Raw genomic sequence first — 70,590 nt, forward strand, 5'->3', positions numbered from 1 at the left:
TTTGTCATGAACTTCTTTATGCCACTGGTTGCTTTCAATTTAAGGTCTTCATATTTGGGCTCTGTATGGACTGTTATAATGATTTTGTGTGTTCATGAACGTTTTCATGTTAACTCGGAAAGTCCTCTTTCCTGCTTTGGTTGGGATTTTTTTCGGGGGGGGGGGGGTGGTTTGGTTTGGTTGTTGTTGTTGGGTGGGGTTTTGTTTTGGTTTTCTGGGGGGGGGGGGGGTTTGCATAGTCTTCTGCTCTGCTTTCAGGATTTCAAAAAATTCAAAAAGAAATCCAGAGCCTTTTGTCTTTTAACGTTTGGCAAGATTTATGTTTTCAATTATTTTGCCTGTTGAAGAAGAGATGAATGTTCACCTTTTCTGATACCAAGCAGACAAATATCTCAACACCCCCACCCCCTGGCATGGTGCTGCTTTATTTTGCTGGATGGCCAAGGATCAGTGAGATTTGGACAGAGGTTGTGCTTTTCTCCCTGCTCCATCAAACCAGCTCCTACCTGTGAATTTTAGTCTGATTATAAGAGATGGTGTCAAAGGTGCTGAAATATCCTCACCATTCTTCTCAAATACCTGACTTCTTCCCAAGGGCCTTCTACCCCATTTTCCTTTACCACTGATTCTCCATGTGTGGTTTTGTTTGTGTGCTTTGCAGGAGAGGCAAAAGAATGAAAAATGGGAAACGGGAGAGTGTAGCTCCCTTCCCACCCTGATCTACACTCCTCACCACACGGAGAGCACTGCATTATCTGGAGCAGCTCTGGGAGAGGGGGCAGGAGCTGAGGCACATCAGGTGGACACAAGATTATGATGGAAGAGTATAGGTGGCTAAATTGACACAGTTAAGTATAATTTGCTGCTGCATGTATTTAAAAGTTCAAGCTGTGTCCCTGAATGGAGAGAAAAGGGTTTAGCAAAGCTCAGGGACTGGGTTTTCATCTGTGATAAAAGATGACAACAAGGAGTGGGAAAATGTGTCAGTAAATTTGTGACGAGCTGAGAAATCCTATTCTAGGAAAATTGAGATTTTCTGGGAATTTATTCTTCTGAGTAGTTCCAGCAGAAACAAAGTGACACAGTCTTTTGGAAATGTCAAAGCTAGTAATTTTAACTCCAAAAAAATATTAAAGGATGTCTGTAATAAAAGACAATGGAATGAATGTTGTAATAATCATCATGGAGATGGTCTGTTTTGCTGCTACCTTCCAGGTTACAGTGGTTTCTCAGGATGTGGAAGATGCAGCTTCACAAACAGTGGAGTGCACTCAGTGGCTACATCTACACTGACAGCACTTGTGAATATTGCTGGAATACCTACAGGTGTGACAAATCTGCAGGAGAAGATGTATAGAGAAATTTGGATGATGTGGAGAACCTGGCTGTCCACACTGTGAACCAGTCAGGAGACTTTTGCTTCTGATTAGCTCAGGTCTGGCCCTTTGGACAGCCTCTGTTAGCACCTGGAGTGCAATAGTAGTGCTCTTAAGCAGACTTTTCTGCTCAGTTTCTTCCCATTCTGTGCACTCTTGGATTCTGGGATGCATGCTCTGGTAGGTGGCACCTGGCAGGTTATCAGTGAGGAGGTGCACTCCTCTGTAAGCAAAGGCAGTGCAGGTGTCGATCTGCTCAATCACATCCCAAAGCAGGGGGCTGCCGCCCATGATGCTTGGAGCTGGGAGCAGACACTGTGTTGTATTCAGGTGGTTACAAAGCTGTACTTCTGTACCTACAAACTTGGTCTGGCTCCATCAGCCTGAGCAAGGGGACTTGAGAGGGTGGCTCTGTGACACCCTTTTCGTGACTGCTCAAGCCCCTCTACCCAGAACTCATGGAGAGGTGAGGAACCCATGCAGCAACCTGAAACTGCCTCATCAGTAACTTGCTGTACAGCACATTGCTGACACCTGCTTTTAATCACGCACCACTGCTGCTTCCACCTGGAGGTGCCGGAGCCATGAGGTGGCACAGCAGGGCTGCTGCTGGGCTTCACTCAGAGCATGGCTTCACCTCCTCGGCTGATTCCTGAGCCCTTCCTGGAGGGGATTGAAGATGGTCCCTGAGGGGAAGCTGTATGAGGAGCAGCTGAGGTGATTTGTTCTGTTCAGCCTGGAGGAGACTGAGGGGAAACCTCATCGCAGTTACAGCTTCCTCGTGAGGGGAAGAGGAGAGCCAGGCACTGATCTCTTCTCTGTGTGAAAGTGACAGGAGCCCGAGGCAATGGCCTGAAGTTGTACTGGGGAGGTTTAGGCTGGATGTCAGGAAAAAGTTCTTCCCCCAGAGGGAGGCTGGGCACTGGAACACGCTACTCATGGGAGTGGTCACAGCAGCAGCCTGACAGAGCTCAAGAAGTGTTTGGACGATGCTCTCAGGCACAGGGTGTGACTCTTCAGGATGTCCTGTGCAAGGCCAGGAGTTGAACTCGATGACCTTCCAACTTAGGATACGCTGTGATCTTACGCAGGGTATGAAACCTGATGCCTGCCCAGGCTTGACCTGATCTCTCCTGTACGGCCCTGAGTCACGGGGAGGTGAGGACCCCGCAGATACAGAGACGACTTCCGCCCCCTGCCCGGCCTCAGCAGCAGCCGCCGCGGGCTCGGTGGGGTCCCGGCAGATCCCAGACGGCTCCTTCCCGGGCGCTCCGCGTGCGGACCGGGCGGGCCCCGCAGCGCCCCCAGCGGCGGCGGCGCACGCTGCTCGCTCCCCGCCGTCCCCGCCGCGCGAGAGGGGAAGTCTCGCGAGCGCGGGCTCGCGGCGCGACTTGCGCGCTGGTTGGCGGCTCCCGCCGGGACGGGCCGGGCCGGGCCTCACTCCCTCCGCCGGCCGCCCTCCGGGAACCGGGATCCGCAGGCCTCCGCCGCCTCTTCCTCCTCCGCCGCCGCGATTCCGGCTGCCGCCCGCCCCTGCCCGCAGCCCGCCAGTCCGAGCCTCGGCGGAGCGCCGTTTCCTCGCGGCGGGGATCATGTCCGCCGGGCAGCCGCCGCCGCAGCCGGACGAGCCGCCCGCGCCGCCGCAGCCACCGGGCGCCAACACCGGCGAGGCCGCGGGGACTGGGCCGCCCTGCGCCGCCGGCCTGGCCGGGGGCGACATCAAGATGGAGGTGAGTCGACTTGGGCCGGCGGGGCCCCCCACTCCCCCAGCAGCAGGTGGGACACCCCGGGCCGCGTGGGGCCGCGGGAGACAATGGAGGAGCGGCCGCGGGGCCGCACCTGGCAAAGCCGGGCCGCGCTCCGGCTCCGCCGCCGTCTCTTCTGCCCTCCCTCCCTCCGGGAGCGCGGCCCGGTGGGGTGGCGGTGTCTGGGGGGGGCGTCCCATCCCTCCGCGCCCCCTCCTCGCCGCGCAGGGGGCCCGGGAGTCGTGCTCTTCCTGCCGCCGGGACACGGGGAAGGAGGCGCTGCGGCCGGGTCACGCCGCGTATTTGTTTTCCAAACGGGGCGGCGGAGCCCCCCGCGCACCCGCAGGCTTTCCCTCCGCTCCTGGCTGCCCGAGACCCTGCCCAGCCTTTGCGCTTCCTGCTCCAGCGGCGAGCCAGGCCGGCGTCTAAAAAGCACGAGCGATGCTCTTCTGCTGAAGTGCTTCAAAACTTTTCTCCTTTTTTTTTTTTCTTTTTTTTTTGTTGTTGTTGTTGGGGGGGCGAAAGACGGTGTGAGGATTGGTGGAGGGGTTGTTTTGGCAACAGGTGCGTATATTCCAGAAATTTCAAGGGGTTGGAAGTGATTGCCTGGAGATGCTAATTCTTATCGCAGCATTGTTTCTTTAATGATAGCAGGAAACTGGTCGGTCCTGCTTTCAGCTCTGGGTGTTTTGTACTCTGAGTCACGCTGGGCTGTCCAACCTACTTGATCTAAATAAATTTGCAATTGCCATGTTTTTCGGATGAGCAAGTAGCCAAAGCACTGTGGGAAATAATTCTTGCTCGAACCTGCAGAAATAGGGCAATTCCGGGCTGGAGTTAAGCGTGTGGAGGCTGAGAAACCCGTGCTCTCGAGGCGCATGTGTGCGAGGGCTCTCTGTGCTGCCAAGTTCTTTTTTTACCTTGAGAAGGGATTTCCTGGCATACAGTGAAGTTGGAGTTGGAATGCCTTCTTGATAGTCGTGAGCATCGGAAAGACTGCTTTCCCTGGTCTCCAGCTAAACTGCAGGGCTTTGTCATCTGTGCAGCAGATGATGAGCTTGGATGGCCGTGCTGCTCCACTTTCCAGGTTTGGCGGTGCAGGAGAAAGGGGAAGTTCGAACAGAAGTTCCAACGGTCCTCTGCTTGTGCTCGATGGGCGTTGGCTCAGTCCAGTGAGGGATGAGTAAGAGGATTTGGTTATGACTTCAGAAGAGCTTTAGCTATAACTTCTTATGCTCAGTTCTTTATATTTTGACTGAATGAAACATTTGTGTTAGGATTTTTCTGTTTATACATGTCTCACCTGCCAGAGGTTTGTGAGGAAATACCCACCGACAAACATTCAGTTTCTTGCCAGCCTTTGTTTCATTTGATTCTTACTTTTGTTGTTTCTTTGTTCTGTATTGGCCAGTAAAGATTGAATTTAGCTCCATTCTTACTTGGCTCAGTTAAACAGATGGTTAATAAACACTTGAAAGCATTTCATTTGTTTCATTTTCTCATCCTTTAAGAGTTATTTTGTAATGTTACCTTAGCATTGTTTATCAGGGAAGGATCATCTCACTGCTTTTAGTTTTAGCAACAGAAGATAAAAATACATATGGGAGATTATGTGGAAAGAGTTAACCTAATGACAGAAGAGAGAAGGATAAAAAAAGCCCTGATCTGAAAGAGTAATTGAAGGCAGTATGTTAAGGATTTGGCAGGAAGAGAATGAGGGAGGACTGCCCTCTCCCAGCCAGCTGGTTTTTCTGTTGTTAGTAGTACCATGGGCAATAAACATTATTTGATTTAGTAAACTACATAGGGGAAAAATACTGTTTCCTAAGTTCTTCCTCAGCTTTCAGGACAAAACTGCAGTCCTTGCTTAGATTTGTTCCTTTGATGCAGAATGATGAGGGATCAGGGCAATCTGGCAAAAACCTTGAATTTACCCTCGCCTCAGGCCTGGAGCTGGTGCTCTCATAGTCTGCCCAGAGCCAGCTTCAGGAGGGGTTGGCTCAGCACCCTGGAGGTGGCATGCTGAGCTCCTGGACCACAGCTGTCTCCCTCATTCACGTTGATGTGCTGCTTTAATGATGGAGCTAAATCAGATTACAGAGACTCAGCTCTGTCCCTCACCCTGTGGCAGGGATCTTTGATCCATCTCCAGGTAATTGTATAGGAAATAATAGAGAGCTGACTACTATCTATCCACATCAGGTGCCACAGCCAGCTTTTGCTGCTTTGATACAATGTGAAACAAGCTTATTCTCCTTCACATGAGTATCTTCTCTTTTTCAGAAATACTTCTTTTTAATTTTTTTCACCTCAGGAGTCTTTTGATGATGCATCTCTGGCGAAACAAAAAGAAATCCAGGAAACAGATCCTACGTATGAAGAGAAAATGGTATGTAATATTTAGGACTATGTACAGCTATTCAGTACTTATGCACTTATTTAAAATAGATTTGAGTTTCCGTTTGCTTGTTTGAAATATCTTAACTGGATTTATAAAGCTTTGTCTAGGTATTAAAAAATACTTAAGTAGCTTGAAACAAAAAAAAAATCCAGAAAAACGCTCCTTGGACCCTTCTCCTTTCCAGCATTTTAAAGTTACCTGTAGAGCAGTCCATCCTGTAGGCAAGAGGGATTATAAAGACTTGAGCATTCAGCTTCTCAGTCAGAAATTGAAAGGTTGTCTAGGAATGTCTTTGTGAAGCTTTAATTAGAGACCTCAGGTTTTTGAAGATGGGAGTGATTCTGTGCTTCACAGGTTAGAAAGGAGAAAATTTGCTATTTTCCTTTTTTTTTTTTTTAATAATATAGGGTCTTTTTAGTTTTTACAGTGTAAGAGATGGAGTCGCCCATTCCTCACCATCTCATCACAGTTTCTCTCTCTCTTCCTCCCTGTTTGCCTTTCTTCCTGTTTGTAATTCCAGTGTCTGTGACTCCATGTGGAATTTCTTCATAGGAAAGTGAAACTGATTCTTATAATTTGCTGCTTCCTGTGTTTCTTGCCACTGAAAATAACCCAGTCATCTTCTGCATGTTTCTTTGTGCTACTTTCTGGCACACTGAAGGAAGTGAACTTGGAATTGTCTCCTTTAGTCTCTAGACAGACACAATAACAAGGGCAATTGTGTTTTAGAGATGCGCTGAAAAAGGAAATGGGAAAAGTGTCTCTGTTGGTATCGGGATAGCTCAGGGTTGCAGAGTACAGCCTGTTCTTTTCTGTGTCCTGTCTAAAAGGCACAGATAATGTTTGTTAGTCCCTTAAAGGAACATCCTTAAGTGCAGTTAAAGCAAGTGTGGAGATGTGTGTGCAGAGCCAAAACTTGCAGAAGATTCCTCACTAAAATTTTAGAACAAGGAACCTTCTGCAATGCAGTTTGCATTTCTTCTACTTCTCTTTTGTACAGCCAGTAAAAAAAGAACTTAAAAATAAGGGTGTGCAATATGGATAGTAGTGAGATCTTACCTAGTTTAAACCTCAGAAACTCTTGCAAAGTAAGCAAACAAAACCTATGAAGAATAGACAGGAAAACTTACTTTTAGTGGATGTGGATTGTAGCTGTGTCGTTCAAGCTTAAAACACACTTAGAGTGAGTCTGAGTCCTCTGTGGTACATCAAGGTCTCTTTCGTGGTCTCTTTATTCTCTAACACTTTGTCTTCCTGTCTCTTCCATAGTGCAGGATCTATTTGCTCTAAGGAGGAAAACACTCACATAGCTGCAATTGCTCTTGCAGAACCCTGGAACATATGTTCCTTTTTACTAAGAAAGCTGACTTCCTGTAGCTGTGCTGCAAGTTGCTAAATACCAGGTTGTGCTGTGGTAGCTGGCAGAATGTCAGATCTGTTAGCCTTGGAGCTGTTTTTGGCTTGTTTGTTCAAAGTTTTGGTGTGGCCTTGGCAAGGTGTGTTGATTCCAAATGGAACCTGTCTCTAAGAAGCTGAACCTTTCGATACTAATACTGTCTGCTGTAATCTTTCTTGTGCAGCAGAAGCAGCAACTCCTATCAAAGGGGGTAGCCTGATGAGTTAGGCTGGGCATATCTAAGGTCTGTGCTACTGAAATAGATGTTCTGGCTTGTGGCTATGAGCTGCTCTGCCCTCTGATGCCAGCTCTGTTGCTTATCTGACAGCCCAGGGAGGTTCTGTATCTCACTGAGCAGGCAGGTCACCGGTGCAGTAGGGAGCAGTCGTTGCCAGTTTGGTGAGAGATGAATGAGTACAATGAAGAAACTCTTGTGTGATAGGTGGGGGAAATTTTTGGGAGCGGGACTATCACTTTTGATTGGAGAAGGTTGTTAAGGGGACTCTTATTTAGTGAGACCTGTGCAATCTTTGTGCCAAAGTCAGATTTCACTCTTGGCACAGATCTGTCTTGCAGCTTTGATCTTGCTGCATAGCAAAGGTGAGCCTTGGCCCCAAAAAAGAGTATTGAGTCTGTCAGCAGCAGGTATATTGATGTTACTCATCTCTTCTTTGGTGTTGTAGTGATGTGTATAAAGTAATGTGAATCTATATTTTAAAAGTATTTGTTTGCTTTTTCTTTTGAATGAATACATACTGGAATGTCTCACACTTGTTCCACTTAATTTTCCCTTGTCACCAGCAAACAGACAGAGCAAACAGATTTGAGTATCTGTTGAAGCAGACTGAGCTCTTTGCTCATTTCATTCAGCCTGCTGCTCAGAAAACTCCAACTTCACCTTTAAAAATGAAACCTGGACGTCCACGAATAAAGAAGGACGAGAAACAGAATTTACTGTCAGCTGGCGAGTGAGTGATGACACATAGGCAAACTTGTACTATAATTAAGATTTTATTGTACTTCAAAAGTGGAAGTTAAACTTGCTAAGTTTTTTGTCCTTTGTCAGTGTGTATGCTTTTTTTTTCAACTGCCTACCTGTAAGTTGAGGGTTGCTTAAGAATTCAAGGAGTTACAAGAGATTTGTGTTGATGCTAAAGCTTTCCAGCATGAAAAAAAGCAGGGGCAGAAAAGTAAAGCAGCCATCTAAATTTTAAGAGCTTGTGAAGAACGTCAGTATGCAACACCTTGCAGCAGCTTGAAAATTGTAAGTCTAGAAATTTGGATTGCCTTCATTGCAGCTTGTAGGGCTCCAGTGTTTGGCAGCTGCAGCAGAACTTAAATGCAGTGTTGTTCCCTGTCTTACAGTTAAAGGCCAGTACTGGTGCACACATTGATCCCTTTCCAGTCACTTTGGGCTGATATTTGAGCCTGCTGAACATGAATTCTAATGAAGAATCTTGCTAGGAATTTCTTTGGGTGTTTGCATTCTGTATTGCAATATATCCATTAATGTACATTAGATTTATTTCGCAGCAAGCTGATGTCTTTTCAGTTTATCCAGACACTACTTCTTGGACTTTTCCAGCTATCGGCACCGTAGAACAGAGCAGGAAGAGGACGAGGAGCTGTTAACAGAAAGCTCCAAGACAACGAATGTCTGCACTCGATTTGAAGAATCTCCATCATGTGTGTTTCCTTTTTTTTTTTTTTTCTTGCGCCTCTTCTTTTTCTTCAAAATGTTTAGAACGAACTTGATTTTCATGTTCCACAAGGATGATGAAATAATTTGACGGGACAGGAGGGGTGGGGGGGAAATATCCAGCATCAATCTAATGGTACAAAATGTATTATTGAAGAACTGCTTATTTTCAGTTAGGCTAGCAGGATGGTCCGGTGCGTCTTGTCCCTTAGAAATCCAGTTGCTATATTTCAGTTAATAGAAAAGAGTTATTAAGTCTGTCATCTTATAATTTTTACATATCTCACCTATGTTCTGGTATAATTAACATCACCTAACAGCTTCCAGTTCATTTAATGAAATTCAGTATTCTGCTTTAATGCTTGACTGTGTTCTGATTTGGACAGTAGTGATAGAGTTAGAATTTCCATGTGCTTTGGGTTCTTGCAGAAAACAAAGCTGTTGCAGCAGCTTGCAGAAACAAAATTAGCATGTTGCTGTCTCCACTCTGCATTGTCCTTGAATTTATTACATGAATTTATTACTTGATGTTGTTCTGTAGCTTTGGTAATCACTGTCAATTAGCAGACAAGAGGTGGTGAAACTCTTTCCTCAGTTTTTGTATATCTTTTAGTCTATTCTTTGATGTCTTTTAGATGTGAAATGGGGAAAGCTGCGTGATTACCAGATCCGAGGACTGAACTGGCTCATTTCTCTGTATGAAAATGGCATCAATGGCATCCTGGCAGATGAAATGGTATGCACAGAGCCCATGTTTAGGATCACTTAAGAACACATGCAGTACAATGCCATTTTAGTCTAGCTGTGTGTATATATATATGGGAGTTTTAATAACACAAAATGCAATACGTAATTTGCTAAATCTTATTTTTCTTATGTGTTTAAAGTCACTAATTTTAAAAATGTCAAAGGTATCTCACTTCTAATAAATTGTGCAGGCAGATTTCAAAAAGAGACATATGGAAAGGGAATCTGTCAACCTTTAGGAACATGAAGCTGGTGGAGGGGAGTTGTTCCACAAAATGACACGTCCTCTTTTCTTTCTCTCTAAACTGCAGGTGTTGTGTTATGGTATTCTCAAGCTGCCCTTGTGAGTAGAGTGTCATATATGAAAAGAGCAGCAAATGTGGAAACATTCCTGTTGCTAGGGCCACATGTAGATGGCAGGATATGAGTATCCTATATGGAGTAATCTCCACAGAACAGCTACACCAGTGGGAATTTTCTGGGAAAAACAGTGCAAAGATAGATGTAGCTAGGGAGCTGTGTTAAAATTTCTCATACACCATGACCACGGGCATTTCAGTTGGCACTGGCCATAGTAGCTTTTGCTTCTGTTTTTAATCTTTTCCCTCAAAAGACAAGGGATGAATGCAGAAGAAATTGTAGTAGTTTCATAGGCAGATGTTTTTGTCCCCTTAATAAGTTTATATGTATCTCTTTTTCATACAGAGTAGAAATGAAGAAACAAAAATCTAAAATCAAATTAATTTCAGCGTATTGCATTTCCCATATCTTGTAATTTCTGTATTATAAAACTTAAAGATAAGTTAGAGACAAAGGAGTTTAAATTACTGTTTAGTAACATGCTTCACTTTTAAATACATCAAGGATTTTCTTAAACATGCATGCTTACGAATAGAGGATTTTTTTTTGGCTAAGTGGAGCAGGCTTGTTTTAATGAAAACACTTGGGAAGCTTTATGAGTCCTTGGATTTGTGGTATTCCAAAATCCATCTTGTGTTGAAGAGATCAAATATTATTAAATATTTTTGGTTTATTTTTAGGTATTTATTGTTTTGAAGTTATTAATGCTTTTCACACAGCTTATAAGCACTTTTCCACATCTTGTACCAGGTGGATTTTGGTAGTCTTTGAAGACAAAGACTCAAATTTTAGAACAAAATATGACTTCTGCTGATGGTGTTTAGGGTTTTTAATTCCTGTGAATTTGAATAATATTTTTAATTACTTAAATTATAGGAATTATCTGATTTTTCAGGTCTTCCTCAGTTTTGTTTTAGTTAAAATTATATGTTGAAGACACCATGTTTTGCCAGAAGCTCAGTATTTGTTTTATTCTTTGACATACGCAGTTTTTTACACTTGTTTGGTTCTCTCTGATGTCATAGCTGGCCTGTGGAAGCCTCCTTTTAAAAATGAATTAAGAACTTATTTACTATTATAAAGCACTAATAATATATAATATTATGGTGATGCCGTCATTAATATTAATGCATAATTAATTGAATATATTAAAAATTCATTATTCACTTTATTTCAAGTTTAAGAGAACACCTAAATCCAATTTGTAAAATTTGACCTCTAAATAACCTGCATACACCATGGTCTACAAAACAAAGTTTTAGGAAATAATGCTTCCTTGTACTTTTAACAAGGTGTCTTACTTGAAAGGTAAGGCAAAATTCTAACTTTATAGTCCAAGGTTTGAAAATGTTACTCTTGCTACTTTGTTTTGATGAAATGCGGGAAGCCATCCAAGCCTTTGATAACCCTTTTTATATCTCCCTCATTTGTTCAGGCTGCTGTGCCTTCCATGCTGTAGTCGGAGCTCACTCTTGGGTTTTCTTAAAGGTGTTTTCTGAGAGGTTTTCTTTTTTCTAACACATTAATGTGTCTTACAGGGTCTTGGGAAGACACTGCAAACAATTTCTCTTCTTGGCTACATGAAACACTACAGAAACATTCCTGGACCTCACATGGTGTTAGTCCCTAAGTCCACTCTGCAGAACTGGATGAATGAGTTCAAGAGATGGGTACCAACACTTCGAGCAGTTTGTTTGATCGGTGACAAAGACCAGAGAGTAAGTTTGGATGTGGTGGTTTTTCCTGTGTATTCCTGTGTAAATCCAGCATGTGATCTTGCTGTTCTTTCCCATTCTTTCCCTGGGAAGGATATTACTTGGATTTGTAGTGGAAATCCAGCATGTGATCTTGCTGTTCTTTCCCATTCTTTCCCTGGGAAGGATATTACTTGGATTTGTAGTGGTTTAAGATCTACAATGCTGCCTAGTTGGGATATAACCAGCTTAGAATTCATGTGTGTGTTGCCCAGCTATTGCTTCATCACTTTATGTTCATAATTTCTTGTTCAAAGATTTGCTTCTCCTTTTATGAAGGCAGGACACTGTGTAGACCAACAAAACCTCATGAGACTTAAAATAGGAAACTGTAACAGTGCTACTGTGTTCTTTTTGCTTTAATTTGACAAAGCCTCAGTAACTAGCTGTCACTTTGTTATCTAGGCTGCCTTTGTGAGAGATGTGTTGTTGCCTGGAGAATGGGATGTCTGTGTAACATCATATGAAATGCTTATCAAAGAGAAGTCAGTATTCAAAAAGTTCAACTGGAGATACCTTGTTATAGATGAAGCCCACAGGATTAAAAATGAAAAATCAAAGGTAATTTATTTTACACTGAAAAAGAGATTTGTGTGGGTTATTAGATGGTGGTGTGGGGACTAGTAATGTTTTTATATTTGCTCATGTCTCAATGTCCTTCAGTTGTCAGAAATTGTGAGGGAATTCAAGACTACCAACCGGCTGCTATTAACTGGAACTCCACTTCAGAACAACTTACATGAACTCTGGGCCCTTCTAAACTTCCTTTTGCCAGATGTCTTTAACTCAGCTGAAGTAAGTCTTCATTTCTGCTAATCAAATTAATTTTGCTGGTTTTCCAGATTTGAAAATAGACCTGGATATATATAGTTAGGGATGTCAGTTACTGATAAATGATAGATTGACAGTTAGAAATGTTTGTGTTACAGAGCTTTTCATAAAAATAGGCCAAATAGGGTCATTTGTTCTTTTACTTACTGGCTATATAAGAGTTGTGTTTTTTCACCATTGTGATGCCATTGCACCTTGAAAGGAAGGCTCTGACAAACTGATGATTTTGTTGATACAGGATTTTGATTCATGGTTTGATACAAACAACTGTCTAGGGGATCAAAAACTGGTGGAGCGCCTTCATATGGTGAGTCCTTCTGCCTTTTGTACAAGTGTTACTTTTACCTAAGTTAAATCCTAAACAATTCTTCTAATGCTTAATGACTGTTAGGATAAAAGAGATTATTCCAGACATTTTCAGTCAAGTAAAATTAAGTCAAAGGACACAGAACCATATGAAAGATGATTTTGACCTAATCTTTGAGACTTCCAGAGAAAGCACATGTATATCCCATGTACAGCAAATAATCTCTCCATATAGGTTGCTTTCTCAGATTGTCTAATAATAGATCTGGTATCTGTGATAGAGAATATCTGCTCTGTGTTTTGTCTATTGACCTGCTCAGTGTTTCAGTTTCCAAAATGCATTTCATGGCGAACCTCTTCCAGGTGCTACGACCATTCCTTCTCCGTCGCATCAAGGCTGATGTGGAGAAAAGCTTGCCTCCAAAGAAGGAAGTTAAAATTTATGTGGGCCTCAGCAAAATGCAGCGAGAATGGTAATTAATGCACATGCTTGACTGGGCTGAGGTTAAGGCTCGGAAGGAATGTGCTGTCTGTGACTTGAAGGTTGTGTGGAACTTGGTTTAATTCTCTCTGATGTACTCCCAGTTTATGCCTATTTCTTTGTGACACTGCTATGATGACAGAACCATGCATGTCAAGAAGATTTACCTGATGAAATGAGGGGAGAGTGAGATTTTGACAACATTTGTTGCTTAAAAACAGACCAACTTCGTTTTAGTGACCAGAAGGTTTTTTCCTTTCTTTGCTGTAGGTATACCCGAATCTTGATGAAGGACATAGATATCCTGAACTCGGCTGGGAAGCTGGACAAGATGAGACTGTTGAACATCCTGATGCAGCTGCGGAAATGCTGCAATCACCCTTACCTCTTTGATGGAGCAGAACCTGGCCCACCTTACACAACAGACATGCATTTGGTCACCAACAGTGGTAAAATGGTAGTTCTGGACAAATTGCTACCTAAATTGAAAGAACAAGGTACGTGTCTTGTTTTGAGAGCTTTTTGGTTCAGTGATGTTTCTGTGTATCCTGAGCAAAAACCAGCAGACTTTAGCCAGGATTATTGTTGGTTTCTAGTATGATACGTGCTTGAATCGGTAGTCCATTATGGCTTTTTGTGCTGAAGTGTTTTATTTTTTTCCTTTTTTTTTATCCCAGCTGAGACCACAGAAATATCATTTGATTGGGGCTTTAGGTTTTCTTTCCTAGTCTTATTAGCTATTTGAAATATAATTATGTAGTATTTTAGCCACACCTTTGATTTGCCATGAAGGACCATCTCAGATTCAGAGTCCTCATGCAGGGTTAAAGTCAAATCCTTTGTGAAATGTCGGTGTTTCTTGCTGGATGTGATTTTGAGCAGCACCTGAGGAGGACATGGAGGAACTCTTGAGTTGTTTTAAAGTTATTTGATAGTAGGGACAAAGCTTTGAAATGGATTACTATAAAACTCACTTGCCACAGAGTTTTTGACTCTGGAATAAATTTTTAACTCATTATTTTTTGAAGTTACTGAAGTAACTTTGCTAAAGGAGTTGGAGGTAAGTTTGTGAGTGGGGACACTTTGCAGCAAAACAAAACCACATCCAAACCTCGGCCTTCAGTAACATAAAAGTAACGTGTACTTTGTATCTAGGTATCATCCAAGCAGCTGTGGCCATATAACTCAAGATTAAAAACCAAACAATTCAGTGGCTACTGTGCTTTTTTGATCTTGGTTTCTTTCTGCTATCAGGCTTATTGATGAAGTGTTGTAATTAATACTGGCCTGGTCTCAAATCAAATTATCATCTTAAGCAAAAGAGTTCAGTATTAGCCCTTGAGTCTAAAGGACAAAAGGATGTAGAAAGTTTGTTATATCCTGTGTTTTACTTAAATTTCTCCAGTAGACTGGAAATGGTTGTGTATGTATGCATAAATTACTGAACATTTACTTTTCTCTTTTTTTTTTTAAGTTGTTCTTGGCAGGTAAGTAAACTGACAAGTCTTTAAGAAGAATTCACTTTGTTTCTAGAGATCATAAATCCAAACCAACCAAATACGTCAAAATTTTATTCTTTATACTCAATGATGTTTTTGTATTTGTATTACCATCTTACTCTGTTGTGTCTGGGAACATTTTGTTCAGGAGTACAACACAAAACAAAAGGGAAAAGGCAGCCATTAACTAGACAGTGACATACCAGAGTAAGACAAACATGGCTTGGACATGCTGTGACAGCAGCAGCTGCAGCCCTGCATGGTAGTTTGGGGTCTGAAATTCAAGCTACTTTTCTTCTTAGTACATGGAACTGCCCTCCTTCCTTTTCTGGTAGTGCAGACTTGCAGTTTGTTAAATCTTAAGTTTTGGTGAAAGCATAAGAAACCTTTTTACCCAAACAGGCTCAAGGGTTCTAATCTTCAGTCAGATGACAAGAGTCCTAGATATCTTGGAAGATTACTGTATGTGGAGGAATTATGAATATTGCAGACTGGATGGACAAACTCCTCACAATGAACGACAGGTATTCACAATTTTAAGGGTTGTGTTTAAAAATACTACTTGTAAAACATTTAGTTCAACTGATACATTCTTCTCATTTATTTAGGCTTCCATTAATGCATTCAACGATCCTGACAGCTCAAAATTTGTGTTCATGTTGAGTACACGGGCAGGAGGTCTTGGAATCAATCTGGCTACTGCTGATGTTGTAATTCTCTATGATTCAGACTGGAATCCACAAGTAGACCTCCAGGCTATGGTAAAATTCCAGATGGAAACTTCATTTTTCTTTTCTTTCTCAGAGAACGTTGCTAGAAATGCGTACTTCCAAAATAAATTGGTATTTTCCCATTTTAGCACCAGGAGTAGGATTTGTAAGACCCAATTTTCAGTTCAAGTGCAGCTTCTACTGTGTTTCCATTAGGCCTTACTCATATTTGGGTTATAAAATGTTTTATGCAGTGGGAAATGCTGGGTGTATGCTACACCTCTTAGTATTATTTAATGAAAATAGCCTACTTGTTTAAGTGAAAATTAAATAAATCTAGGTTGTTAGTCCCAAAACTATAAAGCTTTAAAGCTTTACAGTTGCAGGGAGTGGAGGTGAATGTGTTTACACTGTTTTTCCTGAGATCTTGAAAATGAAATACAGAAAAGTTGAATTAAACTTTTCAAAAACTGCTTCTATGGTGATGGTGACTGAAGGATCTCCTTTTAGCAACTATCTTTAAATTTTTTTAAAGTAGATGTGCATGCATCTTCATCCTGGAAACGTGTCAAGGACATTAGTGACCACCTAAGAAAGCAAAGCTATTTTAAAACTGCCAGTGGTTTTTTTTTTGACAAACGAGGCCTTTCAGTGACAAGTCTTGGAAATTGCTTTAATGACTTCAGTTAACCCGTAGGGTCTCAAATACTCTAGCAAAAATTACTTCAAAAGAACGATGGAACTGGTATGTAGAAGCTCAAGTGAGACAGGACCAGCTGCCACTACAGGTGTATTTTGAGCATACTGATTCTCACAGTGGTTCATGTTTGCTAGTCATGAGAGGCAGGGTATTGTATTTTTCGTGAACTACTCATGGCACAACTGTAGGATTTTGAGAAAGGCAGGTTTTGGTCAGTACAAAGATGATTTCTTTATTCTTTGCTTTTACAGATGGGTGCTTAAGGTCAGGCGCATCCAAGTCTTCTCCCCTGTGTGATTTAACAAAAAACTCCAAAACTTGCTATTTTTTAGCCACGATACATAGAGACAGACTCACTGTTGATGTTACTGACAAAAAACCCCAAAACTTGCAATGTAGATAAAAATGTAATGTGGATAGCTGTTAACATTTAAGTAACCTGTTTTGTAAATTAGTGTGCTGGAAATAAAGAAAATCTTAAGCCTAATTATGGAGTCATGCTGGAAGACAAGTACTGAACTTTTTGTCACTGTTTCGGCCAGGATCGAGCGCACAGAATTGGCCAGACCAAGACTGTCCGGGTGTTCAGGTTTATTACAGACAATACAGTGGAGGAAAGGATAGTGGAGCGTGCGGAAATGAAACTGCGCCTGGATTCCATAGTCATCCAGCAAGGCAAGTATATGAAGGCACTTCCTGTCTAGGATGCAATTCTCTTTTCCCATTGTAAACCATGGTGGAATCAGCCAGTAAGAACCAGTGGGAATGTTGCTTTTGCCTCAGCTGAACTCTGAAAAGAGGGTGCAAAGGCCTCATCCACTTGAAAATTTATTTTACTCTAGAAGTAGGTATTTCCTCGCTAACTTTTTGCTTACCTCCCTAGCGATAGATGCATACAAGTGGATAAAGTCAGATTTGTTTTTTTAAAGCACTCAGCTTCTTCTTTAAACCGGGAAAATGAATGTCTTTCCTTTTCCTAATAGATGGAGAAAAGTTGGTTGACTTGCTTGGAATCAGTAATACATAGCTTGTATGTGGAAATACAAGGAGGAGAAAAATCACGTGTTGCCCTTCCATAACATAAACTCTTTAGTTGCTATCCTCGAGTGTTTTTATCTTTAGGAAGATTGGTGGATCAAAACCTGAATAAACTTGGAAAGGATGAAATGCTGCAAATGATCAGACATGGAGCGACGCATGTGTTTGCCTCAAAGGACAGTGAGATTACAGATGAAGATATTGATCACATTTTGGAAAGAGGGGCAAAGAAGGTGAGAAGGTTTGGAAAGGGGAAGCCCACATGTAGATTTACATGTGATGGCAAGATAGTGTGTCTCTGGATGATACCTCAGTTCCAAGCTGGAGAGAAAAGGGGTTTTGCTGTGGAGGGTTTTCGTGTTGCACAATCATGTTTGTTTTTTCTGATGTTGTCAATAAGATGTTTTATAGTCAAGTACCTTCTAGAATGGCTCCTCTTCTTTCTGGCAATGGGATGTTTTAAAATGAAGTACCTTGCAGAGTGGCTCCTTTCTGGGAATGAGGTGTTTAATAATGACGTGCCCTCCAAAATGGCTCCCGTTCTATCTGGGAATGAGATGTTAAATAATGAAGTACCATCCAAATGGCTACTGTTCTTTTCTGTATCCCCCATCCAAGACTGCGGAAATGAACGAAAAACTTTCAAAGATGGGTGAAAGCTCCCTTAGGAATTTTACTATGGATACTGAATCTAGCGTGTATAATTTTGAAGGGGAAGACTACAGAGAAAAACAGAAGGTAATGTTTTAAGTTTCTTTTGGAGGAATGCACTAAATGGCATGTTTTAATCATATTTATTTAAGAGGTATTGGGTAAAATACAGTGCCATCTATGATAATATTTTAAATAAAAACATTTATAACATAATGAAGTTGATGTAGATCTAATTTTATATAAAATTTGTAGCTTGCAAAATCATCATGATTTTGCAAGACTTAATTTTTGGTTTTTGGGGTGGTGGGTTTTGTTTTTTATAGTTGGCATTTACAGAGTGGATTGAACCACCTAAAAGAGAAAGAAAAGCCAATTATGCTGTGGATGCTTACTTCAGAGAGGCTCTTCGAGTCAGTGAACCAAAAGCACCCAAGGTGAGTTGACTAATTAAAAGAAATAAATTGTTGAAATGTGCATGGTAGATGGCTAAAACTGTAAGCAAAAAATTGGTCTTTAGTCATAAAAACTGCTCTGTTCATTTTTATAAAGTGGAGAGACTATTTAAAGTTAGAAAAAATTTCCAAATTACTGGAGACAAACTTCTGTGAGAAAAAAGTAAGAACAGGATGAAACTTGTAAGGTGTTAGGAGGGTAAGATAAGTTTTTTCTGGTTTTTACTTAAGCAGCTGTAACTTTTCCTTACCTATTGATGCTTTAAACATGTGTGACTTTTTCCCCAGCCACCTCCTCCTCCCAAAAGACCTCTCTTCCCCTTCTCTCACTGGTCTTTTACTTTTAGAATTCTTTGTGGTGGTCATTGTCTCTTGCATGGTGTGACTTTTCCCCTTCCCCCCCCCCCCCCCCAAGTTAAGACGGTACATTTTTGTAACAATAAAGCTTTTTGTTTGCTCATAAACTTAAATCAGTTCTTACAAGGAAGCAGATTCTGGATGCAAAAGGGAGCCACATGCGAACTTTGTGTTTCAGGCTCCACGGCCTCCAAAACAGCCAAATGTACAGGACTTCCAGTTCTTTCCTCCTCGCCTGTTTGAACTATTGGAAAAAGAGATTCTCTACTACAGGAAAACAATTGGTTACAAGGTAACTGAAGAATTTCCTTCACTAGAGGGATGGAGCACCTCTGTTAAGAGGAAAGGCTGAGAGTTGGGGTTTTTCAGTCTGGAGAAGAAAAGGCTCTGGGATGACCTGATTGCAGCCTTTCAGTACCTAAAGGGGGCTTACAGGAAAGCTGGAGAGGGACTTTTTACAAGGGAATGGCTTTAAACTGACAGAGGGCAGGTTTAGATGGGATATTGGGAAGAAATTCTTCACTGTGAGTTGTGGTGAGGCACTGGCACAGGTTGCCCAGAGAAGCTGTGGATGTCCCATCCCTGGAAGTGTCCAAGGCCAGGTTGGACAAGGCTTTGAGCAGCCTGGTCTAAGTGGACGGTGTCCCTGCCCATGGCAGGGCATTGGAAATGAGGTGATCTTTAAGGTCCAGTCCCTTCTAGGTGTTTCTCTTAAATTCACACATACTGCAACAGTAGGAGATTATGTACTTTTCCAGCCTTTCACAGTAATTTAAATTGAATAAAATAATGTTCAGCTGAAGAAATTAATAGTTCATATTAACAAAAAAGTGACAATTAGCAATTATTTCTGAGAAGTTAATTCAGTTTTACAAAGTGCAAAACCTTTCAGGTACCTCGTAATCCTGATCTCCCAAATGCATCCCAAGCACAAAAGGAAGAGCAGCTTAAGATTGATGAGGCTGAACCTCTTAATGATGAAGAACTAGAAGAAAAAGAGAAGCTTCTAACCCAGGTATTGTTGGGTCTTCAGTGAGACTGAAATCAGCTGAAGCTTGTTTTGTGTTTTATAGTGTTATGGGAACATTTCTTGGTCACTGATTCACATGTGCTGTAGTTAACAAATCTGCAAATTTTCGTTCTGACTGAAAAGAGTTCTAGCATTAGGTTTGTCATAGGTCTGGATATAAGAACATTAACCAAATTAGTGCACTTGGATTCTCCTGAATCCTAGTCTAGCACTGGCTGTAGGCTGTGGGACCTTGCAGACTGGCTGCAGAGCTGGGCGTGCTTCATTCCACATTATTTAATGCTTATCTTCTGCCTCAGTTTCACACCCATGTGGAAGTGAATCCTGGAGTCTGAATGGTCAGTTTTCCTAAACTATACCTGGTAGTAGACAGTGCCCCTCCTTAAAAGAGGGTATGAGCTGAATAGGTATATAATCAGCAAGCATGTATAGTTGAATAATTTAAAACAGGTGAATGCCTGATATGCCTTATTTGGATATTGTATTTACACATTGTATTTTGGCAGGGGATCGGAATTACAGGACAGGATTTCTTGCTTGCGTAGTAATGAGCTGGAACAGCTCACTGTGGAGACACCAGAATCACAGAAGTCAGGAATCAGTACAGTCCAGTAAGCTGTGACTAAATCACAACATGACTGGCAGAACTTGCTACTTCGAACTACTTGTAAAAATTATTGGTAATATGAAATGAATCTACTTTGGTAGCTCATAACTTCAGCAGTGCTACTTGTGTCCCTGCTGAGTGTCCTCATGAGGGAGAGTGACCAAGTGCAATGGCTGACGGTCTCTGTGAGGCACCTGGGGGGACTTTTTGACAAAACAAAAGCTGTTGTAGACACTGCTTGCTTCACTTAAACAATTTTTTTTCTTAGAAAGTGATCCCATGCAGAGAATTAGGAGGAGGGATTAATTTATCAGCTGAAAACTTACCAGAAATTACTAGGTAACTAGAGAACTAGTGCTAATCATTATGCAATATTTAGATGGAGAGACTATAGTGACTGTAGTATAAAAACAGTTTTTCTACTAAATTAAACTGCGGAGAAAGAAAAGGTTTGACACTGTGGAATGACAGAAGTGTTACAGGCGATTTAAAGAAACCTGTTGAATCAAATTTGAAGATTGACAAATCCTGACCTCTGTGCAATGTTTCCTCTTGATTGCTGTACAGGGCTTCACTAACTGGAATAAGAGAGATTTCAACCAGTTCATCAAAGCCAATGAGAAGTGGGGCCGTGATGACATTGAAAATATAGCACGAGAAGTTGAAGGAAAAACCCCAGAGGAAGTAATTGAGTATTCAGGTAACTTGATTCTGTACCCAGTTCTGAGAGTATCTAACTCTGCTTGCCTTGTTTCAGCTGCCTGTGAGCATGGAAACTGCTGAGAATTTCTTACACTGCTATTTAAGGTTTTTGGGGTAAATTATACAGATGGATTTTGGATCTGCTGATCTGGCTTTTACCATCTTTAGTGCCTGCGTAATTAAGACTGTACTAAAATGCACATGTAAACTCTTGCTGAGCTACTTTACTGTATCCTAAAGCTAACTGGGTCTTCAGTTCTTGTTAATTTTTTGCAAAACGAAATGCTGAGAAACAATGCTTAGCTGGAGAGATTTCCCTTTTCCTTGTATTTACTAACCGGTAGTTAACCTTTTCCTCCTCCTCGAGAACAGAACACAGTAAACACATCATGACTGAACATACAGTGACCACTTGTTTTTGTAACCTGAGTCCACTCGGCTACTTACCTTTCATGTCCCGGAAATGTTTTCCATTGTAGTGTAGCTACAAGGTCCTGGCGCTACATTTCTAAAGGTATAGAGTAGCTTGAAAATGTGAAAAACTCTTCTACAAAAGCCCTTTAAACACCTAATTGTCTTTTAGGCACTTACTTGTCTTTGGCCACTCAGTTGCCCTCTTGCTTCTCTTGGTAAAACTGTATTCTGTTACATCAATTTCCATTTGAAGCTTTTTTTTCCTGTGAGAAGGAAACTGACACACAAAAATCTTTCTGACCAGTATTGCACCTCATTTAAACTAAAGATTCCTATATCTATCTGCCTCAAAACAGCATTTGTAATACTGCAGCACATGGTAGCAGGAAGGGAAGGTTCCTTATCAGCTAAATGCATGTCTGTTGTTACACAGCAGTAAGCTCTGGTAAAAGCAAGGAACAGCTAACATCCTTTTTTAAGGTAAAACCTCTGACTTTTACAATGCACGATAAGAAACTAACCGGTTCTTCTTTTCTTAGCTGTGTTCTGGGAAAGATGCAATGAACTCCAAGACATAGAGAAAATCATGGCTCAGATTGAAAGAGGAGAAGCCAGAATTCAGAGACGAATCAGCATAAAAAAGGCTCTCGATACGAAGGTGAGTTTGCTTTGTTTCCTGCTTTGCTTCCTGGTGCCAGTGGGGGGAGATGCAGGACCCGTGTCTGGTCAGTGCTGCTGATGTATGAAGATACCTTGGGCATGACATTGGCCTCTTTGCATAACGCTCAGCAATTGCTTCCTGTGGCTTTTCCATCCCACAGAAGCCTGAGTTACGGTGTACCTTGGCGTTTGTAACAGTCTTCTGTATTATAGCATGCAGTTCAGAGTGCTGCATAACAAACTCCACATAGTACAGGCTTTGGGAAGGAGCACAATTCCTCCTGGATATATGTAACTGAAAATCGGAGAGAGAGAGGGATGGAGGAAGATGGAGAGAGTGGGAGAGACAGGGGTAAAGAGATGAGGGGGAGAGAGGGAGGTAGAGAGATGGGGAAGGAGATGGGGGAGAGAGAGAGGTAGAAAGATGGAGAGAGAAAAGTGGGGGGGGAGAGAGAAACAGAGGGAGACAGGTAGAAACAGGTAGAGATAGAGGGAGTAGGTAGAGAGACAGAGATAGCAGGAGATGGAGGGAGCTAGAAACAGAGATGAGAGAGCAACATCTGTTTAGAGCACTTAGACTTACCCATCAGAGAAGGCTTTTGTGCTTGTCTGTGTTTCACCAAGCAGTATTTGGTAGTGAAGAGATTTGTAGTAAATTAAGACATTTTACCAGAATTTTCTCCCCTCTTCAGGTTTGCTGAGTTAGTTCTCTTCTAGGGAATAAGTGTGGGACTCAATAAACCAGAAGGCAGCTGAACCATGTGCTAACTCTCATGTACCTTTTCACTCTCACTCTGATTTTACCATTTCCTGAGGATTTGTGCTAAAAAGGATTGTTGCCCTTTGAATCCTGACCTGTTTTCAAATGTAGTGAAAGACTGCCATTAGTCAAAAGATTACAAAGCTGTGTACTGTCTAAACCAGAATTTGCCAGTTTAGATATCTTTGATAACTGCACTGTCCTGAACCTACAGTCCTTTTCTTGTGGTGACTTAGCATGGGAGATCCGTAAAGATCCAGTTTTCTGTCTTCATGTGATGTATTGCTTTCATACAAAAGACGTCCATGCTAATTCTGACCTATTTCTTAGCTTTATGTGGTCTTATTTGTTTTGTTCAGATTGGGAGATATAAAGCCCCTTTCCACCAACTAAGAATATCCTATGGTACTAATAAAGGGAAGAATTACACTGAAGAGGAGGATCGCTTTCTAATCTGTATGCTTCACAAACTAGGATTTGATAAAGAAAATGTCTATGATGAATTAAGACAATGTATCCGAAACTCGCCGCAATTCAGATTTGATTGGTTTCTCAAGTCCAGAACTGCAATGGTATATATATATTGCTCTTTTTTGTTCATGAATGCCTATGACAATATTAAATGAAATTAATATTTAATTAAGTTGCTGCTGAAATGCTGAGGTAGGTGCATGGGAACAAGGCTTTACCTTTTTATAGCTTTCCAGCAACTGTATGGGTGGCAAATGCAGTTAAACTAAAATGGGAGGAGAAGTTCAAAACTGAATTAAATACAAATGCGTTTTAAAAAAGCAAATATCCATGATCAAATCCATTCCTGTGAAGCCAGTCAGTAAGTAAGTATCATGAAACATTTCATTCTTTGTTACTCTTGACAAGATCCAGTGAAACACTTACCTACTCACCAGCATTTTTAATATTCTAAGAGAATTTTTACAGTAATTGGCTGCCTCAGGTACTGATTGAATATGTTGTATAATGCAGGAGCTGCAAAGGAGGTGTAATACTTTAATCACTCTCATTGAAAGAGAAAACATGGAACTGGAAGAAAAGGAAAAGGCAGAAAAGAAGAAACGTGGACCAAAACCATCTTCAGTAAGATTTAAAAAGCGTTTCTGTGAAAAAGCTCTAGGACAAGTGATATCTAAAGTTATTTGAAACCAACGACGACTTAAGAGAGCAATGTTAAAAGCTGCCTAAAGTTCACGTTGGTGTTCAGCTAGTACAGTTGTGGATGTCAAAGGAAAAAAGGTTCTTAAGTGTAGCTCACATGCTTTGGAGCAGATAAACTTGTTATGTTTTGGATCACTGGGTTGGTACACTATAGATTTACCCTATACAGGTACTGTATTTGGCATTTTGATTTATATAATCTGCTAAATCGCCACAGATCTGTTTACAAATGGGCTTGTAGAGCTAGACTGGGAAGACAGCACAGATGCTTGACAATTCTCTTTGCTGACTAAATTAGAAGTATTGCTAATATGCCGGCCAGTTTTGTAAATAAAATACCACCTTTACCCATTTTCTTACCTCCATTTGTTGTTCAGGTCATTGCCTAGAGCTGTTGTAGCAAAACCTTAGAAGCACAACTTACTTGGCAGAGGTGCAGAAATTAGTAAGGTTAATAGTGATGGGTTATTAAGTTTCTTAGACCTGTTCACAGAACCTTTAAATACCTTTTCATAAATAGGAAGCTTTATGGCATTTGTTTTTGTACACTTTTTACCTCTGTGAAATCATGCTCTTCCAGATTTATTTTCTTTCCAGAGAATAAAAAACAAAAGCAAAGATGTGCCACATCTGCAATTTAACACATTTTAAAGCTGCTAGGGTGTAAATCTTCTCCATCTGCTTTGTTTTGAAACACATTGCTTGCTTACAACCTTTTTGTATCACAATAACTCACTATCAAATCTTACCTTGCAGGCACAGAAGCGCAAAATGGATGGTACTCCTGATGGGCGTGGGAGAAAAAAGAAACTAAAGCTGTGAATGCAGAATTTTTTTAATCTCCAAATTTAAGAAGTAGTTCTTTAATTTACGGGTCTTCATAAGATGTACTGTATAATGCTTAACTATTTTAAAGAACATTGGGTTCATCTGTTTATTGAACTAGAACATAGTACTTAATTGTAGTTTCACTTTTTTAAATGCAACAGCTGTGCTGAATTTTTTTTACCATTAACACTTGAAGTAATAAATTGTCTTCATTTATTAATAAGGCTTCTCGTTACCTTTTTTTCATTAATGTTTCCACTTGAATACATAATTGTTTAGTCATCCCCCAATTTGTTTCCTCTTAGGGTGTTGTGAACATTATGATAAATAGAACTGTTTAGTGGTGTTTTCTTGGTACAAGCCACCACTCAAACTCCATTTCTGGAAATTTGTGTCTTTGACTTTACCTTTACTGAACTTAATTTTACTGTACAAACATGTTCAGTTCTTTGAATTTTTTGGAAAGGCTGGTTATTTACTTTAAAAATAATGATTGGAAAAAAACTGTTAGCACTTTCTGCTTAAAATCTGAGCCTGAAGAAAGGTTGTTGAGTTATGCCGAGGTCTGCACTTCATTAGAATGGCCTAAGCATGGCAGAATTGGGTCTGTTGGCAAACAACCGCAAAGTCAGAACAGAAAACGTGACTGGGAAACAATCCCTTCTCACACACTCAGCTGTGGTAAATGCAGAGATAGTTGTGACTGGAGTGAAAGGAGCTGGTGCTGACTCCAGCTGTGCACAGCTGTAATTAGCAGCCCTCACTCTGCCCTGAGCCAGTCAAACAGTGCCATGCACAAGTGATCCCTACATTGTCCCTTCCTGGTGCAGTATCTGGCATCTGCTGACTGAGATGCCATCATCTAATGTAGCATCACTTTGGAATTTACTAGGAAAACAAGCAAAAACAGAGAAAATGCTCATAAACTCTGCTCAGTTTTGGCCTGTTAAGAACACCAATCCAAAGGCAGCAGTTTTGTGTAAACAGAAATGATGAAAAGTCAGCTTTGCTGAGGAGTCCCAGATGCAGATTTCCCGTACAGCAGCACAGCTCGTACTGGCACACATGAGTTCGTATTTGCCTGTGACTGATTTGCAAACACCTGCTGAGAACAAGCTGAGTAACCACACTTGGCTCTTCGAAAAGTCCAACAACGTGATATGTGTAGCAGTGTTAACAGCCAGGCCACAGCATGTCACACGTTGAATTGTCCTGGCAGCCCTCGAAGAAATCAGTTAAACTGCTTAAACTTAGCTAACCCTAAAGGAAAATGCTTTAATGCTGAAGCTTTAAAAGCATCCATTTTCACCAAAATGCTGTCAAAAAATCCCAATCCAAAACAAACCACGAGCATTTGGTTTTAAAGTAGTCTAAGTAAAAACTTTCTGAGCAAGCAGAAGGGAAAGATTTATTAAGTAGCTAAGCAGCACTTCATTGGTAATGATGGTTGAGTGTACACATGCAGTAAGTGAAAGGAACTAAACCTTAGTCTCCCAAATGGTGTCCTGCAAGTTAGAGAAAATCCCTTTTCTTTCAATAAGTAAGTAAAACAAGCAAAATACTTTGCTTGTAGATTATTCAAGTGTTTCCCCCAGTGTCTGGAAAAAATAAGCTCCCTTTTCAAATGTATTTGCCCATATTTTGATGTTATTATCGAGCAAACAAATAGGCTATTATTGTACAATATGGGAAAGCAGTCAATTATTCTGAAGTGCTAGAATCTATTTAAGAATGTTTGGAAGCATTTAAAGCATTGACATACTATTTTTCTAGTGTGGCTTTACAATAGTTCTAATTCTCACTGACCATGTGCCATGCTTTCCTTGCAGACAACTGCAATTACAGCTTTATCTCTGAGAGCCTCCTGTCCCTATGGCTGGGATCCTCATTAAGATTTGAGACAACACTGTCTGCCACCTTAAAAAATACACCCAAATACATAGAAAGCCCCAACAAACCAGAACCCCCCTTGTGCACATTTACTATAAGCACCAAGTTTTCCATTTGGAAAGCACCAAGTATCCAGACAGAGGTCCAGGTCTGCTGTGAAATACATCTTAATTCAAGTCAATGGCAGAAAGAGGCACTTGGGGAAAGGATTAATCTTTCCTTAAGGCAGACTGCTGGAGTAGAGCAGATACAGTATGTTCTAAAAGAGCTTGTTTCTCCTTAGTGTGAATGCAGAAAGGCTATTGCATTTATCTAACAAAACACAGGTCTAATTCACGCAAAAACTCCACTTCAGGAGACCCAGAAAGAGGCACGGGGAATTCTAATTAATCTGACTTTTCTCTCCTTTTATTTCATATATATATATATATATATATATATACACACCAATCACTTTTTTTTAAGTTGCAAGAAAATCAAGTCTAATTTCTTAGGTTTTTCCCTGTGCAAAAAGGCCCTCAGGATCTAAAAATGCCTGCTACCATCCCATGCATGCTTTGTTGACATACCAGGATCTTGAATCTGGGTGAGTCAGCCAGGCATCCATCCCAGACATCCATCCCTGTTCCTGATGGTCTGGCTGTACTTGGGCACTGCACCAGGGCAAAGGAACACCTCAGTGTTGCAGCTGAAGGAGACACAGAGATTCTGAACTGGATCTACCATCACTTACCCATAGATTTCAGATCCTGGTAAAGCAGATTAACACCTTTTACATTACACCAGTCAATCTAAAATTATTAAATCAAGTTGTTACCAAGCTGTTCTCAAAAATTCTCAGGAGAGGAATTACCTAACTTTAGGTGTATTTCTTTTTGTATGTAAAGACAGTGTGTTCCATGACCATCACTACTGTTTGATCATGGGTTTTAGTCTTACCTTCTGTTAGAATTCATCCTGAATTGTGGCTCTTACAGTGCAGCTCTTTTTAAGGAAGTTCTCCCTTCTCTTCACTAGAGGGCAGCCCATAACCCCATATAAGCAACTACCAGCCTGATAACATTACAGCAAGCAAAATAAAGTTCTTTAAGGACAGCTGAGTTTTAGACTGATAAATTAGGGACCAGTTAAAACCAAAATTATTTCTGGTCCAATACTGCCGTTACTGTGAGTGAGTTCAGTGAGTTCCCATCAGTGAGTGAGTTCAGTGGGTGTGAGCACATGCCCTGGGCCAGAACTCAGAACAAGACCAAGAATGATTCTGTGTTTTAGGTGAGTTATTCTGCATCCCATCTGCAACTGAGAATAGCTGCATGACCAAGTCAAGGAGCCTCAGTGTGCAAGTGTTTGATTCCTGCACTTCTGATAGGAACAACCTAAGCAATGAAGTTTGCTTTCAGGAAAATAATTTATTAGAACAGTAGCTATTTTGTATTCCCCAAAGGAAAACTTACCAAAAAAAAAAAAAAAAAAAAAGACGAAAGTACCGCTATTTAAAATATACAAAGACAACAAACTTTAACAGCAGTTAAAGCATTTTAAATAGCAGTTTCCTTGTTTTAGAAAATTAACTCTTTAGAGAAGCATTACATCTTTAGAAGTATTCTGTACAATTCTTATGTGATCTGTTTTCACACAACAAAGGTAACCAAATAACAACTGGTCTTGAAGGCATAAGCTACCAGCTCATTAATTATCTTTCTTTTTCTAGCAAAATTAGGCCTTATTTTCCAAGAAGTATGCTTTATTGTAAAAGATTATAACATCTAATTTCAGAAAATTTTCATTGCTTACAGGTAATGGACAAAGTCTACACAAGAAATAAACAAGATAAAAGTGGCTCACATCAAAAATTGACTCTGTCCTCCATTTATCTGATGATTTTCCCAAAATTTGCAAAAAAAAAAGTACTCCAGAAGCCTCTGCTTACTGAAAGAGACCATTTAATAAAACCAAAGATTGCTGAGCAACTTTTACTATGCACAATACTAATGTAAGTTTCAACACCTGTTTAATGTCTCACTAATTCTTCACCAATTCCTTATTTCAGAACTGGGAAAAGGCTGGAACAGCAGGTATATTACCCTTTTTACAGTAACATTTTCCAGAGTTTTTAAGAGATACTAAGTGCATTCTAAGGAATCCATTCTTTATGTTGAGACTTTAGTACTTTTAGTCTAAAAATAACAAATGGGAAAACTTTATTCCATAAAGCTGAAAAATCTCTCAGCTTCCTATTCGGTAATTTGTAGGAGGAATATGAAGGGGCAATTGCTAGGAAAAAGAAGCATTCACATTATGTACTTTACACTTGCATTTTTCAGAGAAACAACATTGAAAATTACAACAAACGGTATCTTTAAAACCGGCCAATATGAAATTAGAAGGTTGCCATTCTGCAGTTATGACCATAGAATCACAGAATGGTTTGGGTTGGGAGGGACCTTAAAGATCATCTCGTTCCAACCCTCTGCCATGGGCAGGGGCACCTTCCACTAGACCAAGTTGCTCAGAGCCCCATCCAGCCTGGCCTTGGACACTTCCAGGAGTGGGGCATCCACAACTTCTCTGAGCAACCTCTTCCAGTGCCTCATCATCCTCACAAGAATTTATTCCTGATACCTAATCTAAACCTTTTTCAGTTTGAAGTCATTCTCCCTTATTTTGCCATGCTCTTCTAAATAGCCTCTCTCCATGTTTTCCTCTTGTCAAAAAATATTTCATAAAAGCCTTGAGTTTCATAAGAGACAGACGCCTCTTTTTAGTGTTTTCCTAAAAGTACTGCCCTAGTTCACTGCTTTCTTATTTTTATTACTCCTAAGCAGGAGTTGATGTCATGCCAAGTGTTACAAGACCTTGAGGAAAAGGATTACATCGCTGTGAGCAGGTAAAAGCTGGCCATGTGCTTGGCACGTGGATCCTGCTACTATGAAAAATGGATTTTCTTTCTGTAACCCTTAGAGACAGTATGAATATATATTTACCAGTACTAAACTAGTAAAGAACAGTACATTAATAATCCAAATGACAGGTCATTTCTTTTTTCTCTGATGAACAGTCCATCCCACCAGCATCTCAAACTTTGGTTTATTTTGGGTGGTTGGCACTGTTCCTATCAATTCCTTCAAGTGAAATTATATTTATTTACAACAGCTGTCCTGTGAATGCAAGAATATTTGCTGTTGGCTTTGATTTGCTGGATAGTTAAAATTTACTGAAAGAGGTCAGAAAGATAGAAAGCAGTTCAGGGGAATAAACAGTGAAGGAGATAAAAGGAGTGAAATGTTGGAGAAACACAAAAGGAAGAAAACACCAAAACCCACCAGGTCTGAAAAAGAAAGTAGAAACCTATATGAAAGGGAAACAGTTGCAAATGCTGAAAAAGTTCAAAAGGAAGATAAGAGAGAGTATAAAATCTAAATTAATTTGTAACTTTAGCTAAATAATTAAGGCTTGGTAAAGTAAAAAATGGGGCCTCATCCCCCCAAAACCAAAAAAACTTCAAAGACTATTTAGCAAGAGACAGAAAGCAGGTCAGGAAATGCGAGTCTGCTGAGATCTAGGCCGTTTTTGTCTTTATTTTGAAGGAAGTTACGCTTCTCTGAAAAAAAGAAAAACCCCAAACCCTCCAAGTCCCGCAGTCACCTTTCAGTTGACTTTGACAGGTTTTGAATCAATGCCATTTGTATAAGTGTAGCGGGCTTAGTTCAGAAACCGGGCAGAAACACTAATTAAGCGCAGTGGTTTGGTTCAAAATATCTATTACTTACTTATTTTCCTTCTGTGAGATAAGAACTAGGAGAAAGCAAAGCAGGCACAAACCTTAAACAGCTGCAGAACAAAGAAAGAGTTTTATTACTAATAGAATTAAAAGAGAAATAACAAGAAATTAAAGCAAACCCCCTCCCACTCTCCAGCACTTTCCTCCTTTTATCCAACTCACACAAAGGGTAACAGAACATGGAATGTTGGTCAGTGTTACAGTTCTTGATAAGTCTCTCTCTTATGCTTAAGGGAAAAAGGGTTTTCTTCAGCTGCACATGGTTCCCAAACTGCCACCAACAACAGACCCATCCGGAAAGAAACAATCTGCTGTGGTGTAAAACACCTCTTCCATGAAAAATCTCAGTTCCTTCACACTGCCAAACATGGGCCATCACATGGGGTTATTAATCTTTTTAAGGATAAGTTTTTTTGACCCGAACACAAAGGCTTTCTTCGCCATAAGTCTCTAAAAAGCCTCTCGCTGCTTCTATATAGCCTGGCATAGGCACTCTTCAGAGTCTTCACGGGCCACACATGAATTCTCCATCCCCCCATGTACTTCAAATGGATTAAAGAGACAAACAGATTGTGATATTACAGTTTCTTACCACGGCAGGCAAGAAAGTTTTTTTAAGCTACGCGCGAAAAACGCGGCACCGCCCTCTTTTCTCCAGTTGCCATTTTCAGCTTTGTCTCACATGACTCACTTTCTCTTTGGCTCTGAAACCACCATACTGAAGAGTGTTCTTGTTCTGGCTTTACAGTGGAAGAAAGCCTCACTCCCTCTGTGCTGCTGGCTGCATGGTGTCTTCCTCAGTTTAGTGCCAAGTGTGCTGGCTGCAGAAAGGAGGCTCCACTGGCTCCTGCTGGCTCCACCAGCTCTGCGTGGAGAGGAGAGGGACCCACCAGTCCCAAGAAGTCGTGCCAGATGGGTTTAGCTGTGTGGCAGACTATGGCTGGTTTTAGCTGCCTGCGGCTCTGGGATAGTTCCTCCCCCAGAGACCCAGGGTCCATGCTGCGGCGTTGGGAAAAGGGGAGGGGGGTAGAGGCCCCAGCCTGGCCCGGCGGGGCCCGGAGGCTCCGAGGCCCCCCCCACCTTCCGGCAGGCAAGCTGGGACAAAAGGCAATTCCCACCTTTCCACGCGGTTTAAATATGTAAGTTGTGAGACACGTCATTAGTCTAAAAGACTGTCCATCAACTCAGGTTCAACCCACTACGTTAAGGTATCTAGAGTCAAGTTCAAAGAACTGTTAAACAAAAGGTTTCATCGGCACAAGTAGTTTCATTGTGCCTCAAACACAGCTGAGCAGCTTCCTTACTACAGTCATATTCCCCTGTATTCCCCCACAATCCACGGTATTTCAGTATGAAAGCAAGTTATCAGTAATGGTCATAAGATGGTCAATAAAACATGGATGCTTGGTATCAGTGAGAGATTCTGGAATCTTCATTTATCACCATGCTAGTCCAGTGTTACAGCAGCAGAAATACAACTAAAAGGTGAAAGCTTTCCATTTTTCCTCCACATTGTACATCTCTTTCATTAATACTCCCGATTCCAAATGGGGCTCAAGAATGTTTCTGCTCAACATTCACATAAAAGCATAAGGAATTCATAGCTAGGAGACAGTCCAAACCTGGGTGCAGTACAACAGACACAGCTGGCTCCTCAAGTTGTATGTCTGGGTCAATTTAAAAAAGCCAAAAAAGGTAGCAAGCAAACAGAAGAATGCAGAAATGATTGCTCCAGAGGGTTTTTAAGGTGGAAAAGGAAATCTCCACCTGTTCCATTAAAAAATAAATAATCACTTCCCACTAGTTGCCCATGCATCACATTCCACAGGCTGCCAGCATTAGGATCATGTGGGTAGATGACAAGAATTCAAACTACTGACATCAATTATAATTCCTTGGTCACATCAGCTCCTGGTTGGATCATTCCCTAAGTTCTCTATCACTGTTACTCCCACCATCACCAGGCTGAATATACACACATGCCTTGTGATTCAGCTACACAGAATATATAAATACAAATGTTTAGTCATAAATTGAAATCCGATAGCAAGGATTTGAATAATAGAAGATATTTTCCCTCTGTAAGGAAGTTATTTGAAGTATACCATAGCTGTACTTGCAGGATGTTGTCACGGGTTCGGTTTGCAACCGGGCAGAAACACCAATTTAGTGTAGTGGTTTGGTCGAAAATACTCATTACTGTTTATCTGCTGTGAGATAAGAATTAGGAGAAATGCAAAGCAGGCACCAAACTTGAAAGAATATAAAGTTTATTAACAGACCTAAAAGAGGGAAGAAAAAAAAATTATACCACCTTCAGAACTCTCCTCCTCCCCCACCTTCCTCCCTTCTCCCACTGACAATGTAAAAAGACAACCCTTAAGATGTTCAGTCTGTTTACCACTTCCATAATAACCTTGTTTAGTCCATTTAGAAAGAGAAGTCTCTTCTTGCTCATGCTATGAAAACATTATCACAACAAGACAGCCGCCCACTTCCAAATATCGTTCAGTCCATTTAGGAAGAGGAGTCTCTCTGCCTGCGTGTGAGTCCTTTCCCCCGACTTGCAGCTTTTCCCGCAACTGCTTTCGAGGGTCCACTCTTGAAGTTTTTTGGGGTACAATTTTAAGGTTGAGCCGTTCAGAAACAAAAACAGAGGCCCTTCTCCTTCCCTGGGAGCAAAAGGTCTTCATCATCTTCATCGTTAAGACTATCTCTGGGAGCATCTCTAGGTACTGAGGTTTTCTCCTTTCCCGTTTGGAGCAAAAGTCCTCATCTGGTTCATCTCTCCCTGTCCAAACTTCTCATGAAATTACAGCTACGTCAGCATCTGCCTATCTCAGTGCAGGTGCTTTTGCTTATGAGTTGAACACTCCACCCCCCATATCTTCATGAAATTACAACAGGATACTCTGATATATCATAGCTTCACAACAGAATTTCAGCTTTAAGCATCTCCTCTCTCTCTTCCCTCAGGTTTTCAGCTCTTCACAGCAGTAAAAGGGTTAATCTCACCTCGGCCTTGCAGCTTTGCAGCTGGAATGTTGAATTTTTCTTATCGCAGTGGAGAGGGGGGAGAGCCGAGCCGCTCCGGCTGCCCACGGCAAGGCAGTGGGGGGGGTTCCATGGGTGGAACAGGTCCATCGGCTCCAGGATGGCCGTGGCCCAGCCAGGCCTGGCCCAAGCAGGGCCTGGCCAGGCCCACTGGCCCCCACACGGGGCCTGCAGCCACCTGTGCCAGTGCCGGAAACGAGAGAGAGCTTGGAGGGGGAGTTTGCCTATTCTTAAATGTGGATCACAGAGGTGTTCACAACTTTAAGTGGCTTAGAGAATTGTCCATAATCAAACTGGCCAGCTGATAGGTTCTATCAGTTCCCAGAGGAAACTGTAAGCACCCCTTAGCAAGGACGTCCCTTCCGGGACTATGCTTGCTAACCTATGACAGATGTCAAGACCAAGCATAAGAATTTGGATTCTTCTTTCCCAGCTTTCCACAATTACACTAGAACAAAAAAATGCTGGTTTATATAGAAATTATTTTGTTCCATAAGTCTAACTGAGATAAGTTTGAGATTTCCTAGCTAGAATCCAACTATGTCAGTCCATTTTCAAAATAATGTGTGGTGACACAAATGATCCCACTTCATGAAGGGCAGCCACTGAGCTGGCTGGAAAAAACAGGGTATTGTTCCATGAAAGACTTCCAGGTTTCTTCTCTCCCCGCAGCCCTGTAACTGTGTCACGGCACTGTGCCATAGGGAACATCCCAAGGAGGCTGGAAAATGCACTGGATTTACGGCAAAGGCAGGAAATGGGCCTGTTCTGTATCCCACACACTTCCCGAGCGCTGCCAAGGCACACGGGGCTGCAGGGACACGCCGTGTGCCAGGCGGGATTTGGTGTCACCCAGGTGCCTCAGCCCCAGGGCTGGCAGGGTTCCAGGCACAGGGCAGCAGCCCCGTCCCCTTTCCTGGCAGCCCTCCCGGCTCCATGGTGGCCACAGGCCTTGCCCACAGCCAGACGCCGCTGGCAGCTTTCCCCCTTTGGCCACGCACAATTCCCTCTCCCTCTGTGGCACCAGCGGCCCCCGGGCTGCCTGCCTGGGCCCTCCGCACCCCCGGCCTCTTCCCGGGCACCTTTGAAGCCCTCTCTACCCAAAAGAACAGCAGCAGCCCCTGCCCTGGTGCTATGGGATGCGGCAGGAAGCTCCCGGGAAAGCCGTTCAGCCCTCCTGAGGCCGGGTGCCACAGCTGCCTTCAGGCTGCAAGGGAGAACAGCAGTGGCCTCTGCCAGCACCTGCCAACTCCCGCGGATGCCTCCCGAGCCTCCTCTGCTCCAGGCTGAGCACCCCCAGCTCCCTCAGCTGCTCCTCATCACACCTGCGCTCCAGAGCCTGCACCAGCTGCATGCCCATCTCTGGACACACCCCAGCCTCGTAGTGCGGTCCCAAAAGTGGGCCCGGGATTCCAGATGCACCCTCAGCAGTGCCGAGCACAGGAACATTGCTCCAGGTCACAGAATCATAGAATATTCTGTGCTGGAAGGGCTCCACAAGGGCCCTAGAGTACAACCAAAACCTCTCACAGCAATGTTCAAATGTCAGAAGCAGCAGAAGAAAGGAAGACATTTTTCGTATCAGAGCATCAACCAACATGAGTTAATACAATGAAATGAAAAAACAGGTTAGGATGGAACACTCTCAACTTCTTTACATACTGCCTTCCATCCTTTTAAAACTTGACTTTATGTGGTTGGTTTCTAGCATTTTTCACTTTCCTTTTCCTAGCCAGAAACGAAATAGTTCCCTTAAAAATAAGACCAAGACGTGCCCACCGCTGGCCATAAAGGAGCCCATCAGCAATGGCAGTAATGCCACTGGGATAAAATACTCAAGAGGGGGAAAAAAAAGGTATGGCCCAGATTGCAGCCAGAGAAGAGACCACAGTGCCAAGAGAGAGCCTCAGGAAAATTGACTTTTTTAGATTAATTGTGTCTATTTGGCCGAGAGGATTTAAGACTGCATTCCCCATCTGATGGAGTTACTCAGTGTGCAGAATGCTTTTTCACATGAAGTCTTTCAAGACTTATCTCTACTTGAAAGAATCATCAAGAACTTGCGAATGATATACAGAAGTTGGCTTGGTCTGGTGTCTTGGTTTTTTATCCCATTTATCAAATAATTGACAGGTGAAATTCTTGTTGCAGAGGCCCCAGTCCAGGGGCTCTCTTGTTTGGACCGGGACACAGCCCCCTGAGTTTCCCATCAGTGCTCAAGGGCCACAAGACGTGCAAGTCACATCAGTGAATTTCTTTCCACCTTTGCTCATGGGACACCCCTGAGCCTTTGGACAAAGCAGCTGCAGCTCTGGCCCTGGGCCCTGAGGACTCCCTCAGTGGCTCCTTCTCAGCTGCCGGGCAGGGCCCTGCGGCTCGGTGGCACAGGGCCGTGCGGGCCCCGCCTCGGGCACAGCCCGTGTGCGTCTGTCGGGCAGTGCTGGGTTCCCGTGTGCAGCAGGGGGTGCGGGCGGGGCTCCAGCAGGGTTCCGTGCCCTCTGAGCCCCGCCCTGGGCACCTGGACACCGCCACGGCCGTGCCTGTGACGCTCCGTTGCCACCGGGGCCATGGCAACGGCAGAAGCGTCCTCGGGAACCGCCCCGCGGGCTGCAGCGGCACGCAGCGAGAGCGGCTGCCGTTCCCGGAGGCATTCCTTGGCCAGAGGGCCTGTTGGCAGCAGCACTGCCATTCCCTGAAGGCATTCCGTGGCCAGAGGGCCTGTTGGCAGCGGCACTGCCGTTCCAGGAGGCATTCCTCACCCGCAAGGCCCGTATGTGCCAGGTGATTCTCCCCTTGGCTGCACGGGGGCAATCGGGCCAGCGACGGATAGCTCTGCTGCCTTCCTGCACCGTGCAGAAACAGGAACAGCTTCAGATGCGGGTTCTTACTGCAGCCTCTGCGAGCTGATAGCAGTTTGATGGGAAAGAGGCCTCTGACCAGGGCAACTGCCTTTAAGGCCTTGTTTATGCAATTATTTCGGAGTACATTACCCAGCCCTGAGTGGGACAAATTAATGTCGGGTGGAGAGGGCAAGGTTGCAGGTGGGCTTGCTGCGGATTCAGCTTTAATCCTCAGTATCTTTGAGACGCAGCAGAGCCAGGCAGTCCCTGGGAAAGGAGGGCACAACAGGGGCCCCTGGGTTCTGCCCCGTGTAGTGCCAAATTCACAGTGGCAAGTTCCACGGCAGTTAGCCGTGCTGCTGCTGCTGACTAGTCCCCTTGCCGCTCACTGGGGAAGCGTTTGCCCTTCCCTTCAGTCTCCGAGTTTCGGAGAACACGAATGCATGTAGGATGCAGCGGAGGAGGGAAATACAGAGAGCAGCGGTGAGTCCGATGTTGCCTCTTCCTTGGGGAAGGCGAAGGTGCAGCCCAGCACTGGTTTTGACTGCTACGACCATTCTATATGAGAGCAACTGCTGGAGGCTGCCAAGGCAGCTGCGAGCACGAAAGCATAGCCGGGCGTCTGTCTTAGAAGAAAGGCGCAGAGCCGCAGTGGGACGCGCCCTTTCCGGAGGCTGCTTGGACAAGGGGTGCTTTAGGAAGGCCTTCTGCTTTGACGCCTGCTCCTGGCTGAGCTCTAGCTGCAGGGACTCTGCAAGGCTGAAGGACTAGGAGAGTGCCTATCTCCACGCTGTGCGGTGACGCGCTAGGGCTCCGCGTTGCCTTTTGCAGAAGCGAGGACGCCCTCAGCCGGCTCGGCTTGTGAACGAGCCCTTGCTGGACTTCTGCAACTTCGGTGCACTGCACACGCAAGCCCGCTGCTCTGCGGCTTCGTTCTTCGCCTCACGTTGTCCGCACAAAAGGGAAGCCCAGCGAGAGGGCACTGAACTTGGCCGCTTTTGCTCGTGCATGCTGCACGCAGCCACGCTGTAGCGTGCACGCTTTCTTTGCACAGCTCTAGAGGAGAAAGGCTCACGGAGGCTGTCTGCACTTCAGGCGGCTCTCTTGAAAGCTGTTTCTTGCATCGGCGAAGTTACAGCATTTCAGGGAGTGGGTATGCAGAGCCAGCCCTACAGCTGTCAGCTACAGCTCGGAGGCATACCGGGAGCCGCTTTCTGTTCAAGTTACAAAGCATTCTATCGTTTTCTTTGCTGAGTATCTTCATACAGTACAAGCAGTAAGCACCACACACAGTGATACCTTGACATTTGCCTGTAGCCTCTCGTGACTCCTACCATTGCCGTATTATAGTCATTCTTATCCAATCGCAAGAGTAAGCAAGTTACAATTTAAGCTTACCACGGACAATTCTCAGACCCCCCACCACCGCCACCACCCCGCCCCCCCCCACCAACCCCCCCCACCGCCACCCCCCCCCAACCCCCCCCTTCTTCTTCTTGCTCCATCGGCATTTCTTGTTTGCCTGCGAGAGCTCTCTTTCTGGTAAAACCATGTTTTCTAGCTCCTTATGCCCTTCTTGAGACTTACTTGCTTGCTGAAAAACAGGTGCTTGTACCTGTAGTCACATACCGTTGTGCTAAGCATAGAAAAAATCTCCTTCCAACGCAATCTCCAACCTTTGCCTTCTCACTTATTCAGCGATCGGTGTTTCAGCAAAACACCTTGTGCTCTCTGTCAAAACGTGCTTCCATTTCTACCTCATGCTAAGTTTCTACATTCACGCATCTTTCTGCCAAGCCTACATAGCTGTGGAACTTTCTTCCCAAACTTTCATCCTCTCCAACAAGCTCGAGCTCCAAGGACACCCTTTGGCTTTCGCTGAGTGCGCGCTGCCCACGTAGCTCTCGCTGAGCCAAGTGGGCCAGGGGAGAAGCACTTGCTGCACGAGTGTTTCAAGGTGCACGGCTTTGAAGGCAGCACCACAATCCGGGCCACGAGAAGGGCTGAGGAAGAACGTGCTGTCGTCCTGGCACCTTTCTCCTGTGTGCGAGACGTTTAACTGAAGCTCTTCGCTCGTTCTCCATGAGAGCAACTGCTGGAGGCTGCCAAGGCAGCTGCGAGCACGAAAGCATAGCCGGGCGTCTGTCTTAGAAGAAAGGCGCAGAGCCGCAGTGGGACGCGCCCTTTCCGGAGGCTGCTTGGACAAGGGGTGCTTTAGGAAGGCCTTCTGCTTTGACGCCTGCTCCTGGCTGAGCTCTAGCTGCAGGGACTCTGCAAGGCTGAAGGACTAGGAGAGTGCCTATCTCCACGCTGTGCGGTGACGCGCTAGGGCTCCGCGTTGCCTTTTGCAGAAGCGAGGACGCCCTCAGCCGGCTCGGCTTGTGAACGAGCCCTTGCTGGACTTCTGCAACTTCGGTGCACTGCACACGCAAGCCCGCTGCTCTGCGGCTTCGTTCTTCGCCTCACGTTGTCCGCACAAAAGGGAAGCCCAGCGAGAGGGCACTGAACTTGGCCGCTTTTGCTCGTGCATGCTGCACGCAGCCACGCTGTAGCGTGCACGCTTTCTTTGCACAGCTCTAGAGGAGAAAGGCTCACGGAGGCTGTCTGCACTTCAGGCGGCTCTCTTGAAAGCTGTTTCTTGCATCGGCGAAGTTACAGCATTTCAGGGAGTGGGTATGCAGAGCCAGCCCTACAGCTGTCAGCTACAGCTCGGAGGCATACCGGGAGCCGCTTTCTGTTCAAGTTACAAAGCATTCTATCGTTTTCTTTGCTGAGTATCTTCATACAGTACAAGCAGTAAGCACCACACACAGTGATACCTTGACATTTGCCTGTAGCCTCTCGTGACTCCTACCATTGCCGTATTATAGTCATTCTTATCCAATCGCAAGAGTAAGCAAGTTACAATTTAAGCTTACCACGGACAATTCTCAGACCCCCCACCACCGCCACCACCCCGCCCCCCCCACCAACCCCCCCCACCGCCACCCCCCCCCAACCCCCCCCTTCTTCTTCTTGCTCCATCGGCATTTCTTGTTTGCCTGCGAGAGCTCTCTTTCTGGTAAAACCATGTTTTCTAGCTCCTTATGCCCTTCTTGAGACTTACTTGCTTGCTGAAAAACAGGTGCTTGTACCTGTAGTCACATACCGTTGTGCTAAGCATAGAAAAAATCTCCTTCCAACGCAATCTCCAACCTTTGCCTTCTCACTTATTCAGCGATCGGTGTTTCAGCAAAACACCTTGTGCTCTCTGTCAAAACGTGCTTCCATTTCTACCTCATGCTAAGTTTCTACATTCACGCATCTTTCTGCCAAGCCTACATAGCTGTGGAACTTTCTTCCCAAACTTTCATCCTCTCCAACAAGCTCGAGCTCCAAGGACACCCTTTGGCTTTCGCTGAGTGCGCGCTGCCCACGTAGCTCTCGCTGAGCCAAGTGGGCCAGGGGAGAAGCACTTGCTGCACGAGTGTTTCAAGGTGCACGGCTTTGAAGGCAGCACCACAATCCGGGCCACGAGAAGGGCTGAGGAAGAACGTGCTGTCGTCCTGGCACCTTTCTCCTGTGTGCGAGACGTTTAACTGAAGCTCTTCGCTCGTTCTCCATGAGAGCAACTGCTGGAGGCTGCCAAGGCAGCTGCGAGCACGAAAGCATAGCCGGGCGTCTGTCTTAGAAGAAAGGCGCAGAGCCGCAGTGGGACGCGCCCTTTCCGGAGGCTGCTTGGACAAGGGGTGCTTTAGGAAGGCCTTCTGCTTTGACGCCTGCTCCTGGCTGAGCTCTAGCTGCAGGGACTCTGCAAGGCTGAAGGACTAGGAGAGTGCCTATCTCCACGCTGTGCGGTGACGCGCTAGGGCTCCGCGTTGCCTTTTGCAGAAGCGAGGACGCCCTCAGCCGGCTCGGCTTGTGAACGAGCCCTTGCTGGACTTCTGCAACTTCGGTGCACTGCACACGCAAGCCCGCTGCTCTGCGGCTTCGTTCTTCGCCTCACGTTGTCCGCACAAAAGGGAAGCCCAGCGAGAGGGCACTGAACTTGGCCGCTTTTGCTCGTGCATGCTGCACGCAGCCACGCTGTAGCGTGCACGCTTTCTTTGCACAGCTCTAGAGGAGAAAGGCTCACGGAGGCTGTCTGCACTTCAGGCGGCTCTCTTGAAAGCTGTTTCTTGCATCGGCGAAGTTACAGCATTTCAGGGAGTGGGTATGCAGAGCCAGCCCTACAGCTGTCAGCTACAGCTCGGAGGCATACCGGGAGCCGCTTTCTGTTCAAGTTACAAAGCATTCTATCGTTTTCTTTGCTGAGTATCTTCATACAGTACAAGCAGTAAGCACCACACACAGTGATACCTTGACATTTGCCTGTAGCCTCTCGTGACTCCTACCATTGCCGTATTATAGTCATTCTTATCCAATCGCAAGAGTAAGCAAGTTACAATTTAAGCTTACCACGGACAATTCTCAGACCCCCCACCACCGCCACCACCCCGCCCCCCCCCCACCAACCCCCCCCACCGCCACCCCCCCCCAACCCCCCCCTTCTTCTTCTTGCTCCATCGGCATTTCTTGTTTGCCTGCGAGAGCTCTCTTTCTGGTAAAACCATGTTTTCTAGCTCCTTATGCCCTTCTTGAGACTTACTTGCTTGCTGAAAAACAGGTGCTTGTACCTGTAGTCACATACCGTTGTGCTAAGCATAGAAAAAATCTCCTTCCAACGCAATCTCCAACCTTTGCCTTCTCACTTATTCAGCGATCGGTGTTTCAGCAAAACACCTTGTGCTCTCTGTCAAAACGTGCTTCCATTTCTACCTCATGCTAAGTTTCTACATTCACGCATCTTTCTGCCAGGCCTACATAGCTGTGGAACTTTCTTCCCAAACTTTCATCCTCTCCAACAAGCTCGAGCTCCAAGGACACCCTTTGGCTTTCGCTGAGTGCGCGCTGCCCACGTAGCTCTCGCTGAGCCAAGTGGGCCAGGGGAGAAGCACTTGCTGCACGAGTGTTTCAAGGTGCACGGCTTTGAAGGCAGCACCACAATCCGGGCCACGAGAAGGGCTGAGGAAGAACGTGCTGTCGTCCTGGCACCTTTCTCCTGTGTGCGAGACGTTTAACTGAAGCTCTTCGCTCGTTCTCCATGAGAGCAACTGCTGGAGGCTGCCAAGGCAGCTGCGAGCACGAAAGCATAGCCGGGCGTCTGTCTTAGAAGAAAGGCGCAGAGCCGCAGTGGGACGCGCCCTTTCCGGAGGCTGCTTGGACAAGGGGTGCTTTAGGAAGGCCTTCTGCTTTGACGCCTGCTCCTGGCTGAGCTCTAGCTGCAGGGACTCTGCAAGGCTGAAGGACTAGGAGAGTGCCTATCTCCACGCTGTGCGGTGACGCGCTAGGGCTCCGCGTTGCCTTTTGCAGAAGCGAGGACGCCCTCAGCCGGCTCGGCTTGTGAACGAGCCCTTGCTGGACTTCTGCAACTTCGGTGCACTGCACACGCAAGCCCGCTGCTCTGCGGCTTCGTTCTTCGCCTCACGTTGTCCGCACAAAAGGGAAGCCCAGCGAGAGGGCACTGAACTTGGCCGCTTTTGCTCGTGCATGCTGCACGCAGCCACGCTGTAGCGTGCACGCTTTCTTTGCACAGCTCTAGAGGAGAAAGGCTCACGGAGGCTGTCTGCACTTCAGGCGGCTCTCTTGAAAGCTGTTTCTTGCATCGGCGAAGTTACAGCATTTCAGGGAGTGGGTATGCAGAGCCAGCCCTACAGCTGTCAGCTACAGCTCGGAGGCATACCGGGAGCCGCTTTCTGTTCAAGTTACAAAGCATTCTATCGTTTTCTTTGCTGAGTATCTTCATACAGTACAAGCAGTAAGCACCACACACAGTGATACCTTGACATTTGCCTGTAGCCTCTCGTGACTCCTACCATTGCCGTATTATAGTCATTCTTATCCAATCGCAAGAGTAAGCAAGTTACAATTTAAGCTTACCACGGACAATTCTCAGACCCCCCACCACCGCCACCACCCCGCCCCCCCCCACCAACCCCCCCCACCGCCACCCCCCCCCAACCCCCCCCTTCTTCTTCTTGCTCCATCGGCATTTCTTGTTTGCCTGCGAGAGCTCTCTTTCTGGTAAAACCATGTTTTCTAGCTCCTTATGCCCTTCTTGAGACTTACTTGCTTGCTGAAAAACAGGTGCTTGTACCTGTAGTCACATACCGTTGTGCTAAGCATAGAAAAAATCTCCTTCCAACGCAATCTCCAACCTTTGCCTTCTCACTTATTCAGCGATCGGTGTTTCAGCAAAACACCTTGTGCTCTCTGTCAAAACGTGCTTCCATTTCTACCTCATGCTAAGTTTCTACATTCACGCATCTTTCTGCCAAGCCTACATAGCTGTGGAACTTTCTTCCCAAACTTTCATCCTCTCCAACAAGCTCGAGCTCCAAGGACACCCTTTGGCTTTCGCTGAGTGCGCGCTGCCCACGTAGCTCTCGCTGAGCCAAGTGGGCCAGGGGAGAAGCACTTGCTGCACGAGTGTTTCAAGGTGCACGGCTTTGAAGGCAGCACCACAATCCGGGCCACGAGAAGGGCTGAGGAAGAACGTGCTGTCGTCCTGGCACCTTTCTCCTGTGTGCGAGACGTTTAACTGAAGCTCTTCGCTCGTTCTCCATGAGAGCAACTGCTGGAGGCTGCCAAGGCAGCTGCGAGCACGAAAGCATAGCCGGGCGTCTGTCTTAGAAGAAAGGCGCAGAGCCGCAGTGGGACGCGCCCTTTCCGGAGGCTGCTTGGACAAGGGGTGCTTTAGGAAGGCCTTCTGCTTTGACGCCTGCTCCTGGCTGAGCTCTAGCTGCAGGGACTCTGCAAGGCTGAAGGACTAGGAGAGTGCCTATCTCCACGCTGTGCGGTGACGCGCTAGGGCTCCGCGTTGCCTTTTGCAGAAGCGAGGACGCCCTCAGCCGGCTCGGCTTGTGAACGAGCCCTTGCTGGACTTCTGCAACTTCGGTGCACTGCACACGCAAGCCCGCTGCTCTGCGGCTTCGTTCTTCGCCTCACGTTGTCCGCACAAAAGGGAAGCCCAGCGAGAGGGCACTGAACTTGGCCGCTTTTGCTCGTGCATGCTGCACGCAGCCACGCTGTAGCGTGCACGCTTTCTTTGCACAGCTCTAGAGGAGAAAGGCTCACGGAGGCTGTCTGCACTTCAGGCGGCTCTCTTGAAAGCTGTTTCTTGCATCGGCGAAGTTACAGCATTTCAGGGAGTGGGTATGCAGAGCCAGCCCTACAGCTGTCAGCTACAGCTCGGAGGCATACCGGGAGCCGCTTTCTGTTCAAGTTACAAAGCATTCTATCGTTTTCTTTGCTGAGTATCTTCATACAGTACAAGCAGTAAGCACCACACACAGTGATACCTTGACATTTGCCTGTAGCCTCTCGTGACTCCTACCATTGCCGTATTATAGTCATTCTTATCCAATCGCAAGAGTAAGCAAGTTACAATTTAAGCTTACCACGGACAATTCTCAGACCCCCCACCACCGCCACCACCCCGCCCCCCCCCCACCAACCCCCCCCACCGCCACCCCCCCCCAACCCCCCCCTTCTTCTTCTTGCTCCATCGGCATTTCTTGTTTGCCTGCGAGAGCTCTCTTTCTGGTAAAACCATGTTTTCTAGCTCCTTATGCCCTTCTTGAGACTTACTTGCTTGCTGAAAAACAGGTGCTTGTACCTGTAGTCACATACCGTTGTGCTAAGCATAGAAAAAATCTCCTTCCAACGCAATCTCCAACCTTTGCCTTCTCACTTATTCAGCGATCGGTGTTTCAGCAAAACACCTTGTGCTCTCTGTCAAAACGTGCTTCCATTTCTACCTCATGCTAAGTTTCTACATTCACGCATCTTTCTGCCAGGCCTACATAGCTGTGGAACTTTCTTCCCAAACTTTCATCCTCTCCAACAAGCTCGAGCTCCAAGGACACCCTTTGGCTTTCGCTGAGTGCGCGCTGCCCACGTAGCTCTCGCTGAGCCAAGTGGGCCAGGGGAGAAGCACTTGCTGCACGAGTGTTTCAAGGTGCACGGCTTTGAAGGCAGCACCACAATCCGGGCCACGAGAAGGGCTGAGGAAGAACGTGCTGTCGTCCTGGCACCTTTCTCCTGTGTGCGAGACGTTTAACTGAAGCTCTTCGCTCGTTCTCCATGAGAGCAACTGCTGGAGGCTGCCAAGGCAGCTGCGAGCACGAAAGCATAGCCGGGCGTCTGTCTTAGAAGAAAGGCGCAGAGCCGCAGTGGGACGCGCCCTTTCCGGAGGCTGCTTGGACAAGGGGTGCTTTAGGAAGGCCTTCTGCTTTGACGCCTGCTCCTGGCTGAGCTCTAGCTGCAGGGACTCTGCAAGGCTGAAGGACTAGGAGAGTGCCTATCTCCACGCTGTGCGGTGACGCGCTAGGGCTCCGCGTTGCCTTTTGCAGAAGCGAGGACGCCCTCAGCCGGCTCGGCTTGTGAACGAGCCCTTGCTGGACTTCTGCAACTTCGGTGCACTGCACACGCAAGCCCGCTGCTCTGCGGCTTCGTTCTTCGCCTCACGTTGTCCGCACAAAAGGGAAGCCCAGCGAGAGGGCACTGAACTTGGCCGCTTTTGCTCGTGCATGCTGCACGCAGCCACGCTGTAGCGTGCACGCTTTCTTTGCACAGCTCTAGAGGAGAAAGGCTCACGGAGGCTGTCTGCACTTCAGGCGGCTCTCTTGAAAGCTGTTTCTTGCATCGGCGAAGTTACAGCATTTCAGGGAGTGGGTATGCAGAGCCAGCCCTACAGCTGTCAGCTACAGCTCGGAGGCATACCGGGAGCCGCTTTCTGTTCAAGTTACAAAGCATTCTATCGTTTTCTTTGCTGAGTATCTTCATACAGTACAAGCAGTAAGCACCACACACAGTGATACCTTGACATTTGCCTGTAGCCTCTCGTGACTCCTACCATTGCCGTATTATAGTCATTCTTATCCAATCGCAAGAGTAAGCAAGTTACAATTTAAGCTTACCACGGAGAATTCTCAGACCCCCCACCACCGCCACCACCCCGCCCCCCCCCACCAACCCCCCCCACCGCCACCCCCCCCCAACCCCCCCCTTCTTCTTCTTGCTCCATCGGCATTTCTTGTTTGCCTGCGAGAGCTCTCTTTCTGGTAAAACCATGTTTTCTAGTTCCTTATGCCCTTCTTGAGACTTACTTGCTTGCTGAAAAACAGGTGCTTGTACCTGTAGTCACATACCGTTGTGCTAAGCATAGAAAAAATCTCCTTCCAACGCAATCTCCAACCTTTGCCTTCTCACTTATTCAGCGATCGGTGTTTCAGCAAAACACCTTGTGCTCTCTGTCAAAACGTGCTTCCATTTCTACCTCATGCTAAGTTTCTACATTCACGCATCTTTCTGCCAAGCCTACATAGCTGTGGAACTTTCTTCCCAAACTTTCATCCTCTCCAACAAGCTCGAGCTCCAAGGACACCCTTTGGCTTTCGCTGAGTGCGCGCTGCCCACGTAGCTCTCGCTGAGCCAAGTGGGCCAGGGGAGAAGCACTTGCTGCACGAGTGTTTCAAGGTGCACGGCTTTGAAGGCAGCACCACAATCCGGGCCACGAGAAGGGCTGAGGAAGAACGTGCTGTCGTCCTGGCACCTTTCTCCTGTGTGCGAGACGTTTAACTGAAGCTCTTCGCTCGTTCTCCATGAGAGCAACTGCTGGAGGCTGCCAAGGCAGCTGCGAGCACGAAAGCATAGCCGGGCGTCTGTCTTAGAAGAAAGGCGCAGAGCCGCAGTGGGACGCGCCCTTTCCGGAGGCTGCTTGGACAAGGGGTGCTTTAGGAAGGCCTTCTGCTTTGACGCCTGCTCCTGGCTGAGCTCTAGCTGCAGGGACTCTGCAAGGCTGAAGGACTAGGAGAGTGCCTATCTCCACGCTGTGCGGTGACGCGCTAGGGCTCCGCGTTGCCTTTTGCAGAAGCGAGGACGCCCTCAGCCGGCTCGGCTTGTGAACGAGCCCTTGCTGGACTTCTGCAACTTCGGTGCACTGCACACGCAAGCCCGCTGCTCTGCGGCTTCGTTCTTCGCCTCACGTTGTCCGCACAAAAGGGAAGCCCAGCGAGAGGGCACTGAACTTGGCCGCTTTTGCTCGTGCATGCTGCACGCAGCCACGCTGTAGCGTGCACGCTTTCTTTGCACAGCTCTAGAGGAGAAAGGCTCACGGAGGCTGTCTGCACTTCAGGCGGCTCTCTTGAAAGCTGTTTCTTGCATCGGCGAAGTTACAGCATTTCAGGGAGTGGGTATGCAGAGCCAGCCCTACAGCTGTCAGCTACAGCTCGGAGGCATACCGGGAGCCGCTTTCTGTTCAAGTTACAAAGCATTCTATCGTTTTCTTTGCTGAGTATCTTCATACAGTACAAGCAGTAAGCACCACACACAGTGATACCTTGACATTTGCCTGTAGCCTCTCGTGACTCCTACCATTGCCGTATTATAGTCATTCTTATCCAATCGCAAGAGTAAGCAAGTTACAATTTAAGCTTACCACGGACAATTCTCAGACCCCCCACCACCGCCACCACCCCGCCCCCCCCCCACCAACCCCCCCCACCGCCACCCCCCCCCAACCCCCCCCTTCTTCTTCTTGCTCCATCGGCATTTCTTGTTTGCCTGCGAGAGCTCTCTTTCTGGTAAAACCATGTTTTCTAGTTCCTTATGCCCTTCTTGAGACTTACTTGCTTGCTGAAAAACAGGTGCTTGTACCTGTAGTCACATACCGTTGTGCTAAGCATAGAAAAAATCTCCTTCCAACGCAATCTCCAACCTTTGCCTTCTCACTTATTCAGCGATCGGTGTTTCAGCAAAACACCTTGTGCTCTCTGTCAAAACGTGCTTCCATTTCTACCTCATGCTAAGTTTCTACATTCACGCATCTTTCTGCCAGGCCTACATAGCTGTGGAACTTTCTTCCCAAACTTTCATCCTCTCCAACAAGCTCGAGCTCCAAGGACACCCTTTGGCTTTCGCTGAGTGCGCGCTGCCCACGTAGCTCTCGCTGAGCCAAGTGGGCCAGGGGAGAAGCACTTGCTGCACGAGTGTTTCAAGGTGCACGGCTTTGAAGGCAGCACCACAATCCGGGCCACGAGAAGGGCTGAGGAAGAACGTGCTGTCGTCCTGGCACCTTTCTCCTGTGTGCGAGACGTTTAACTGAAGCTCTTCGCTCGTTCTCCATGAGAGCAACTGCTGGAGGCTGCCAAGGCAGCTGCGAGCACGAAAGCATAGCCGGGCGTCTGTCTTAGAAGAAAGGCGCAGAGCCGCAGTGGGACGCGCCCTTTCCGGAGGCTGCTTGGACAAGGGGTGCTTTAGGAAGGCCTTCTGCTTTGACGCCTGCTCCTGGCTGAGCTCTAGCTGCAGGGACTCTGCAAGGCTGAAGGACTAGGAGAGTGCCTATCTCCACGCTGTGCGGTGACGCGCTAGGGCTCCGCGTTGCCTTTTGCAGAAGCGAGGACGCCCTCAGCCGGCTCGGCTTGTGAACGAGCCCTTGCTGGACTTCTGCAACTTCGGTGCACTGCACACGCAAGCCCGCTGCTCTGCGGCTTCGTTCTTCGCCTCACGTTGTCCGCACAAAAGGGAAGCCCAGCGAGAGGGCACTGAACTTGGCCGCTTTTGCTCATGCATGCTGCACGCAGCCACGCTGTAGCGTGCACGCTTTCTTTGCACAGCTCTAGAGGAGAAAGGCTCACGGAGGCTGTCTGCACTTCAGGCGGCTCTCTTGAAAGCTGTTTCTTGCATCGGCGAAGTTACAGCATTTCAGGGAGTGGGTATGCAGAGCCAGCCCTACAGCTGTCAGCTACAGCTCGGAGGCATACCGGGAGCCGCTTTCTGTTCAAGTTACAAAGCATTCTATCGTTTTCTTTGCTGAGTATCTTCATACAGTACAAGCAGTAAGCACCACACACAGTGATACCTTGACATTTGCCTGTAGCCTCTCGTGACTCCTACCATTGCCGTATTATAGTCATTCTTATCCAATCGCAAGAGTAAGCAAGTTACAATTTAAGCTTACCACGGAGAATTCTCAGACCCCCCACCACCGCCACCACCCCGCCCCCCCCCCACCAACCCCCCCCACCGCCACCCCCCCCCAACCCCCCCCTTCTTCTTCTTGCTCCATCGGCATTTCTTGTTTGCCTGCGAGAGCTCTCTTTCTGGTAAAACCATGTTTTCTAGCTCCTTATGCCCTTCTTGAGACTTACTTGCTTGCTGAAAAACAGGTGCTTGTACCTGTAGTCACATACCGTTGTGCTAAGCATAGAAAAAATCTCCTTCCAACGCAATCTCCAACCTTTGCCTTCTCACTTATTCAGCGATCGGTGTTTCAGCAAAACACCTTGTGCTCTCTGTCAAAACGTGCTTCCATTTCTACCTCATGCTAAGTTTCTACATTCACGCATCTTTCTGCCAAGCCTACATAGCTGTGGAACTTTCTTCCCAAACTTTCATCCTCTCCAACAAGCTCGAGCTCCAAGGACACCCTTTGGCTTTCGCTGAGTGCGCGCTGCCCACGTAGCTCTCGCTGAGCCAAGTGGGCCAGGGGAGAAGCACTTGCTGCACGAGTGTTTCAAGGTGCACGGCTTTGAAGGCAGCACCACAATCCGGGCCACGAGAAGGGCTGAGGAAGAACGTGCTGTCGTCCTGGCACCTTTCTCCTGTGTGCGAGACGTTTAACTGAAGCTCTTCGCTCGTTCTCCATGAGAGCAACTGCTGGAGGCTGCCAAGGCAGCTGCGAGCACGAAAGCATAGCCGGGCGTCTGTCTTAGAAGAAAGGCGCAGAGCCGCAGTGGGACGCGCCCTTTCCGGAGGCTGCTTGGACAAGGGGTGCTTTAGGAAGGCCTTCTGCTTTGACGCCTGCTCCTGGCTGAGCTCTAGCTGCAGGGACTCTGCAAGGCTGAAGGACTAGGAGAGTGCCTATCTCCACGCTGTGCGGTGACGCGCTAGGGCTCCGCGTTGCCTTTTGCAGAAGCGAGGACGCCCTCAGCCGGCTCGGCTTGTGAACGAGCCCTTGCTGGACTTCTGCAACTTCGGTGCACTGCACACGCAAGCCCGCTGCTCTGCGGCTTCGTTCTTCGCCTCACGTTGTCCGCACAAAAGGGAAGCCCAGCGAGGGCACTGAACTTGGCCGCTTTTGCTCGTGCATGCTGCACGCAGCCACGCTGTAGCGTGCACGCTTTCTTTGCACAGCTCTAGAGGAGAAAGGCTCACGGAGGCTGTCTGCACTTCAGGCGGCTCTCTTGAAAGCTGTTTCTTGCATCGGCGAAGTTACAGCATTTCAGGGAGTGGGTATGCAGAGCCAGCCCTACAGCTGTCAGCTACAGCTCGGAGGCATACCGGGAGCCGCTTTCTGTTCAAGTTACAAAGCATTCTATCGTTTTCTTTGCTGAGTATCTTCATACAGTACAAGCAGTAAGCACCACACACAGTGATACCTTGACATTTGCCTGTAGCCTCTCGTGACTCCTACCATTGCCGTATTATAGTCATTCTTATCCAATCGCAAGAGTAAGCAAGTTACAATTTAAGCTTACCACGGACAATTCTCAGACCCCCCACCACCGCCACCACCCCGCCCCCCCCCCACCAACCCCCCCCACCGCCACCCCCCCCCAACCCCCCCCTTCTTCTTCTTGCTCCATCGGCATTTCTTGTTTGCCTGCGAGAGCTCTCTTTCTGGTAAAACCATGTTTTCTAGCTCCTTATGCCCTTCTTGAGACTTACTTGCTTGCTGAAAAACAGGTGCTTGTACCTGTAGTCACATACCGTTGTGCTAAGCATAGAAAAAATCTCCTTCCAACGCAATCTCCAACCTTTGCCTTCTCACTTATTCAGCGATCGGTGTTTCAGCAAAACACCTTGTGCTCTCTGTCAAAACGTGCTTCCATTTCTACCTCATGCTAAGTTTCTACATTCACGCATCTTTCTGCCAAGCCTACATAGCTGTGGAACTTTCTTCCCAAACTTTCATCCTCTCCAACAAGCTCGAGCTCCAAGGACACCCTTTGGCTTTCGCTGAGTGCGCGCTGCCCACGTAGCTCTCGCTGAGCCAAGTGGGCCAGGGGAGAAGCACTTGCTGCACGAGTGTTTCAAGGTGCACGGCTTTGAAGGCAGCACCACAATCCGGGCCACGAGAAGGGCTGAGGAAGAACGTGCTGTCGTCCTGGCACCTTTCTCCTGTGTGCGAGACGTTTAACTGAAGCTCTTCGCTCGTTCTCCATGAGAGCAACTGCTGGAGGCTGCCAAGGCAGCTGCGAGCACGAAAGCATAGCCGGGCGTCTGTCTTAGAAGAAAGGCGCAGAGCCGCAGTGGGACGCGCCCTTTCCGGAGGCTGCTTGGACAAGGGGTGCTTTAGGAAGGCCTTCTGCTTTGACGCCTGCTCCTGGCTGAGCTCTAGCTGCAGGGACTCTGCAAGGCTGAAGGACTAGGAGAGTGCCTATCTCCACGCTGTGCGGTGACGCGCTAGGGCTCCGCGTTGCCTTTTGCAGAAGCGAGGACGCCCTCAGCCGGCTCGGCTTGTGAACGAGCCCTTGCTGGACTTCTGCAACTTCGGTGCACTGCACACGCAAGCCCGCTGCTCTGCGGCTTCGTTCTTCGCCTCACGTTGTCCGCACAAAAGGGAAGCCCAGCGAGAGGGCACTGAACTTGGCCGCTTTTGCTCGTGCATGCTGCACGCAGCCACGCTGTAGCGTGCACGCTTTCTTTGCACAGCTCTAGAGGAGAAAGGCTCACGGAGGCTGTCTGCACTTCAGGCGGCTCTCTTGAAAGCTGTTTCTTGCATCGGCGAAGTTACAGCATTTCAGGGAGTGGGTATGCAGAGCCAGCCCTACAGCTGTCAGCTACAGCTCGGAGGCATACCGGGAGCCGCTTTCTGTTCAAGTTACAAAGCATTCTATCGTTTTCTTTGCTGAGTATCTTCATACAGTACAAGCAGTAAGCACCACACACAGTGATACCTTGACATTTGCCTGTAGCCTCTCGTGACTCCTACCATTGCCGTATTATAGTCATTCTTATCCAATCGCAAGAGTAAGCAAGTTACAATTTAAGCTTACCACGGACAATTCTCAGACCCCCCACCACCGCCACCACCCCGCCCCCCCCCCACCAACCCCCCCCACCGCCACCCCCCCCCAACCCCCCCCTTCTTCTTCTTGCTCCATCGGCATTTCTTGTTTGCCTGCGAGAGCTCTCTTTCTGGTAAAACCATGTTTTCTAGCTCCTTATGCCCTTCTTGAGACTTACTTGCTTGCTGAAAAACAGGTGCTTGTACCTGTAGTCACATACCGTTGTGCTAAGCATAGAAAAAATCTCCTTCCAACGCAATCTCCAACCTTTGCCTTCTCACTTATTCAGCGATCGGTGTTTCAGCAAAACACCTTGTGCTCTCTGTCAAAACGTGCTTCCATTTCTACCTCATGCTAAGTTTCTACATTCACGCATCTTTCTGCCAAGCCTACATAGCTGTGGAACTTTCTTCCCAAACTTTCATCCTCTCCAACAAGCTCGAGCTCCAAGGACACCCTTTGGCTTTCGCTGAGTGCGCGCTGCCCACGTAGCTCTCGCTGAGCCAAGTGGGCCAGGGGAGAAGCACTTGCTGCACGAGTGTTTCAAGGTGCACGGCTTTGAAGGCAGCACCACAATCCGGGCCACGAGAAGGGCTGAGGAAGAACGTGCTGTCGTCCTGGCACCTTTCTCCTGTGTGCGAGACGTTTAACTGAAGCTCTTCGCTCGTTCTCCATGAGAGCAACTGCTGGAGGCTGCCAAGGCAGCTGCGAGCACGAAAGCATAGCCGGGCGTCTGTCTTAGAAGAAAGGCGCAGAGCCGCAGTGGGACGCGCCCTTTCCGGAGGCTGCTTGGACAAGGGGTGCTTTAGGAAGGCCTTCTGCTTTGACGCCTGCTCCTGGCTGAGCTCTAGCTGCAGGGACTCTGCAAGGCTGAAGGACTAGGAGAGTGCCTATCTCCACGCTGTGCGGTGACGCGCTAGGGCTCCGCGTTGCCTTTTGCAGAAGCGAGGACGCCCTCAGCCGGCTCGGCTTGTGAACGAGCCCTTGCTGGACTTCTGCAACTTCGGTGCACTGCACACGCAAGCCCGCTGCTCTGCGGCTTCGTTCTTCGCCTCACGTTGTCCGCACAAAAGGGAAGCCCAGCGAGAGGGCACTGAACTTGGCCGCTTTTGCTCGTGCATGCTGCACGCAGCCACGCTGTAGCGTGCACGCTTTCTTTGCACAGCTCTAGAGGAGAAAGGCTCACGGAGGCTGTCTGCACTTCAGGCGGCTCTCTTGAAAGCTGTTTCTTGCATCGGCGAAGTTACAGCATTTCAGGGAGTGGGTATGCAGAGCCAGCCCTACAGCTGTCAGCTACAGCTCGGAGGCATACCGGGAGCCGCTTTCTGTTCAAGTTACAAAGCATTCTATCGTTTTCTTTGCTGAGTATCTTCATACAGTACAAGCAGTAAGCACCACACACAGTGATACCTTGACATTTGCCTGTAGCCTCTCGTGACTCCTACCATTGCCGTATTATAGTCATTCTTATCCAATCGCAAGAGTAAGCAAGTTACAATTTAAGCTTACCACGGACAATTCTCAGACCCCCCACCACCGCCACCACCCCGCCCCCCCCCCACCAACCCCCCCCACCGCCACCCCCCCCCAACCCCCCCCTTCTTCTTCTTGCTCCATCGGCATTTCTTGTTTGCCTGCGAGAGCTCTCTTTCTGGTAAAACCATGTTTTCTAGCTCCTTATGCCCTTCTTGAGACTTACTTGCTTGCTGAAAAACAGGTGCTTGTACCTGTAGTCACATACCGTTGTGCTAAGCATAGAAAAAATCTCCTTCCAACGCAATCTCCAACCTTTGCCTTCTCACTTATTCAGCGATCGGTGTTTCAGCAAAACACCTTGTGCTCTCTGTCAAAACGTGCTTCCATTTCTACCTCATGCTAAGTTTCTACATTCACGCATCTTTCTGCCAAGCCTACATAGCTGTGGAACTTTCTTCCCAAACTTTCATCCTCTCCAACAAGCTCGAGCTCCAAGGACACCCTTTGGCTTTCGCTGAGTGCGCGCTGCCCACGTAGCTCTCGCTGAGCCAAGTGGGCCAGGGGAGAAGCACTTGCTGCACGAGTGTTTCAAGGTGCACGGCTTTGAAGGCAGCACCACAATCCGGGCCACGAGAAGGGCTGAGGAAGAACGTGCTGTCGTCCTGGCACCTTTCTCCTGTGTGCGAGACGTTTAACTGAAGCTCTTCGCTCGTTCTCCATGAGAGCAACTGCTGGAGGCTGCCAAGGCAGCTGCGAGCACGAAAGCATAGCCGGGCGTCTGTCTTAGAAGAAAGGCGCAGAGCCGCAGTGGGACGCGCCCTTTCCGGAGGCTGCTTGGACAAGGGGTGCTTTAGGAAGGCCTTCTGCTTTGACGCCTGCTCCTGGCTGAGCTCTAGCTGCAGGGACTCTGCAAGGCTGAAGGACTAGGAGAGTGCCTATCTCCACGCTGTGCGGTGACGCGCTAGGGCTCCGCGTTGCCTTTTGCAGAAGCGAGGACGCCCTCAGCCGGCTCGGCTTGTGAACGAGCCCTTGCTGGACTTCTGCAACTTCGGTGCACTGCACACGCAAGCCCGCTGCTCTGCGGCTTCGTTCTTCGCCTCACGTTGTCCGCACAAAAGGGAAGCCCAGCGAGAGGGCACTGAACTTGGCCGCTTTTGCTCGTGCATGCTGCACGCAGCCACGCTGTAGCGTGCACGCTTTCTTTGCACAGCTCTAGAGGAGAAAGGCTCACGGAGGCTGTCTGCACTTCAGGCGGCTCTCTTGAAAGCTGTTTCTTGCATCGGCGAAGTTACAGCATTTCAGGGAGTGGGTATGCAGAGCCAGCCCTACAGCTGTCAGCTACAGCTCGGAGGCATACCGGGAGCCGCTTTCTGTTCAAGTTACAAAGCATTCTATCGTTTTCTTTGCTGAGTATCTTCATACAGTACAAGCAGTAAGCACCACACACAGTGATACCTTGACATTTGCCTGTAGCCTCTCGTGACTCCTACCATTGCCGTATTATAGTCATTCTTATCCAATCGCAAGAGTAAGCAAGTTACAATTTAAGCTTACCACGGACAATTCTCAGACCCCCCACCACCGCCACCACCCCGCCCCCCCCCCACCAACCCCCCCCACCGCCATCCCCCCCCAACCCCCCCCTTCTTCTTCTTGCTCCATCGGCATTTCTTGTTTGCCTGCGAGAGCTCTCTTTCTGGTAAAACCATGTTTTCTAGCTCCTTATGCCCTTCTTGAGACTTACTTGCTTGCTGAAAAACAGGTGCTTGTACCTGTAGTCACATACCGTTGTGCTAAGCATAGAAAAAATCTCCTTCCAACGCAATCTCCAACCTTTGCCTTCTCACTTATTCAGCGATCGGTGTTTCAGCAAAACACCTTGTGCTCTCTGTCAAAACGTGCTTCCATTTCTACCTCATGCTAAGTTTCTACATTCACGCATCTTTCTGCCAAGCCTACATAGCTGTGGAACTTTCTTCCCAAACTTTCATCCTCTCCAACAAGCTCGAGCTCCAAGGACACCCTTTGGCTTTCGCTGAGTGCGCGCTGCCCACGTAGCTCTCGCTGAGCCAAGTGGGCCAGGGGAGAAGCACTTGCTGCACGAGTGTTTCAAGGTGCACGGCTTTGAAGGCAGCACCACAATCCGGGCCACGAGAAGGGCTGAGGAAGAACGTGCTGTCGTCCTGGCACCTTTCTCCTGTGTGCGAGACGTTTAACTGAAGCTCTTCGCTCGTTCTCCATGAGAGCAACTGCTGGAGGCTGCCAAGGCAGCTGCGAGCACGAAAGCATAGCCGGGCGTCTGTCTTAGAAGAAAGGCGCAGAGCCGCAGTGGGACGCGCCCTTTCCGGAGGCTGCTTGGACAAGGGGTGCTTTAGGAAGGCCTTCTGCTTTGACGCCTGCTCCTGGCTGAGCTCTAGCTGCAGGGACTCTGCAAGGCTGAAGGACTAGGAGAGTGCCTATCTCCACGCTGTGCGGTGACGCGCTAGGGCTCCGCGTTGCCTTTTGCAGAAGCGAGGACGCCCTCAGCCGGCTCGGCTTGTGAACGAGCCCTTGCTGGACTTCTGCAACTTCGGTGCACTGCACACGCAAGCCCGCTGCTCTGCGGCTTCGTTCTTCGCCTCACGTTGTCCGCACAAAAGGGAAGCCCAGCGAGAGGGCACTGAACTTGGCCGCTTTTGCTCGTGCATGCTGCACGCAGCCACGCTGTAGCGTGCACGCTTTCTTTGCACAGCTCTAGAGGAGAAAGGCTCACGGAGGCTGTCTGCACTTCAGGCGGCTCTCTTGAAAGCTGTTTCTTGCATCGGCGAAGTTACAGCATTTCAGGGAGTGGGTATGCAGAGCCAGCCCTACAGCTGTCAGCTACAGCTCGGAGGCATACCGGGAGCCGCTTTCTGTTCAAGTTACAAAGCATTCTATCGTTTTCTTTGCTGAGTATCTTCATACAGTACAAGCAGTAAGCACCACACACAGTGATACCTTGACATTTGCCTGTAGCCTCTCGTGACTCCTACCATTGCCGTATTATAGTCATTCTTATCCAATCGCAAGAGTAAGCAAGTTACAATTTAAGCTTACCACGGACAATTCTCAGACCCCCCACCACCGCCACCACCCCGCCCCCCCCCCACCAACCCCCCCCACCGCCACCCCCCCCCAACCCCCCCCTTCTTCTTCTTGCTCCATCGGCATTTCTTGTTTGCCTGCGAGAGCTCTCTTTCTGGTAAAACCATGTTTTCTAGCTCCTTATGCCCTTCTTGAGACTTACTTGCTTGCTGAAAAACAGGTGCTTGTACCTGTAGTCACATACCGTTGTGCTAAGCATAGAAAAAATCTCCTTCCAACGCAATCTCCAACCTTTGCCTTCTCACTTATTCAGCGATCGGTGTTTCAGCAAAACACCTTGTGCTCTCTGTCAAAACGTGCTTCCATTTCTACCTCATGCTAAGTTTCTACATTCACGCATCTTTCTGCCAAGCCTACATAGCTGTGGAACTTTCTTCCCAAACTTTCATCCTCTCCAACAAGCTCGAGCTCCAAGGACACCCTTTGGCTTTCGCTGAGTGCGCGCTGCCCACGTAGCTCTCGCTGAGCCAAGTGGGCCAGGGGAGAAGCACTTGCTGCACGAGTGTTTCAAGGTGCACGGCTTTGAAGGCAGCACCACAATCCGGGCCACGAGAAGGGCTGAGGAAGAACGTGCTGTCGTCCTGGCACCTTTCTCCTGTGTGCGAGACGTTTAACTGAAGCTCTTCGCTCGTTCTCCATGAGAGCAACTGCTGGAGGCTGCCAAGGCAGCTGCGAGCACGAAAGCATAGCCGGGCGTCTGTCTTAGAAGAAAGGCGCAGAGCCGCAGTGGGACGCGCCCTTTCCGGAGGCTGCTTGGACAAGGGGTGCTTTAGGAAGGCCTTCTGCTTTGACGCCTGCTCCTGGCTGAGCTCTAGCTGCAGGGACTCTGCAAGGCTGAAGGACTAGGAGAGTGCCTATCTCCACGCTGTGCGGTGACGCGCTAGGGCTCCGCGTTGCCTTTTGCAGAAGCGAGGACGCCCTCAGCCGGCTCGGCTTGTGAACGAGCCCTTGCTGGACTTCTGCAACTTCGGTGCACTGCACACGCAAGCCCGCTGCTCTGCGGCTTCGTTCTTCGCCTCACGTTGTCCGCACAAAAGGGAAGCCCAGCGAGAGGGCACTGAACTTGGCCGCTTTTGCTCGTGCATGCTGCACGCAGCCACGCTGTAGCGTGCACGCTTTCTTTGCACAGCTCTAGAGGAGAAAGGCTCACGGAGGCTGTCTGCACTTCAGGCGGCTCTCTTGAAAGCTGTTTCTTGCATCGGCGAAGTTACAGCATTTCAGGGAGTGGGTATGCAGAGCCAGCCCTACAGCTGTCAGCTACAGCTCGGAGGCATACCGGGAGCCGCTTTCTGTTCAAGTTACAAAGCATTCTATCGTTTTCTTTGCTGAGTATCTTCATACAGTACAAGCAGTAAGCACCACACACAGTGATACCTTGACATTTGCCTGTAGCCTCTCGTGACTCCTACCATTGCCGTATTATAGTCATTCTTATCCAATCGCAAGAGTAAGCAAGTTACAATTTAAGCTTACCACGGACAATTCTCAGACCCCCCACCACCGCCACCACCCCGCCCCCCCCCCACCAACCCCCCCCACCGCCACCCCCCCCCAACCCCCCCCTTCTTCTTCTTGCTCCATCGGCATTTCTTGTTTGCCTGCGAGAGCTCTCTTTCTGGTAAAACCATGTTTTCTAGCTCCTTATGCCCTTCTTGAGACTTACTTGCTTGCTGAAAAACAGGTGCTTGTACCTGTAGTCACATACCGTTGTGCTAAGCATAGAAAAAATCTCCTTCCAACGCAATCTCCAACCTTTGCCTTCTCACTTATTCAGCGATCGGTGTTTCAGCAAAACACCTTGTGCTCTCTGTCAAAACGTGCTTCCATTTCTACCTCATGCTAAGTTTCTACATTCACGCATCTTTCTGCCAAGCCTACATAGCTGTGGAACTTTCTTCCCAAACTTTCATCCTCTCCAACAAGCTCGAGCTCCAAGGACACCCTTTGGCTTTCGCTGAGTGCGCGCTGCCCACGTAGCTCTCGCTGAGCCAAGTGGGCCAGGGGAGAAGCACTTGCTGCACGAGTGTTTCAAGGTGCACGGCTTTGAAGGCAGCACCACAATCCGGGCCACGAGAAGGGCTGAGGAAGAACGTGCTGTCGTCCTGGCACCTTTCTCCTGTGTGCGAGACGTTTAACTGAAGCTCTTCGCTCGTTCTCCATGAGAGCAACTGCTGGAGGCTGCCAAGGCAGCTGCGAGCACGAAAGCATAGCCGGGCGTCTGTCTTAGAAGAAAGGCGCAGAGCCGCAGTGGGACGCGCCCTTTCCGGAGGCTGCTTGGACAAGGGGTGCTTTAGGAAGGCCTTCTGCTTTGACGCCTGCTCCTGGCTGAGCTCTAGCTGCAGGGACTCTGCAAGGCTGAAGGACTAGGAGAGTGCCTATCTCCACGCTGTGCGGTGACGCGCTAGGGCTCCGCGTTGCCTTTTGCAGAAGCGAGGACGCCCTCAGCCGGCTCGGCTTGTGAACGAGCCCTTGCTGGACTTCTGCAACTTCGGTGCACTGCACACGCAAGCCCGCTGCTCTGCGGCTTCGTTCTTCGCCTCACGTTGTCCGCACAAAAGGGAAGCCCAGCGAGAGGGCACTGAACTTGGCCGCTTTTGCTCGTGCATGCTGCACGCAGCCACGCTGTAGCGTGCACGCTTTCTTTGCACAGCTCTAGAGGAGAAAGGCTCACGGAGGCTGTCTGCACTTCAGGCGGCTCTCTTGAAAGCTGTTTCTTGCATCGGCGAAGTTACAGCATTTCAGGGAGTGGGTATGCAGAGCCAGCCCTACAGCTGTCAGCTACAGCTCGGAGGCATACCGGGAGCCGCTTTCTGTTCAAGTTACAAAGCATTCTATCGTTTTCTTTGCTGAGTATCTTCATACAGTACAAGCAGTAAGCACCACACACAGTGATACCTTGACATTTGCCTGTAGCCTCTCGTGACTCCTACCATTGCCGTATTATAGTCATTCTTATCCAATCGCAAGAGTAAGCAAGTTACAATTTAAGCTTACCACGGACAATTCTCAGACCCCCCACCACCGCCACCACCCCGCCCCCCCCCACCAACCCCCCCCACCGCCACCCCCCCCCAACCCCCCCCTTCTTCTTCTTGCTCCATCGGCATTTCTTGTTTGCCTGCGAGAGCTCTCTTTCTGGTAAAACCATGTTTTCTAGCTCCTTATGCCCTTCTTGAGACTTACTTGCTTGCTGAAAAACAGGTGCTTGTACCTGTAGTCACATACCGTTGTGCTAAGCATAGAAAAAATCTCCTTCCAACGCAATCTCCAACCTTTGCCTTCTCACTTATTCAGCGATCGGTGTTTCAGCAAAACACCTTGTGCTCTCTGTCAAAACGTGCTTCCATTTCTACCTCATGCTAAGTTTCTACATTCACGCATCTTTCTGCCAAGCCTACATAGCTGTGGAACTTTCTTCCCAAACTTTCATCCTCTCCAACAAGCTCGAGCTCCAAGGACACCCTTTGGCTTTCGCTGAGTGCGCGCTGCCCACGTAGCTCTCGCTGAGCCAAGTGGGCCAGGGGAGAAGCACTTGCTGCACGAGTGTTTCAAGGTGCACGGCTTTGAAGGCAGCACCACAATCCGGGCCACGAGAAGGGCTGAGGAAGAACGTGCTGTCGTCCTGGCACCTTTCTCCTGTGTGCGAGACGTTTAACTGAAGCTCTTCGCTCGTTCTCCATGAGAGCAACTGCTGGAGGCTGCCAAGGCAGCTGCGAGCACGAAAGCATAGCCGGGCGTCTGTCTTAGAAGAAAGGCGCAGAGCCGCAGTGGGACGCGCCCTTTCCGGAGGCTGCTTGGACAAGGGGTGCTTTAGGAAGGCCTTCTGCTTTGACGCCTGCTCCTGGCTGAGCTCTAGCTGCAGGGACTCTGCAAGGCTGAAGGACTAGGAGAGTGCCTATCTCCACGCTGTGCGGTGACGCGCTAGGGCTCCGCGTTGCCTTTTGCAGAAGCGAGGACGCCCTCAGCCGGCTCGGCTTGTGAACGAGCCCTTGCTGGACTTCTGCAACTTCGGTGCACTGCACACGCAAGCCCGCTGCTCTGCGGCTTCGTTCTTCGCCTCACGTTGTCCGCACAAAAGGGAAGCCCAGCGAGAGGGCACTGAACTTGGCCGCTTTTGCTCGTGCATGCTGCACGCAGCCACGCTGTAGCGTGCACGCTTTCTTTGCACAGCTCTAGAGGAGAAAGGCTCACGGAGGCTGTCTGCACTTCAGGCGGCTCTCTTGAAAGCTGTTTCTTGCATCGGCGAAGTTACAGCATTTCAGGGAGTGGGTATGCAGAGCCAGCCCTACAGCTGTCAGCTACAGCTCGGAGGCATACCGGGAGCCGCTTTCTGTTCAAGTTACAAAGCATTCTATCGTTTTCTTTGCTGAGTATCTTCATACAGTACAAGCAGTAAGCACCACACACAGTGATACCTTGACATTTGCCTGTAGCCTCTCGTGACTCCTACCATTGCCGTATTATAGTCATTCTTATCCAATCGCAAGAGTAAGCAAGTTACAATTTAAGCTTACCACGGACAATTCTCAGACCCCCCACCACCGCCACCACCCCGCCCCCCCCCCACCAACCCCCCCCACCGCCACCCCCCCCCAACCCCCCCCTTCTTCTTCTTGCTCCATCGGCATTTCTTGTTTGCCTGCGAGAGCTCTCTTTCTGGTAAAACCATGTTTTCTAGCTCCTTATGCCCTTCTTGAGACTTACTTGCTTGCTGAAAAACAGGTGCTTGTACCTGTAGTCACATACCGTTGTGCTAAGCATAGAAAAAATCTCCTTCCAACGCAATCTCCAACCTTTGCCTTCTCACTTATTCAGCGATCGGTGTTTCAGCAAAACACCTTGTGCTCTCTGTCAAAACGTGCTTCCATTTCTACCTCATGCTAAGTTTCTACATTCACGCATCTTTCTGCCAAGCCTACATAGCTGTGGAACTTTCTTCCCAAACTTTCATCCTCTCCAACAAGCTCGAGCTCCAAGGACACCCTTTGGCTTTCGCTGAGTGCGCGCTGCCCACGTAGCTCTCGCTGAGCCAAGTGGGCCAGGGGAGAAGCACTTGCTGCACGAGTGTTTCAAGGTGCACGGCTTTGAAGGCAGCACCACAATCCGGGCCACGAGAAGGGCTGAGGAAGAACGTGCTGTCGTCCTGGCACCTTTCTCCTGTGTGCGAGACGTTTAACTGAAGCTCTTCGCTCGTTCTCCATGAGAGCAACTGCTGGAGGCTGCCAAGGCAGCTGCGAGCACGAAAGCATAGCCGGGCGTCTGTCTTAGAAGAAAGGCGCAGAGCCGCAGTGGGACGCGCCCTTTCCGGAGGCTGCTTGGACAAGGGGTGCTTTAGGAAGGCCTTCTGCTTTGACGCCTGCTCCTGGCTGAGCTCTAGCTGCAGGGACTCTGCAAGGCTGAAGGACTAGGAGAGTGCCTATCTCCACGCTGTGCGGTGACGCGCTAGGGCTCCGCGTTGCCTTTTGCAGAAGCGAGGACGCCCTCAGCCGGCTCGGCTTGTGAACGAGCCCTTGCTGGACTTCTGCAACTTCGGTGCACTGCACACGCAAGCCCGCTGCTCTGCGGCTTCGTTCTTCGCCTCACGTTGTCCGCACAAAAGGGAAGCCCAGCGAGAGGGCACTGAACTTGGCCGCTTTTGCTCGTGCATGCTGCACGCAGCCACGCTGTAGCGTGCACGCTTTCTTTGCACAGCTCTAGAGGAGAAAGGCTCACGGAGGCTGTCTGCACTTCAGGCGGCTCTCTTGAAAGCTGTTTCTTGCATCGGCGAAGTTACAGCATTTCAGGGAGTGGGTATGCAGAGCCAGCCCTACAGCTGTCAGCTACAGCTCGGAGGCATACCGGGAGCCGCTTTCTGTTCAAGTTACAAAGCATTCTATCGTTTTCTTTGCTGAGTATCTTCATACAGTACAAGCAGTAAGCACCACACACAGTGATACCTTGACATTTGCCTGTAGCCTCTCGTGACTCCTACCATTGCCGTATTATAGTCATTCTTATCCAATCGCAAGAGTAAGCAAGTTACAATTTAAGCTTACCACGGACAATTCTCAGACCCCCCACCACCGCCACCACCCCGCCCCCCCCCCACCAACCCCCCCCACCGCCACCCCCCCCCAACCCCCCCCTTCTTCTTCTTGCTCCATCGGCATTTCTTGTTTGCCTGCGAGAGCTCTCTTTCTGGTAAAACCATGTTTTCTAGCTCCTTATGCCCTTCTTGAGACTTACTTGCTTGCTGAAAAACAGGTGCTTGTACCTGTAGTCACATACCGTTGTGCTAAGCATAGAAAAAATCTCCTTCCAACGCAATCTCCAACCTTTGCCTTCTCACTTATTCAGCGATCGGTGTTTCAGCAAAACACCTTGTGCTCTCTGTCAAAACGTGCTTCCATTTCTACCTCATGCTAAGTTTCTACATTCACGCATCTTTCTGCCAAGCCTACATAGCTGTGGAACTTTCTTCCCAAACTTTCATCCTCTCCAACAAGCTCGAGCTCCAAGGACACCCTTTGGCTTTCGCTGAGTGCGCGCTGCCCACGTAGCTCTCGCTGAGCCAAGTGGGCCAGGGGAGAAGCACTTGCTGCACGAGTGTTTCAAGGTGCACGGCTTTGAAGGCAGCACCACAATCCGGGCCACGAGAAGGGCTGAGGAAGAACGTGCTGTCGTCCTGGCACCTTTCTCCTGTGTGCGAGACGTTTAACTGAAGCTCTTCGCTCGTTCTCCATGAGAGCAACTGCTGGAGGCTGCCAAGGCAGCTGCGAGCACGAAAGCATAGCCGGGCGTCTGTCTTAGAAGAAAGGCGCAGAGCCGCAGTGGGACGCGCCCTTTCCGGAGGCTGCTTGGACAAGGGGTGCTTTAGGAAGGCCTTCTGCTTTGACGCCTGCTCCTGGCTGAGCTCTAGCTGCAGGGACTCTGCAAGGCTGAAGGACTAGGAGAGTGCCTATCTCCACGCTGTGCGGTGACGCGCTAGGGCTCCGCGTTGCCTTTTGCAGAAGCGAGGACGCCCTCAGCCGGCTCGGCTTGTGAACGAGCCCTTGCTGGACTTCTGCAACTTCGGTGCACTGCACACGCAAGCCCGCTGCTCTGCGGCTTCGTTCTTCGCCTCACGTTGTCCGCACAAAAGGGAAGCCCAGCGAGAGGGCACTGAACTTGGCCGCTTTTGCTCGTGCATGCTGCACGCAGCCACGCTGTAGCGTGCACGCTTTCTTTGCACAGCTCTAGAGGAGAAAGGCTCACGGAGGCTGTCTGCACTTCAGGCGGCTCTCTTGAAAGCTGTTTCTTGCATCGGCGAAGTTACAGCATTTCAGGGAGTGGGTATGCAGAGCCAGCCCTACAGCTGTCAGCTACAGCTCGGAGGCATACCGGGAGCCGCTTTCTGTTCAAGTTACAAAGCATTCTATCGTTTTCTTTGCTGAGTATCTTCATACAGTACAAGCAGTAAGCACCACACACAGTGATACCTTGACATTTGCCTGTAGCCTCTCGTGACTCCTACCATTGCCGTATTATAGTCATTCTTATCCAATCGCAAGAGTAAGCAAGTTACAATTTAAGCTTACCACGGACAATTCTCAGACCCCCCACCACCGCCACCACCCCGCCCCCCCCCCACCAACCCCCCCCACCGCCACCCCCCCCCAACCCCCCCCTTCTTCTTCTTGCTCCATCGGCATTTCTTGTTTGCCTGCGAGAGCTCTCTTTCTGGTAAAACCATGTTTTCTAGCTCCTTATGCCCTTCTTGAGACTTACTTGCTTGCTGAAAAACAGGTGCTTGTACCTGTAGTCACATACCGTTGTGCTAAGCATAGAAAAAATCTCCTTCCAACGCAATCTCCAACCTTTGCCTTCTCACTTATTCAGCGATCGGTGTTTCAGCAAAACACCTTGTGCTCTCTGTCAAAACGTGCTTCCATTTCTACCTCATGCTAAGTTTCTACATTCACGCATCTTTCTGCCAAGCCTACATAGCTGTGGAACTTTCTTCCCAAACTTTCATCCTCTCCAACAAGCTCGAGCTCCAAGGACACCCTTTGGCTTTCGCTGAGTGCGCGCTGCCCACGTAGCTCTCGCTGAGCCAAGTGGGCCAGGGGAGAAGCACTTGCTGCACGAGTGTTTCAAGGTGCACGGCTTTGAAGGCAGCACCACAATCCGGGCCACGAGAAGGGCTGAGGAAGAACGTGCTGTCGTCCTGGCACCTTTCTCCTGTGTGCGAGACGTTTAACTGAAGCTCTTCGCTCGTTCTCCATGAGAGCAACTGCTGGAGGCTGCCAAGGCAGCTGCGAGCACGAAAGCATAGCCGGGCGTCTGTCTTAGAAGAAAGGCGCAGAGCCGCAGTGGGACGCGCCCTTTCCGGAGGCTGCTTGGACAAGGGGTGCTTTAGGAAGGCCTTCTGCTTTGACGCCTGCTCCTGGCTGAGCTCTAGCTGCAGGGACTCTGCAAGGCTGAAGGACTAGGAGAGTGCCTATCTCCACGCTGTGCGGTGACGCGCTAGGGCTCCGCGTTGCCTTTTGCAGAAGCGAGGACGCCCTCAGCCGGCTCGGCTTGTGAACGAGCCCTTGCTGGACTTCTGCAACTTCGGTGCACTGCACACGCAAGCCCGCTGCTCTGCGGCTTCGTTCTTCGCCTCACGTTGTCCGCACAAAAGGGAAGCCCAGCGAGAGGGCACTGAACTTGGCCGCTTTTGCTCGTGCATGCTGCACGCAGCCACGCTGTAGCGTGCACGCTTTCTTTGCACAGCTCTAGAGGAGAAAGGCTCACGGAGGCTGTCTGCACTTCAGGCGGCTCTCTTGAAAGCTGTTTCTTGCATCGGCGAAGTTACAGCATTTCAGGGAGTGGGTATGCAGAGCCAGCCCTACAGCTGTCAGCTACAGCTCGGAGGCATACCGGGAGCCGCTTTCTGTTCAAGTTACAAAGCATTCTATCGTTTTCTTTGCTGAGTATCTTCATACAGTACAAGCAGTAAGCACCACACACAGTGATACCTTGACATTTGCCTGTAGCCTCTCGTGACTCCTACCATTGCCGTATTATAGTCATTCTTATCCAATCGCAAGAGTAAGCAAGTTACAATTTAAGCTTACCACGGACAATTCTCAGACCCCCCACCACCGCCACCACCCCGCCCCCCCCCCACCAACCCCCCCCACCGCCACCCCCCCCCAACCCCCCCCTTCTTCTTCTTGCTCCATCGGCATTTCTTGTTTGCCTGCGAGAGCTCTCTTTCTGGTAAAACCATGTTTTCTAGCTCCTTATGCCCTTCTTGAGACTTACTTGCTTGCTGAAAAACAGGTGCTTGTACCTGTAGTCACATACCGTTGTGCTAAGCATAGAAAAAATCTCCTTCCAACGCAATCTCCAACCTTTGCCTTCTCACTTATTCAGCGATCGGTGTTTCAGCAAAACACCTTGTGCTCTCTGTCAAAACGTGCTTCCATTTCTACATGCTAAGTTTCTACATTCACGCATCTTTCTGCCAAGCCTACATAGCTGTGGAACTTTCTTCCCAAACTTTCATCCTCTCCAACAAGCTCGAGCTCCAAGGACACCCTTTGGCTTTCGCTGAGTGCGCGCTGCCCACGTAGCTCTCGCTGAGCCAAGTGGGCCAGGGGAGAAGCACTTGCTGCACGAGTGTTTCAAGGTGCACGGCTTTGAAGGCAGCACCACAATCCGGGCCACGAGAAGGGCTGAGGAAGAACGTGCTGTCGTCCTGGCACCTTTCTCCTGTGTGCGAGACGTTTAACTGAAGCTCTTCGCTCGTTCTCCATGAGAGCAACTGCTGGAGGCTGCCAAGGCAGCTGCGAGCACGAAAGCATAGCCGGGCGTCTGTCTTAGAAGAAAGGCGCAGAGCCGCAGTGGGACGCGCCCTTTCCGGAGGCTGCTTGGACAAGGGGTGCTTTAGGAAGGCCTTCTGCTTTGACGCCTGCTCCTGGCTGAGCTCTAGCTGCAGGGACTCTGCAAGGCTGAAGGACTAGGAGAGTGCCTATCTCCACGCTGTGCGGTGACGCGCTAGGGCTCCGCGTTGCCTTTTGCAGAAGCGAGGACGCCCTCAGCCGGCTCGGCTTGTGAACGAGCCCTTGCTGGACTTCTGCAACTTCGGTGCACTGCACACGCAAGCCCGCTGCTCTGCGGCTTCGTTCTTCGCCTCACGTTGTCCGCACAAAAGGGAAGCCCAGCGAGAGGGCACTGAACTTGGCCGCTTTTGCTCGTGCATGCTGCACGCAGCCACGCTGTAGCGTGCACGCTTTCTTTGCACAGCTCTAGAGGAGAAAGGCTCACGGAGGCTGTCTGCACTTCAGGCGGCTCTCTTGAAAGCTGTTTCTTGCATCGGCGAAGTTACAGCATTTCAGGGAGTGGGTATGCAGAGCCAGCCCTACAGCTGTCAGCTACAGCTCGGAGGCATACCGGGAGCCGCTTTCTGTTCAAGTTACAAAGCATTCTATCGTTTTCTTTGCTGAGTATCTTCATACAGTACAAGCAGTAAGCACCACACACAGTGATACCTTGACATTTGCCTGTAGCCTCTCGTGACTCCTACCATTGCCGTATTATAGTCATTCTTATCCAATCGCAAGAGTAAGCAAGTTACAATTTAAGCTTACCACGGACAATTCTCAGACCCCCCACCACCGCCACCACCCCGCCCCCCCCCCACCAACCCCCCCCACCGCCACCCCCCCCCAACCCCCCCCTTCTTCTTCTTGCTCCATCGGCATTTCTTGTTTGCCTGCGAGAGCTCTCTTTCTGGTAAAACCATGTTTTCTAGCTCCTTATGCCCTTCTTGAGACTTACTTGCTTGCTGAAAAACAGGTGCTTGTACCTGTAGTCACATACCGTTGTGCTAAGCATAGAAAAAATCTCCTTCCAACGCAATCTCCAACCTTTGCCTTCTCACTTATTCAGCGATCGGTGTTTCAGCAAAACACCTTGTGCTCTCTGTCAAAACGTGCTTCCATTTCTACCTCATGCTAAGTTTCTACATTCACGCATCTTTCTGCCAAGCCTACATAGCTGTGGAACTTTCTTCCCAAACTTTCATCCTCTCCAACAAGCTCGAGCTCCAAGGACACCCTTTGGCTTTCGCTGAGTGCGCGCTGCCCACGTAGCTCTCGCTGAGCCAAGTGGGCCAGGGGAGAAGCACTTGCTGCACGAGTGTTTCAAGGTGCACGGCTTTGAAGGCAGCACCACAATCCGGGCCACGAGAAGGGCTGAGGAAGAACGTGCTGTCGTCCTGGCACCTTTCTCCTGTGTGCGAGACGTTTAACTGAAGCTCTTCGCTCGTTCTCCATGAGAGCAACTGCTGGAGGCTGCCAAGGCAGCTGCGAGCACGAAAGCATAGCCGGGCGTCTGTCTTAGAAGAAAGGCGCAGAGCCGCAGTGGGACGCGCCCTTTCCGGAGGCTGCTTGGACAAGGGGTGCTTTAGGAAGGCCTTCTGCTTTGACGCCTGCTCCTGGCTGAGCTCTAGCTGCAGGGACTCTGCAAGGCTGAAGGACTAGGAGAGTGCCTATCTCCACGCTGTGCGGTGACGCGCTAGGGCTCCGCGTTGCCTTTTGCAGAAGCGAGGACGCCCTCAGCCGGCTCGGCTTGTGAACGAGCCCTTGCTGGACTTCTGCAACTTCGGTGCACTGCACACGCAAGCCCGCTGCTCTGCGGCTTCGTTCTTCGCCTCACGTTGTCCGCACAAAAGGGAAGCCCAGCGAGAGGGCACTGAACTTGGCCGCTTTTGCTCGTGCATGCTGCACGCAGCCACGCTGTAGCGTGCACGCTTTCTTTGCACAGCTCTAGAGGAGAAAGGCTCACGGAGGCTGTCTGCACTTCAGGCGGCTCTCTTGAAAGCTGTTTCTTGCATCGGCGAAGTTACAGCATTTCAGGGAGTGGGTATGCAGAGCCAGCCCTACAGCTGTCAGCTACAGCTCGGAGGCATACCGGGAGCCGCTTTCTGTTCAAGTTACAAAGCATTCTATCGTTTTCTTTGCTGAGTATCTTCATACAGTACAAGCAGTAAGCACCACACACAGTGATACCTTGACATTTGCCTGTAGCCTCTCGTGACTCCTACCATTGCCGTATTATAGTCATTCTTATCCAATCGCAAGAGTAAGCAAGTTACAATTTAAGCTTACCACGGACAATTCTCAGACCCCCCACCACCGCCACCACCCCGCCCCCCCCCCACCAACCCCCCCCACCGCCACCCCCCCCCAACCCCCCCCTTCTTCTTCTTGCTCCATCGGCATTTCTTGTTTGCCTGCGAGAGCTCTCTTTCTGGTAAAACCATGTTTTCTAGCTCCTTATGCCCTTCTTGAGACTTACTTGCTTGCTGAAAAACAGGTGCTTGTACCTGTAGTCACATACCGTTGTGCTAAGCATAGAAAAAATCTCCTTCCAACGCAATCTCCAACCTTTGCCTTCTCACTTATTCAGCGATCGGTGTTTCAGCAAAACACCTTGTGCTCTCTGTCAAAACGTGCTTCCATTTCTACCTCATGCTAAGTTTCTACATTCACGCATCTTTCTGCCAAGCCTACATAGCTGTGGAACTTTCTTCCCAAACTTTCATCCTCTCCAACAAGCTCGAGCTCCAAGGACACCCTTTGGCTTTCGCTGAGTGCGCGCTGCCCACGTAGCTCTCGCTGAGCCAAGTGGGCCAGGGGAGAAGCACTTGCTGCACGAGTGTTTCAAGGTGCACGGCTTTGAAGGCAGCACCACAATCCGGGCCACGAGAAGGGCTGAGGAAGAACGTGCTGTCGTCCTGGCACCTTTCTCCTGTGTGCGAGACGTTTAACTGAAGCTCTTCGCTCGTTCTCCATGAGAGCAACTGCTGGAGGCTGCCAAGGCAGCTGCGAGCACGAAAGCATAGCCGGGCGTCTGTCTTAGAAGAAAGGCGCAGAGCCGCAGTGGGACGCGCCCTTTCCGGAGGCTGCTTGGACAAGGGGTGCTTTAGGAAGGCCTTCTGCTTTGACGCCTGCTCCTGGCTGAGCTCTAGCTGCAGGGACTCTGCAAGGCTGAAGGACTAGGAGAGTGCCTATCTCCACGCTGTGCGGTGACGCGCTAGGGCTCCGCGTTGCCTTTTGCAGAAGCGAGGACGCCCTCAGCCGGCTCGGCTTGTGAACGAGCCCTTGCTGGACTTCTGCAACTTCGGTGCACTGCACACGCAAGCCCGCTGCTCTGCGGCTTCGTTCTTCGCCTCACGTTGTCCGCACAAAAGGGAAGCCCAGCGAGGGCACTGAACTTGGCCGCTTTTGCTCGTGCATGCTGCACGCAGCCACGCTGTAGCGTGCACGCTTTCTTTGCACAGCTCTAGAGGAGAAAGGCTCACGGAGGCTGTCTGCACTTCAGGCGGCTCTCTTGAAAGCTGTTTCTTGCATCGGCGAAGTTACAGCATTTCAGGGAGTGGGTATGCAGAGCCAGCCCTACAGCTGTCAGCTACAGCTCGGAGGCATACCGGGAGCCGCTTTCTGTTCAAGTTACAAAGCATTCTATCGTTTTCTTTGCTGAGTATCTTCATACAGTACAAGCAGTAAGCACCACACACAGTGATACCTTGACATTTGCCTGTAGCCTCTCGTGACTCCTACCATTGCCGTATTATAGTCATTCTTATCCAATCGCAAGAGTAAGCAAGTTACAATTTAAGCTTACCACGGACAATTCTCAGACCCCCCACCACCGCCACCACCCCGCCCCCCCCCCACCAACCCCCCCCACCGCCACCCCCCCCCAACCCCCCCCTTCTTCTTCTTGCTCCATCGGCATTTCTTGTTTGCCTGCGAGAGCTCTCTTTCTGGTAAAACCATGTTTTCTAGCTCCTTATGCCCTTCTTGAGACTTACTTGCTTGCTGAAAAACAGGTGCTTGTACCTGTAGTCACATACCGTTGTGCTAAGCATAGAAAAAATCTCCTTCCAACGCAATCTCCAACCTTTGCCTTCTCACTTATTCAGCGATCGGTGTTTCAGCAAAACACCTTGTGCTCTCTGTCAAAACGTGCTTCCATTTCTACCTCATGCTAAGTTTCTACATTCACGCATCTTTCTGCCAAGCCTACATAGCTGTGGAACTTTCTTCCCAAACTTTCATCCTCTCCAACAAGCTCGAGCTCCAAGGACACCCTTTGGCTTTCGCTGAGTGCGCGCTGCCCACGTAGCTCTCGCTGAGCCAAGTGGGCCAGGGGAGAAGCACTTGCTGCACGAGTGTTTCAAGGTGCACGGCTTTGAAGGCAGCACCACAATCCGGGCCACGAGAAGGGCTGAGGAAGAACGTGCTGTCGTCCTGGCACCTTTCTCCTGTGTGCGAGACGTTTAACTGAAGCTCTTCGCTCGTTCTCCATGAGAGCAACTGCTGGAGGCTGCCAAGGCAGCTGCGAGCACGAAAGCATAGCCGGGCGTCTGTCTTAGAAGAAAGGCGCAGAGCCGCAGTGGGACGCGCCCTTTCCGGAGGCTGCTTGGACAAGGGGTGCTTTAGGAAGGCCTTCTGCTTTGACGCCTGCTCCTGGCTGAGCTCTAGCTGCAGGGACTCTGCAAGGCTGAAGGACTAGGAGAGTGCCTATCTCCACGCTGTGCGGTGACGCGCTAGGGCTCCGCGTTGCCTTTTGCAGAAGCGAGGACGCCCTCAGCCGGCTCGGCTTGTGAACGAGCCCTTGCTGGACTTCTGCAACTTCGG

The 70,590-nt window shown here is 48.3% G+C and overlaps 1 protein-coding gene across 1 annotated transcript; it reads left to right on the plus strand.

Moving 5' to 3' along the window:
- The first annotated feature begins 2,831 nt into the window (after positions 1-2,831).
- SMARCA5 (SNF2 related chromatin remodeling ATPase 5) lies at positions 2,832-24,889 on the plus strand. The gene is made up of 24 exons (XM_082281477.1): positions 2,832-3,106; positions 5,436-5,510; positions 7,720-7,886; positions 8,504-8,604; positions 9,253-9,353; positions 11,263-11,442; positions 11,884-12,039; positions 12,142-12,273; positions 12,548-12,616; positions 12,979-13,088; positions 13,367-13,593; positions 14,998-15,119; positions 15,204-15,356; positions 16,548-16,684; positions 17,132-17,276; positions 17,662-17,781; positions 18,021-18,131; positions 18,685-18,798; positions 19,399-19,521; positions 20,711-20,843; positions 21,799-21,917; positions 23,039-23,251; positions 23,664-23,774; positions 24,609-24,889. The coding sequence occupies exons 1-24, from the start codon at positions 2,969-2,971 to the stop codon at positions 24,672-24,674; spliced, it is 3,123 nt and encodes a 1,040-aa protein (XP_082137603.1). The 5' UTR covers positions 2,832-2,968; the 3' UTR covers positions 24,675-24,889.
- The last annotated feature ends 45,701 nt before the right edge of the window (positions 24,890-70,590 follow it).

Source organism: Coloeus monedula (assembly GCF_965178545.1).
Source record: "Coloeus monedula genome assembly, chromosome: 5".
NCBI lineage: Eukaryota > Metazoa > Chordata > Aves > Passeriformes > Corvidae > Coloeus > Coloeus monedula.

Bases quoted from the DNA above. Each gene is read 5' to 3' on its own strand.
- SMARCA5 (XM_082281477.1), top strand. From the start codon at position 2,969: ATGTCCGCCGGGCAGCCGCCGCCGCAGCCGGACGAGCCGCCCGCGCCG. The intron at 7,887-8,503 runs GTGAGTGATGAC...GGACTTTTCCAG, and splicing joins AATTTACTGTCAGCTGGCGA to CTATCGGCACCGTAGAACAG. The intron at 12,617-12,978 runs GTGAGTCCTTCT...AACCTCTTCCAG, and splicing joins TGGTGGAGCGCCTTCATATG to GTGCTACGACCATTCCTTCT.